This window comes from Vicia villosa, unplaced genomic scaffold, assembly GCF_029867415.1.
Source record: "Vicia villosa cultivar HV-30 ecotype Madison, WI unplaced genomic scaffold, Vvil1.0 ctg.002103F_1_1, whole genome shotgun sequence".
NCBI lineage: Eukaryota > Viridiplantae > Streptophyta > Magnoliopsida > Fabales > Fabaceae > Vicia > Vicia villosa.
In genome coordinates this window covers 124937-197025 of record NW_026705840.1, presented here as the reverse complement: position 1 = coordinate 197025, position 72089 = coordinate 124937, and the positions used below count along the sequence as shown (strand labels likewise).

The 72089-nt window shown below is 36.2% G+C and overlaps 3 protein-coding genes across 3 annotated transcripts; 1 reads left to right on the top strand and 2 right to left on the bottom strand.

The window, feature by feature from the left end:
- The first annotated feature begins 39475 nt into the window (after window positions 1–39475).
- On the top strand, window positions 39476–41328 carry LOC131637872 (uncharacterized). Its single transcript, XM_058908440.1, has 4 exons — window positions 39476–39678; window positions 39781–40011; window positions 40096–40322; window positions 40406–41328. The coding sequence occupies exons 1-4, from the start codon at window positions 39476–39478 to the stop codon at window positions 41326–41328; spliced, it is 1584 nt and encodes a 527-aa protein (XP_058764423.1).
- Window positions 41329–46408: 5080 nt separating this feature from the next.
- On the bottom strand, window positions 46409–48070 carry LOC131637875 (uncharacterized). The gene is made up of 2 exons (XM_058908442.1): window positions 47722–48070; window positions 46409–47631 (listed from the first exon to the last, which is right to left on the bottom strand). The coding sequence occupies exons 1-2, from the start codon at window positions 47825–47827 to the stop codon at window positions 47378–47380; spliced, it is 360 nt and encodes a 119-aa protein (XP_058764425.1). The 5' UTR covers window positions 47828–48070; the 3' UTR covers window positions 46409–47377.
- Window positions 48071–60446: 12376 nt separating this feature from the next.
- On the bottom strand, window positions 60447–61250 carry LOC131637871 (uncharacterized). The gene is made up of 2 exons (XM_058908438.1): window positions 60956–61250; window positions 60447–60640 (listed from the first exon to the last, which is right to left on the bottom strand). The coding sequence occupies exons 1-2, from the start codon at window positions 61248–61250 to the stop codon at window positions 60447–60449; spliced, it is 489 nt and encodes a 162-aa protein (XP_058764421.1).
- Window positions 61251–72089: the final 10839 nt, after the last annotated feature.

The window sequence follows — 72089 nt, the reverse complement described above, 5'->3', positions numbered from 1 at the left end:
GTATTTATTATTATTATTATTATTATAAAAAAAAATTATTTTCAAACTTTTCTAAAAAAAATACTATCATGAAATATAAAAATAAAATACCAAAAATTTAAGTGAGTTTAAATCTATCAAGTAAAAATTTCGGATGTTACAGACCCTATACCATCCGTAATATGCTGATGCTTCTGAGGGTTTGGTTGCTAGATTTTGATTTGAAGAGGGATATGTTACGTACACTCCCTATTTGGGTCAATCTCCCTCATCTGCCACTGTATCTTTGGGGGAAAAGGAGCTTAAGCAAGATAGGTAGTACTCTTGGAAATCCACTTGTCACTGATGAGTGTACAGCAAATCGGCTGAGGGTGTCGTATGTAACACCCCTTTTATACCCTAAAATAAATAAGCATATAATCAGAGAATAAGCATGCATATAATTCAAAAGGGCGTCACATCGACTTTTCAAAAACTAAAAGCCTTTAAGAACCGACAGCATTTACTTACAATATATGATACACCTGGTCATTTCAAATAACACTTCTCAATTAATCATACTTTATCTAGAATATGCATTCACAACGAAAACTACCAATACTCATGTGTTTCATAAAATGATCCTTGTCCCATACCATGATCAAGTCTCAATAATCATATCAACATAAATTAAAACATAATTCGGAATATTTGGCTTAAGAGCCCATCAAACAACAAGTAATAACATAACAGGTTCTCAAATCAAGCGTAATACATAACCGGATAGAAACATGAGTTCAAATAACTAGTCTACCCAGTGTTACATGACCAGAGCATCGACTTACTACCTAATCTCCAAAAACTCAGAAGAAACTCTGACGAAGATCACACACGAACTACTAACTCCAGAACCTGCATGTCGCCAAACGAGGGCAACATTAAAACAGAAGGGTGAGAATACGAATCATTATGAAGAAAGTATAATAAGATACAATGGTTAAATCAACATTTCAAGTAATTAATCACACTATGTATAACCATGTAGATAATAATAATCGATCGATATTTCACATGTTATCAAGTATACAACAAGTATAAAGAGTATAATATTTCAATTCCAATATTATATTCTCAATTACGCACACAACCATACTGATCACATATTCACACATTTAATCAAATATGCATTCAAACATCACTCATTTCAATTATCAAGCTCATACACACATCACAACTACATCAACTTCACATAATCAATTATCGCATAATTCTAATGTGACTCAATGCAAGATATGTGACGCTATGCATGTGGTACCGCAATGTGAACTCAATGTTTCACCGCTTTCCGATTCAATATCTAGAATCCAAGCCACGCTTCCGATCCGGACAAGACCAAAGCCCACCAAAATGTAAACATATAGTTTACCGCTTCCGATTCACTCTAGAATCGAAGCCTCGCTTTTGTTTCAAAGCAAACCACCTTTGTTTCAAGGCACACCATGATATGAATGTATGAACAATGTTAATCAAACATATGCAATTAAGATCATCTCTACCATCTTAATATTTAGCATATCACAATAATTCACTCTATGAATTATCCACAATATTGTACACAACATTCTCAACACATACATATCATTCACATATAAAAGGCCAATTAATCAATTACGATTCACAAAATCCAATTAACACTAGTATCCATACTATCTCATGTCAATTCACATTTATCACATATATATGAATATACACATTATCAAAATAACATCATTGGCATGACAATATATTATTCTCAACATAAATATTCGAGCCAAAAACCCAATTACAGATAAATTCTCAAAATATCGTAATTTACCAACAAACCGAATAGTTGATCTAATTCCAAATTATATTTCAATAAATTAAACACATTGAAATTAATTCAACTATTAATTTAATCAACCAATTAATAATCATACTATATTAATTTAATTCACTTCTATTTCTACTCCATTTCCAATTTCTAGCATTCTATTGCTCATGACCATTTTTATTGAAAAGAATATCGCGCTAGCTTTCTAACGCTTCGAACGGAGACTCAAACGGAGTTACAGTTCAAAAGATATGAATTGTTAAAGTTTCAACAAAAATGCAACACTGACATCATACACTGACAACTCTAAACATGTCAAAATTACACAAAACAATTAAAAGTATGACTCTTAATAACTCAAAACAACTCTGACAACTTATTTTGAACTCTAACAACTCTATTGACAACTCTAACAACTCTATTGACAACTCTAACAACTCTATTGACAATTCTATTAAATTGTTATAATTTATTTATAAAGAATATTTAAATAAAACACAATTTTGGTCGATTTGTAAAATTTACAATTTTCAACAAAATAACACCACCACGTTAATCTACTAATTAAACTTAGCTATCATGTAAATTTTTATCAAATTCCGGACAATTAATTATACCGTTTAATTCGACTAATTTGACCAAAATGGGACTATTTTTAATTTTTCGGAAACATGCTAGCATCCTACTGTTTCTATTATCTTAATTATACTCCATTAAATAATTATGGTTCCATTCTATATTATATATGCCATTATATATCCTCATTATACTATGTCATTATATAGGTTCATATTATTAACAGTAGGTAAATATGAAAATAATATAGTGCTAAATTATTTAATAGAAAGAGGCATGGTATGTTTTGAGACAATGGGCTGCTATGAATGAATGAGAATTCATCACATGGAGATAGCAACACACACACATTGAATGAACAACACAAGCCAAAACGTGAATAGTGAGTAGCAACACAGTACCGGAACAAGCACAACACAGAACAGAACAAACAAGTAGTAGCACAACACAAAAATAAGCTACAGTAGGTAGGGAAGTAGCAACACGGTAATAGGCACATCAAGGAAACGAAACAGTATCAAGTAATTTTAACAGTATGAACACAATTTCCATGACATACAACCAAGCAAGACACCAATTCAAGATAACATATATATAGATTAAATCAGTAAAATTAAACATAATTATGTTAATATAATCATTGACCCAATCATACAAACCCATAATAATAAGGATTCTCCCCCTTACCTTGAATCAATCTCCTTCAATCTTCTAGTTTCTCCCCAAATCCTCTTCTCTTCTCCTCTTTCTCCTCTAGCCTCTTTTTTCTTCTTTTTCCCCAAATGAGTTATAACCTCTAAAAACCTATTTTCCTTACTATATTGATTTTTAATGGGCTTAACCCACAAATCAATTTCATATTTTATTTCTACTACTTAGGCCCAATTAATTATATCTCTTTAATAACTTAATTAACTCATTAAACTCAATAAACACAATTATACACAAAATTAATTAATTCAATTAATTATTATATCTCATAACAATTAAATAATTATTTAACACACCAAGTAAAATAAAATAATATAATAAAATAAATACGGATAAAATCCTCTAATAACTTAATGTCTCATATTTCCGGTCTAATCTTAATTACTCGGAAAATTCCCAAAACGCTAAATATCAACTCATTAATATTTTTAATACTAAAAATATTAAAATTTTCGATTAAATATCGACCCGCTATCCCGAACCGATACCGACTAAAATCGTCCCAAAACGTGAAAATTTCAATAAACATCAGAAATGACTAAATTAAGCAAATAATTATTAAAACACCAAATAATATAATTAATAAAAATATTAATAAAAATCGGGATGTTACAACTCTCCCCCACTTAGAATATTTTCGTCCTCGAAAATTCAGTCGACACAACCATCTCAACACCAAAACCACATCCACTCCCTCTCTCGATTCATACCGATACAAAACGTTCTACACTTACGACCACACAAAGCTTCAAAAATGTCATTCCAATATCCGAAGAAAATAACATGCAAACACACAATCCTTTCGATGCACAACTTAGCAAGTCTCTTATTGAATGATCCATCTTCATTGGAATAAAACAAGCACATTTCGTCAACTATCCACATTGACCCAACTCACTTCACAATTATTCGATGTCTTGGCAATCTCGAAACAAAATCCATAGAGATACTATCTCACATCCACTCGAAAGTAGATAACTGTTGCACCAACGAAACGGTTCCTGACAAATCCAACTCAAATGTACAATTCCGGTATAGAACCCTTCATACTTTACCACTACACATTCCCTCAATTCTCGATACATCATTAACACCATAATTAATACTCAAATCATTACGATGTTCCTCATCCAAAATTCTCTGTCCAAATTCAAACCATCAGGAATACAAACTTGATCACAATCATCTCATGACACCATTCTCGACAATCCAAAAGTTACTACTTTTTCCTTGATTAATCAATATCATCTTGTCAACCAATTGAAAAAAAATCCAATTTCTAACCTTCTCAAATCTTGTCAAAATATTCCAAGTAGGCTTCAACATACCAACTTAACACACGAAGACGTCGCTTCACAACCAGACTCAACCCTCTAAATCGTTCCAACGATTTCTAATTCTTGAATCCTCAACATAACTTATAAAATTATTTCCTACTCAATGCATCAGCCACAACCTTCACTTTTCCAGGATGGTAATTCAAACCAAAGATTCAAATCCTTCGAAATTCTACTCGTCTTGTTTACCTCATATTCAACTCTTGTGATCACTCAACACATCAAACCTTGATCCACACAAACAATGCCTCTTACATTCCAAAACAAACACAAGGCAAACAAATCCAATACATACATCGAATAATTCCCCTTATGAACTTTAAGTTACCTTGAAGCATAAGCTACCACTTATCGATATCTGCATCAACACACCTCAACTTGAGATCCCATATCCAAGAAAATTCACTTCTTCCAACCAAAACTCACATTCACAAAGCTTTACATAACCTTCTTCTCTTTCAGCACCGATAACACAATCCTTAAATGTTAAACATGATCATCGTCGCTCTTTGAATCAAATATCCTTAAGAAACATTACCTAATAGAACCTTCTTTCTTCTTACTCGACGAACAGGGGTAACTCTATGACTATACACTCAGACAATGAACCTCTTCTCAAACAATTCCTCAAATCTACTCTTCAACTTCTCCTTAGTCGATTTACACGCTACCAAGTTAGTAAGACAAGTCTATCTCGTTCAATATGATATCGTCTCCTATCAACAATAGATTAAGGGTGATCAAGTCCTCAATTTGTCAATAGACAGTCGACAATCATAATGAAACATAAACCACCGTCACTAAACTATAATAGTGTTCCTTCAGAACTCGCACTCGAAATCACTTACAACACCGAGATCCACAATCTCTCTTACAGTTACAATTACTTAGTTCAACTCCAAACAGTTCACACCAAAATTCATCAACTTGGTCTAACGGAAAACAAATTACATCAATTCTCAAAATCTCTACCAATGATGATCAACGGATAATTCAAACACGCAAAAGAAGTAGAAACAAAGCCACAACAGTTGTACCAATAACTACACTTCCATGCATAACAGATAAAACATGATCCAATCTTATAGCACAATCCAAAGAATAAAATAATGCGTTGCACCATTATCAATACTAAAGCACGTACCTAAGATTAACTTATCCTTAGAAGTAGTCTCAGCACCAAACAACGCAAACACTTTTCCTTTCACTTGCTCCTTCTTTGGCTTATCACACATGGCACAATTGTGTCCTTGCTCACCACAACTGTAGCAAATCCTACTCGAATCAACTCCACAATCAACAGTTTTGTGACCCGTCTCGCCACACCTGTAGCACTTAATCGGAGTAGAAGCTCCTCCTCTACTTGGCTTCTTGCCCAGACCAGATTGTTCCCTCATGTTATCATACGATTTCCCACGGAACTGTTCTCCTCCTCGTTTTGATTGTAGAAACCTCACTTCTTTCTTTCCACGCATATCTTCTGGAAAATAGTTTCCCAAAAATGCATCACGGAAAAGATTCCAAGTAACTTCAATACCTTCTCTTTCAAATCTCCGCACAATATTACTCCACCAAACGTCAGCTTCTTCTGTCAGCGTGTGAGTACCAAACTGTACCTTCTGTACATTAGTACAACTCACGACTTGAAAGATCTTCTCAATTTCTCTCATCCATGCATGTGCTTTGTTCGGTCCATACCCTCCTTCAAAGATCGGCGGGTTGCACCTTTGAAAGTCTCCAAAAGCACGTAACTCATCCTTTCCTCCATAACCGACATTCTCTTGCGGCGGTTGTCCAATCGCACCAGTCCACCTCATCATTGCCTTAACATTAATGTCAACATTCCTTCCTGTAGCCATCGTCCTAATCAACCAAACAACCAGACAAAACAGTATCGATCGTGTCAGGTACACGAATCAAATACAACAGGATAAAAGACATTAATAACCTTGACCAACTGGTCGACCAGGCTCTGATACCACTAATGTAACACCCCTTTTATACCCCAAAATAAATAAGCATATAATCAGAGAATAAGCATGCATATAATTCAAAAGGGCGTCACATCGACTTTTCAAAAACTAAAAGCCTTTAAGAACCGACAGCATTTACTTACAATATATGATACACCTGGTCATTTCAAATAACACTTCTCAATTAATCATACTTTATCTAGAATATGCATTCACAGCGAAAACTACCAATACTCATGTGTTTCATAAAATGATCCATGTCCCATACCATGATCAAGTCTCAATAATCATATCAACATAAATTAAAACATAATTCGGAATATTTGGCTTAAGAGCCCATCAAACAACAAGTAATAACATAACAGGTTCTCAAATCAAGCGTAATACATAACCGGATAGAAACATGAGTTCAAATAACTAGTCTACCCAGTGTTACATGACCAGAGCATCGACTTACTACCTAATCTCCAAAAACTCAGAAGAAACTCTGACGAAGATCACACGCAAACTACTAACTCCAGAACCTGCATGTCGCCAAACGAGGGCAACATTAAAACAGAAGGGTGAGAATACGAATCATTATGAAGAAAGTATAATAAGATACAATGGTTAAATCAACATTTCAAGTAATTAATCACACTATGTATAACCATGTAGATAATAATAATCGATCGATATTTCACATGTTATCAAGTATACAACAAGTATAAAGAGTATAATATTTCAATTCCAATATTATATTCTCAATTACGCACACAACCATACTGATCACATATTCACACATTTAATCAAATATGCATTCAAACATCACTCATTTCAATTATCAAGCTCATACACACATCACAACTACATCAACTTCACATAATCAATTATCGCATAATTCTAATGTGACTCAATGCAAGATATGTGACGCTATGCATGTGGTACCGCAATGTGAACTCAATGTTTCACCGCTTTCCGATTCAATATCTAGAATCCAAGCCACGCTTCCGATCCGGACAAGACCAAAGCCCACCAAAATGTAAACATATAGTTTACCGCTTCCGATTCACTCTAGAATCGAAGCCTCGCTTTTGTTTCAAAGCAAACCACCTTTGTTTCAAGGCACACCATGATATGAATGTATGTACAATGTTAATCAAACATATACAATTAAGATCATCTCTACCATCTTAATATTTAGCATATCACAATAATTCACTCTATGAATTATCCACAATATTGTACACAACATTCTCAACACATACATATCATTCACATATAAAAGGCCAATTAATCAATTACGATTCACAAAATCCAATTAACACTAGTATCCATACTATCTCATGTCAATTCACATTTATCACATATATATGAATATACACATTATCAAAATAACATCATTGGCATGACAATATATTATTCTCAACATAAATATTCGAGCCAAAAACCCAATTACAGATAAATTCTCAAAATATCGTAATTTACCAACAAACCGAATAGTTGATCTAATTCCAAATTATATTTCAATAAATTAAACACATTGAAATTAATTCAACTATTAATTTAATCAACCAATTAATAATCATACTATATTAATTTAATTCACTTCTATTTCTACTCCATTTCCAATTTCTAGCATTCTATTGCTCATGACCATTTTTATTGAAAAGAATATCGCGCTAGCTTTCTAACGCTTCGAACGGAGACTCAAACGGAGTTACAGTTCAAAAGATATGAATTGTTAAAGTTTCAACAAAAAGGCAACACTAACATCATACACTGACAACTCTAAACATGTCAAAATTACACAAAACAATTAAAAGTATGACTCTTAATGACTCAAAACAACTCTGACAACTTATTTTGAACTCTAACAACTCTATTGACAACTCTAACAACTCTATTGACAACTCTAACAACTCTATTGACAATTCTATTAAATTGTTATAATTTATTTATAAAGAATATTTAAATAAAACACAATTTTGGTCGATTTGTAAAATTTACAATTTTCAACAAAATAACACCACCACGTTAATCTACTAATTAAACTTAGCTATCATGTAAATTTTTATCAAATTCCGGACAATTAATTATACCGTTTAATTCGGCTAATTTGACCAAAATGGGACTATTTTTAATTTTTCGGAAACATGCTAGCATCCTACTGTTTCTATTATCTTAATTATACTCCATTAAATAATTATGGTTCCATTCTATATTATATATGCCATTATATATCCTCATTATACTATGTCATTATATAGGTTCATATTATTAACAGTAGGGAAATATGAAAATAATATAGTGCTAAATTATTTAATAGAAAGAGGCATGGTATGTTTTGAGACAATGGGCTGCTATGAATGAATGAGAATTCATCACATGGAGATAGCAACACACACACATTGAATGAACAACACAAGCCAAAACGTGAATAGTGAGTAGCAACACAGTACCGGAACAAGCACAACACAGAACATAACAAACAAGTAGTAGCACAACACAAAAATAAGCTACAGTAGGTAGGGAAGTAGCAACACGGTAATAGGCACATCAAGGAAACGAAACAGTATCAAGTAATTTTAACAGTATGAACACAATTTCCATGACATACAACCAAGCAAGACACCAATTCAAGATAACATATATAGATTAAATCAGTAAAATTAAACATAATTATGTTAATCTACTCATTGACCCAATCATACAAACCCATAATAATAAGGATTCTCCCCCTTACCTTGAATCAATCTCCTTCAATCTTCTAGTTTCTCCCCAAATCCTCTTCTCTTCTCCTCTTTCTCCTCTAGCCTCTTTTTTCTTCTTTTTCCCCAAATGAGTTATAACCTCTAAAACCCTATTTTCCTTACTATATTCATTTTTAATGGGCTTAACCCACAAATCAATTTCATATTTTATTTCTACTACTTAGGCCCAATTAATTATATCTCTCTAATAACTTAATTAACTCATTAAACTCAATAAACACAATTATACACAAAATTAATTAATTCAATTAATTATTATATCTCATAACAATTAAATAATTATTTAACACACCAAGTAAAATAAAATAATATAATAAAATAAATACGGATAAAATCCTCTAATAACTCAATATCTCATATTTCCGGTCTAATCTTAATTACTCGGAAAATTCCCAAAACGCTAAATATCAACTCATTAATATTTTTAATACTAAAAATATTAAAATTTTCGATTAAATATCGACCCGCTATTCCGAACCGATACCGACTAAAATCGTCCCAAAACGTGAAAATTTCAATAAACATCAGAAATGACTAAATTAAGCAAATAATTATTAAAACACCAAATAATATAATTAATAAAAATATTAATAAAAATCGGGATGTTACATCGTATGCTCGCATCCTTGTGGAAATTGACATTACTAAAACCCTAGTCACAGATGAAGGATAGAAAAACACTTAAAAAGGGGGGGTTTGAATAAGTGTGACTTTAAAAACTCTTAAGATAAAAACAATTGCAAAATGATTTTTATCCTGGTTCGTTGTTAACGAAACTACTTCAGTCCACCCCCTTAGAGTGATTTACCTCACCTAAGGATTTAATCCACTAATCAACCTTGATTACAATGGTTTTCCACTTAGATACCTTCTAAGTCTTCTAGAGTATTCTGATCACACCTTGATCACTCTAGGAACCTTAAATCTCAACTGTGATATTTCTCTTAAGTTCTAAGCTAAAATCTCACTAAGATATTACAAAAGTAATGTGAGGTTGAAGATGAAGTTTGAGAGCTTTTGAGTTTGACAGTGTTTCTGTATTTTTGCGCAAAGAGTTCGTATTCAGCTTCTCATCAGAACTTCTATTTATAGGCGTTTTGAGAAGATGACCGTTGGGAGCATTTAATGCGTTGCGTGATCCGTACAACATTGCATTTAATGTTTCACTCTTTTGTCAACTACCTCGAGCCTTGCTTTTCCTGCTTTAACTGACTTTGCCTTTAATAGCTTTTAACGTTCCTTTTGTCAGTCAGCGTAGCCTGCCATCTTGTACTTGCTTCTGATCTAATCTTTGTAGATACAACGTTTGAATTAATCAGCGTCAAACAGCTTGGTGCAGAGCATCTTCTTGTCTTCTGACTTTGAAGTGCTTCTAGCGTGATACCATAAGAACTTCAGTGCTTTTGCTTCTGATCTCAAGTTCTTCTGATGCTTCAATAGACCATGTTCTGATTCTGCTTGACCATCTTCTGATGTCTTGCGAGAGCATGTTCAGATGTTGCATACTGAACCTTCTGAGTCAGTGCTTCTTGCGCTGATTTAGTGCATACTCTTTATATGTTTCCTGAAATGGAAAATGCATAGGATTAGAGTACCACATTGTCTTATACAAAATTCATATACATTGTTATCATCAAAACTAAGAATATTGATCAGAAAAATTCTTGTTCTAACAACAGAGATAACCATACGCGACACTATGGGGAATAAAATGAAGCAGCCAATCGAGTATGAATGGAAGCCTAAGTTTTGCAAGAGATGTCAACGGGTTGGTCATAACTGTGTAATTAGATTAAATAAATGACTAATAAAAAAGTATAATTATAAGTGTATATTTATTTTTTTTTAAAAAAATTATTTGAATAAATATTAATAAGAATAAGCAATTATTTATTTAGAAAAAAATATTTGATTAGCATATATAAGTGAATATTTATTTAGACTGAATATAGACTGAAAATCTCCAGTCAGAACAGAATATGGGGGCTTCCACACGACCATGGCAAGACAAGGCGCTTGGTCAGAAATATCTTCTGCAAGTTCATCAAGAAATTCTTTTTCTTCAAGACAATACCTGCCCTTAAGATGACTGACCCAGAATTCTTCATAGGATCTTAGAAATCCAAGATGACCTGGAGCTTCTGCTTCACACGCCTTCTGAAGCTTCAGAAACTCAGAGTTCATCTTTCTTCTGAAAATCCTCTAGAGATTTCTCAATTCAACATCATCCATCCGGGCATGATGTGCTTCCTTCAATGTCTCCAAACCTGTCTGCATTCTTAGTTTTAATAATTCAAATTGTACACCAACAGAAAATTCCCGGCGGGATTTGAGTCTGGTGACAGCAGAATCTGGGTTCAGAAAGAAGTAGGGTTGAGGTTCTCTATCAAGAGAGAGATGAGATTCTACTTCTTCTGACTCAGCATCTAACACCACAAGCTCAGGTTCAGGACGGGGTTTAGGAATGAAATTGCAGTCACGAAACAATTGAGCCAAAGAACCAGTACTTTTAGATTCTGATTCAGGTGAATTGTTGGTAACTGGGTTAGCAATGGGGGAATAGTTTGCATGAGGTGGAGGTTGAGAAATGGAGATATTTGAGTGAGGAGGAAAGAGGGTTTGAAGGGGTTGAATATCTAGAACGAGTGTATCAATGGGATGGTCAGAAGCAGTGTTGGTTATGGGTGCAGAAGGAGGGGTGAGAACTTTGGTAATGGGTGAAGAAGGAGGGGTGAGAACTTTGGTAATTTGAGGGGATTCAACAGGGGCTGTTTGTGGTTGATTTTCTGGTTGAGAAGGTTGAGGAACTTCTGTTGGTACAGATTTTGAATTTAAAACAGAAACAGAGCCAGGTTCAGAAATATGTATACCTTTGGATTTCTTCTGAGACCCTTCAGAATCAGCTTCAAGTCCTTTTCGCTTCTTCTTCTCATAAACAGACTTTATCTTTTCTAGTGCCAGTTCTCTCTTTCTGGCAGCTTTCTTCTCTTCTTCTTCCTTATTCACTTCTTCTTGAATCATTTCTTCTTCTGACCTCTTTTCAACTTCAACAGTTTTCTTTTTCCTCTTCTTATCTTTCTTCTTCTTCTTCTTTTCTACTTCCTTCTCAGCATTTTTCTCAACATCTTCTTTCTTTGACTTCTTCTTTTTCTTCTTTTTCTCAGCAGCTTCTTGTTCTATGTTCTCATTTTTAATTAAAACTTCTTGATTTTCTTCAACAACAACTTCTTCCACAGCAACATTTTCATCAACTACTGCAGTAGCTTCTTCTTGATTATTTTTCTCCTCATTGACAGAAGGACGATCAAAATTACGCTTTGTCCTTCTTTCTTTCTTGGCAGCAACTTCTGGAGCAGCTTCTGAAACATCTTCTGAAGCTACAGGCTTGGAAGTTGAGGCTTTCTGACTGCCTTGCTTGACAATGTTCAGATAATGAACTTTAATATCTGGTTGTTCATTTAAGAAGAACGTTTCAAAGTCAGCTAGCATTGGTCCTCTTCTGATTCTGACGCCTGGAATAGGTTGGGGAGCATTTCCAATAGCCCTAATAAGATCCATCTTTCTCAGGGTATTGGCATTCAAGATACTTCCAGTGGCAGTGACAAGGTCCTTGACAACTCCAGCATTTTCCAGTTTTTTAACCATTTTGGTTTGAACCAGAAGATTGGTAATGATTCTTCCAAAAGGAATAACATTTCCTTTCTTGGTTCTATTCTCATCTCGAGTATCTCTAACAGCATTCCACATATGATGGAAAATGATGTATACAACATCAACCTTCTTCTGAGTACCAATGCAATACAAGATGTATTGTTGGTCTCTGTTGACAAAGTTTGGAGAATGGGTTGCTTTCCTGTGATAGAAACAACCAAGAAGAATCTTTGTCCAGACTTTGTAGATGTCCTTCAGATCCCTGACATCTTTTGTTTTCGTCACATCTGGATAAAGTTCAGCAAGAACAAGATTCCAGTCTTCCCTTCGAGAGAGTTCAAAATCACCAACAGGCTCTCTTAAATCAAACAGCGTTCGTAGTGTGTCTTCTGTGATTGAGAAGAATCTTCCATGAACAAAAGAAACTATTGCTTTAGGGATTACGAAAGCATTAACCCAGAATTCTTTTAACAAGTCAGGATAGATCGGTCCATAGAACTCATGAAACAATGAAGACCATCCTTGAAAGATCACATTTTCTCTGAAACGAACTGATGTTCTTCCAGATTATCAAAATCAACTATCAACTCACAGATAACCTCTAAATCTTCCCGAGGAATAGTGCAAGTGAGTGGAGGATAGAATAGTTATTCTTCTTGTTGATGCTGTTGAGAAGGAGATGGAGAACCAACAATGTTCGATGAAGAAGCAGCCATTGTTGCACAACTGAGATTTCTAGGGTTCTTTCTTTTAGGGTAATCAAATAGGGCAAAAAGGTTGCAGAAGTGCATAAACAAGAGAGAGAAGATGAATGCGTAAAAGAGAAAATGAGATAATGAGGGGAGTTTAAATAGAAACGGATTTAAAAAAAATACAATGAAATTATGAGAAAGAACAGTTACAGAATCAAGAAAATCAAACGCATTTAATGATGAATGACGTTAGGTGGGATAACATGAAATTTGAAATGATTTGCACAGTTACCTAGGGCGGCGTCTCATCAGTTGCATGCATTCTTATCCAAATAGAGTGAACATGTGTTCATCTTCTGGAAAAGTTGGTGACAGCTGTTTTACTTTAACCTTGATTCTGAAAGAGTTAGAACTTCTCATCTTCTGATTCTGATCAAGAATCCATACTGATATTCTTCAGAAAAGATCTTGTTCTGATAGGATCATCCTTTTTTCCAAGAATGACATCTTCTGAGTGAGCAGAGTTGAGTCTAGAAGATCTTCTGACAGTTGGCTCTTTAGAAATTTTGAGATTCTCTAAAGAAGCAGCAACTTGATCTTCTGATCCTTTGCTTCTGAGTTCATCAGCTTCTGATACTTTGCTTCTTGGTTCTTCAGCTTCTGAAATTGAGATATCTATATCTGCAAAATTCTCAAACTGCTTTGGCTTTTCAAGACCAAGCTTATCATCAAATCTGAAATTGATTGATTCTTCAACAATCAATGTTTCAGTATTGTATACTCTGTAGCCTTTAGAGTGTTCAGAATATCCAAGAAGGAAACACTTCTATGCCTTAGAATCAAACTTACCTAGATGATCTTTAGTATTCAGAATGAAACAAACACATCCAAAAGGATGAAAATATGAAATGTTGGGCTTTTTGTTCTTCCACAATTCATAAGGATTCTTATTAATAATAGGTCTTATAGAGATTCTATTATGAATATAACATGCAGTGTTTATTGCTTCTGCCCAGAAATGCTTAGCCATATTGGTTTCGTTGATCATGGTTCTGGCCATTTCTTATAGAGTCCTATTCTTTCGCTCTACAACTCCATTTTGCTGTGGATTTCTAGGGAAAGAGAAATCATGGGCAATACCATTTTCTTTGAAGAACTCCTCAAAGAATCTGTTCTCAAATTCGCCACCATGATCACTTCTGACCTTTATGATTTTACACTCTTTCTCAGATTGAATCTGAGTGCAGAATTCAAAGAACACTGAATGAGACTCATCCTTGTGTTTTAAGAACTTTACCCATGTCCAGCGACTATAATCATCTACAATGACTAATCCATATTTCTTCCCTCTGACAGATGCTGTTTTGACTGGGCCAAACAGATCAATATGCAGAAGTTCTAGCGGCCTTGAGGAAGAAACAACATTCTTAGACTTGAATGCAGGTTTGGAGAACTTTCCCTTCTGACATGCTTCGCAAAGAGCATCTGATTTTTATTTCAGATTTGGGAGTCCTCTGACCAGATTTAGTTTGTTAATATGAGAAATCTTTCTCAAACTAGCATGGCCTAATCTTCTGTGCCAGGCCCATTTCTCTTCGCTAACAGACATAAGACAAGTTACCTTCTGATTCTTAAGATCCTGAAGATCAATATTGTAAATGTTGTTCTTTCTCTTGCATGTAAATAGGATTGAGCCATCCTTCTGATTTACAGTTGTAATACAGTGAACTGACTTTATTTGAAATGTGCGGATAGCAAGAGTCGCCACCGACTTTTATTTTATCCAATTGGAAAGGCTAAAAGAACAGGAAAAGACCTTTTGAAAAGATTTTGAGTTCGGGGGGTAGGATTGGAAGATGCATGATAGGCGTTTGTTGGTGAGGCGCAATGAATCAAGAACGGATGCATAACAAATAAAACATCAAAATTAATGTCCTGGGTAGGTATCGAACCGACTACCCTTTGGACAACAACTCCTTTCTCTCACCAATTGCGCTGCGCTGTTAATTTGTAATTGAATCAAGTCCACGGATTTAACAACGTAAGCGCCTTCTGTTTTGGCTTTACCAATGAGTCAATGCGCGGGCCCCACGTTATCACACCATTACCAATCACGGACGGACAGAGACAGTGACTTTGTTGACTGGCGAATAAGAGATGGAGAGAGGAACTGGAAAGCATCGCTAACGAATCAGAACACACCGCGTGGAAGTCAAAGAGTCCTTGCCACTATTCATCGTCTTCTCCAAACAAAAGCCCAGATTCGCTACAGTTTCGCTTGAGATTTGCTACAACGAAAGGCTACGATTTCCGTAGCAAATTCTGGACAACAAAACTCACGGGTAATGTTTCAAAACCATTCTAAATAACACCATGATCATTAAAAAGCATGCCAAGTTCATTCATAATGTGTTCATGAAGAGTTTGAATTAAAAAGCTTTGATATATAAACCTTGACTTACAAAGAGAACAATTGAGGGCGCTTCAAGCTTCTCCAAGCATATGGTTGATCTCCTGGGATATCAATTAAGTGTGTTTGATCTTTAGAGGTGATTGAAAACGGCTAAACTCGAGAGATACGTTGTTGCCCTAATTTTTGTTGTTTGTACAACTTTGAAAAACCTTGTCTTTTGGCAAATTTTCGTCCTCCCCTACTGGCTGCATGTTCAAGTATATATATATATATGAAGATTTTAGGGTTAGAATCTTTGGAAAGGAGTAATTGATTGGTGATAAAAATATATGAAAAGATATGATTGAAATTTGAATAAAAAAGTGTTTATTTTGCATTCAATCTCTCTCAATCAAGAACCAACGAAATCCCTTGGATTTGTATGTGAATATATGTTTGAGATTGATTGCAAAAATAAACTCATGCATATCTTTCATATTTCTTATTATTTATTTAATTAAATTTGACTTTTAATGAATAAAAAAATCAAAATAAATAAAATAAATAAAGAATGAATCATGAATGGGCTTAGGGGTCGTGGATAGGCCATGGGTTATGTTTGGATCAAAAGATCTTGGGCTCCTTTGGAATAAAATTGGTTTTGACAAATATTTTCCTTCATGCACTTCTTCAAAAATGTCCAATTGTGCAACTTGTATCTTGCTCAATTTTCAACCCTTTTGAATGTTCTTGGACTTTTTAGAAAGCTCAAAGAGTCTTCTAAAGGCTCCTTTTGGTTTCATCTTAATTGAGTCTACCATGTCCAAGTTATGAGCTTTGAGAAAAAATGATTTTTTGCGATCTTTTAAAAGGACCTGTAATGTATTGGCTCATATCTCTCAAATGGTGCATTTTTAGACTTGGCATGAGAGATACAAAGTTGTAGAGAATTCAATTTCCTTAAAAATGAGCTTTGGATGGAAATTTTCTGAGAAAGTATGAGAAAGATATGGATGGTCAAAGTTCCGTTGACTTTCACCTAAAAACCCTAATTTAGCAACTTAGGTTTTTGATGATTTTGGAGATTTTCTTGATGAATCATGATCAAATATTGATTAAATGATGAATGATACTTAAAAGTTAGGATGTTGACCAAAAATCAGGAACTTTGACTGTGATTTGACCATAGTTTGACTTTTAGGTCAACTAGTCGATTATTGATCGTTTGGGCCATGGAGTGAGCAATCTTTTAAATCGAGGCTTGAAACTTGGCATGAGGGTACTTTGAATCATATGAGAGACCATGGAATCCACTTGAGGTATCGGAAGTTCAAATTCCTTGATTAAATCAGAAACCCTAATTTAGAGGTTGTTGTTTAGGAGAGAGACTGCATGCTGCCTTCTTGTGTATCTTTGAGATTTTGAGAGTCAGATGGACTGAAATATAAATAAATATGTTGGGAAAATTTTGGGGTATGACAGCTGCCCCTGTTCAATTTTCTTAAACCTGAAGATGTAGAGTGGTATGTGTGCCAGTCGGAATCTGAAGGTGGAAGAGGATTGAACACTAGAATACCCAGGAATTTGCCCTGGCTGAGACAGGGACTTTTGCCGGAGATGGGCTTAAGGATGTCGTCCAGGTGTATGAGATGGGCTTAAAGATGCCATCTGATCTGATAGATACGAAATTCAGAATAAGTCGTACGTTAGACTATATCCGAGCTCGAAGTATTGAGAAGTGTTTGTTGGAGATGGGCTTAAAGATGCCATCCAGGCGTTTTGACAGGAAATTTATCGGAGATGGGCTTATAGATGCCATATGGATGTTGGGAATGTAAAGTGAATTAATTGTAATGACTCTATTGTCATGACTCCATTGACGTATTGTCGTGACTCGATTGCTGTGACTTCATCGTCGTGACTTCATTGCTGTGACTTCATTGTCGTGACTTCATTGTCATGATTGTTTCTGAACTGAATACTGGGATTAGATATGTGACTCAATTGTCGTGAGTCCATTGTCGTGACTTCATTGTCGTGATTCCATTATCGTGACTCAGTTATCGTGATTCCATTATCGTGACTCAGTTGTCGTGATTCCATTATCGTGACTCAGTTGTCGTGACTTCGTTGTCGTGACTCAGTTGTCGTGATTCCATTATCGTGACTCAGTTGTCGTGACTTCGTTGTCGTGACTCAGTTGTCGTGATTCCATTATCGTGACTCAGTTGTCGTGATTCCATTACCGAGACTCAGTTGTCGTGATTCCATTACCGTGACTCAATTGTCGTGATTCTATTATCGTGACTCAATTGTCGTGACTCTATTATCGTGACTCAGTTGTCGGGATTCCATTATCGTGACTCAGTTGTCGGGATTCCATTATCGTGACTCAATTGTCGTGATTTCATTATCGTGACTCTGTTGTCGTGATTCCATCATCGTGACTCGGTTGTCTTGATTCCATTATCGTGACTCAGTTGTCGTGATTCCATTACCGTGACTCAGTTGTCGTGATTCTATTATCGTGACTCAATTGTCGTGATTCCATTATCGTGACTCAGTTGTCGTGATTCCATTATTATGACTCAGTTGTCGTGATTCCATTATCTTGACTCGGTTTTCGTGGTCTTTTATGAATTGAGTGTCATGATTAAGTCTGTCTCTTTCTTTGATTGTGTCAGCACCGTTCGCGGTGGCCGAATTAGATCTTGGAGAGATGATCGTGTCAGTACCGTTCGTAGTAACTGAATTAGATCAGAGATATTGTTCATCTGCTGGTACTTGTATCCTGAAAAAGTAGAGTTAGTCTTTATGCAATGTTATGATGCATGTATTATGAGTTTCTCAAAATAATTGAGAAACTTGCATGTTATGTATGAATTTATTATGATGTAATGTATGCAATGTATGAATATGTTTATGATATATGATGTCAGAATATGATTTATCCTTGATTGAGAAAATAAATCTTTGTATCATTGTGATTTTAATGTCTGATCTTGTTTTTGAAGATGCTCAGCTGGGGATTTATGAGTTTTGCTTGGAGATGACCAGTAACTTGATGCACCCTGACTGGGGACTTAGAAATATTAATAAACCATGTTTGGAGAAGAGAAGAAGGTCGGGGAAACAACGATGTCAAAGATGTGAACGCTGTTAAGGAGCTATGTCTTTTGTCGGACGAGTACGCTTAAAGATATCTTCTTTGAGGATTACTCTATGGGGATATGATCCTGTGAAGTCGACTCTGTGGGGAGGCATGGATGCCTTGAACACTGCCCCCAGTATTATAGTAACTGCCATTCCTGGACTTGTATTGATTGGAACACAACGATGAGTATTGATCGAAGCGTTGAACATGCCTTACATAGTTTTGCCTCAGCTATTAGGGAAATTGAAGAAATTCGCCTCGCGAGGACCTTATTTGATGTGTATTATGGGTGAGATGCCCCTAGTACTTAGTATGATGCCCCTAATTGATCGGGAAGCAGCTTCAGACCCACTCGGGTATATGCCTTTGATTGTTTGGCATTTTTGAGAGATTCTTGGAATCTTGACCTGATTGCCCCAGATTGATTGGGCAAAATGTGTCATGCCCCTTTGTATGCGTAGGAGACATTGCTTCTTGGAGTAATCTTGTCTGTCGGGATAACTTTTAGTCATTAGTTGTACCCTGTGCAAATTCTTTCTGATGCTAACATTTGAAATTATGTAGCAGAATATGTTTAATAATGAATTCGTGAGATGCGATGCATACGTCTGTCTTGAGTTTGTTGAAAAACATTAAAACTTGAGATGTAAAAGCCTGACGTTTATAAAAACATGATGTTTGTAAAAAAACGAAATATCAACTCAGCATTTGTAGTAAACCTTAAGGAGTCAGGATACCTTTTTGGTGACAGTATGCTTTCGAACTAACCATGCTTCAGTTAGGACTTTCAAGGGTTGTAACGTGGCTTGGTTCACGGTTTAAGAAACAAAGGATAATGGCTCAAAAATTTATTTATACCTGATCGGAAAAATAGCAAGTCTACTATTTTTGCCTCTGTAGTAATAATAGGGGAAATTCCCCGAATGTCGATCTCAAGGACTGCGTAGGAAATACAGATTCGTAAAATATGATTCAATTGAACAAAAGATTAATGTTTTGGTTTTGGGGGATTAAATCCTTGCAAAGTAAAATAATGAGAAAATAAATTGATTTTTGTTATCAAATATATGAGATGCTAGGGTGAGTGGTTGATTTGGCATGCAACACTTCAGAATTAAGATCTCTTCAACAAGTTCATAACATTCAGTTACCACATCCTTAGGGTGTTTCCTCCTAAGTCCTTAGTGAGAAAACCTTTGGTCTTCCAACCTAAATCCTAAGTCCTTAGGAACCTAAATTGAAACCAAGCTTTTATATAATCAAGATTATGTGGTAATTATAGGGTATCCCTAGTCCTAGGTGATATCTACTATAATCAAATTATGCACAAACCCTAACAACTACAGTCCTGTATTTATTAGCCATAGATTAATCCTTATTTGACCGATAAAGAAAACAAGAAGAACATTGCATAATTAAACTGAATAATATAAACCAATGTATTGACGAAATCACAAATTCATCGTTATTACAAAACCAAATCAGGACCACCCCCCTAGCATTGGGGGGTTTAGCCTCTCATAATATTCAAGAAAGACAAAGTAAAGAATTTAGACATTACAATGATAATTGGGAACTTTGATCTTCAATGGTGTCCACCGTTGAATCTCTCCGTCTCCGAAACCCTTGATGAAGCTATCTTCTCTCTTCTGTTATTTTCTATCGTATGATTCAAAAGTCCCAAAATAATTCTCTCAAACTCAACTAAATAGTCTAGGTACCAATCTCAGGCAAATGAAATGTCTAAAGTACCCTCAAGGTGGAGATTTAGTGAAAAAGCCCTAAAATTGGAAGTTTTCACGCTCACAGCAGCACTGGCCGTGCTTGGACGCACGGGCGGCCGTGCTGCTCTTTATTTTTATTTTTGCTCCCAGCCATCCTGTCACGGGCCGTGCGTGGAAGCACGGGCGGCCGTGCGTGGTCCCTGGATTTTGTATGGAGAGTGCCATTTGTTAGAACAAGATTTGTTCTTATCAATTATCTTAGTTTTGATGATAACAAATAATATGAATTTTGCTTAAGATAATATGGTACTCTAATCCAATGCAATTTCCCTTTCAGGAAATATATAAAGAGTACGCATAATTCAGCGCTCAGAAGTTGTGTCTCAAATGGTTCAGCATGCAACATCAGAACATGGTCTGGCAAGACATCAGAAGATGGTCGAAGCAGAATCAGAACATGGGTCTATGGAAGCATCAGAAGAACATGAGATCAGAAGCACTGAAGATCAGAAGATGGTATCACGCAACAGAAGCACTTCAAGATCAGAAGATCAGAAGATGCTATGCACCAAGCTGTTTGACTCTGATGATATTCAAACGTTATATTCACAAACATCAGATCAGAAGGAAGTACAGGTGGCAGACTACGCTGACTGACAAAAGGAACGTTAAAGCTATTAAAGGCTACGTCAGTAGACACATCGTGAACAAGGCTCGAGGTAGTTGACAAAAGCGTATAACATTAAATGCAATGCTGTACGGAACACGCAAAGCATTAAATGCACTCAACGGTCATCTTCTCAACGCCTATAAATATGAAGTTCTGATGAGAAGCAAGGTTACCAATTCTTAACAACTCTGAACGAAAATAAACTTGCTGAAACGCTATTCAATCAAAGCTCAGAATCTTCATCAACTCACTACATTGCTGTTGTAATATCTTAGTGAGATTAAGCTTAAACGATAAGAGAAATATCACAGTTTGTGATTATAGCTTTTAAGAAGCATTTGTAAACTCTTGAATAGATTACATTAAGTTGTAAGGAACTAGAGTGATCGTGTGATCAGTATACTCTAGGAAGTCTTAGCAGTTGGCTGAGCAGTTTGTAACTAGAGTGATCAGGTTGATCAGTACACTCTAGAAAAGTCTTAGAAGTTGTCTAAGCATTTGTTCCTGGAGTGATCAAGTTGTGATCAGGATACTCTAGAAGACTTAGTCGTGGACTAAGTGGAAAACCATTGTAATCCGTGCGATTAGTGGATTAAATCCTCAGGTTGAGGTAAATCATCTCTGCGGGGGTGGACTGGAGTAGCTTCGTTAACAGCGAACCAGGATAAAAATAATTGTGCAATTTATTTTTATCGTCCAAGATTTAAAGTCACACTTATTCAATCCCCCCCCTTTCTAAGTGTTTTTCTATCCTTCAATTGGCATCAGAGCGCCGGTTCTAAGGTGCAAGCACTTAACCGTGTTTAGAAAAGATTCAGGAAGAGAAAAACGCTTCATTTAAAAGATGGCTGGTGAAACTCCGACAAATCCACCTGCATCTACATCTGGCTCTGCTGAGCAATACAACGGTAACAATGGTTATACAAGACCGCCGGTATTTGAGGGTGAAAACTTTGAATACTGGAAAGATAAACTGGAAAGTTACTTTCTTGGTCTAGATGGTGATCTATGGGATCTTCTGATGGATGGTTACAAACATCCAGTAAATGCCAGTGGCGTAAAGCTGACAAGGCAAGAAATGAATGATGATCAAAAGAAGCATTTCAGGAATCATCATAAATGCAGAACTGTTTTGCTGAATGCTATTTCTCATGTTGAGTATGAGAAAATATCAAACAGGGAAACAGCCTATGATATATATGAATCCTTGAAAATGACTCATGAAGGAAATGCTCAAGTCAAGGAGACAAAAGCTCTTGCCTTAATCCAGAAGTATGAAGCCTTCAAGATGGAGGATGATGAAGACATTGAAAAGATGTTTTCGAGATTTCAAACTTTGACAGCTGGATTGAGAGTTCTTGACAAAGGATACACCAAGGCTGATCATGTGAAGAAGATCATCAGAAGCTTACCCAGAAGATGGGGTCCTATGGTAACTGCATTCAAGATTGCAAAGAATCTGAATGAAGTTTCTCTGGAAGAGCTGATCAGTGCCTTGAGAAGCCATGAGATTGAGCTGGATGCAAATGAGCCTCAAAAGAAAGGTAAATCTATTGCATTAAAATCTAATATCAAGAAATGCACTAACGCTTTTCAGGCCAAAGAAGAAGATCCTGAAGAATCAGAATCTGAAGAAGAAGATGAACTGTCCATGATTTCCAGAAGGGTAAATCAACTCTGGAAGAGCAAGCAAAGGAAGTTCAGAAGCTTCAGAAGTTCAAAGAGATTTGAACATGGAGAATCTTCTGATGAAAGAAGATCTGACAAGAAGAAGGTCATGTGCTATGAATGCAATGAGCCAGGACACTTCAGGAATGAATGTCCAAATCTTCAGAAGGAGAATCCCAAGAAGAAGTTTCATAAGAAGAAAGGTCTTATGGCAACCTGGGATGAGTCAGAAGATGATTCAGAAGATGAGCAGGCTAACTGTGCACTGATGGCGACAGAAGATGACGGATCAGAATCTACATCAGAATCAGATTCTGAAGAGGTATTTTCTGAACTTACTAGAGATGAGTTAGTTTCCGGATTAACTGAACTTCTGGAATCCAAGTCTCAGATTTGTATTAAATACAAAAAGCTGAAAAAGCTATTTGAATTTGAAACAAAGAGGCTTGAGTTGGAAAATTCTGAATTGAAAGATAAACTTTTAAAATTATCCAATGATGTTGGATCTCCTTCTAATTCAGAAAAATCCACTCCTAGCCTAAACCATATTCTGAAAGAATATGATTTAAGTTTCAGGAAGTTCTTATCTAGAAGTCTAGGCAGAAGTCAGCTAGCTTCTATGATATATGCTGTGTCTGGAAACAAAAGAGTTGGCATTGGTTATGAGGGTGAAACCCCATACAAACTTGAACCTGTTGATGAAATGAAACTCACATACAAGCCATTGTATGATCAGTTCAAGTATGGTCACTCTCATGATATTAGGCACACTTCACATGCACAAAGTTTTCACATAACACACACCAAGAAGCATGTGACACAACCTAGGAAATATCATGAAACTCATATTAAAAATTATCATGCTGTTCCTCCTATTGCTTATAATGTCAAACCCAAGTTCAATCAGAACTTGAGAAAATCGAACAAGAAAGGACCCAAGAAAATGTGGGTACCTAAGGATAAGATTATTCCTATTGCAGATATCCTTGGCTGCAAGAAGGACAAAGCACAACATGTCATGGTACCTGGACTCTGGATGCTCACGACACATGACAGGAAGAAGGTCTATGTTCCAAGACCTGGTGCTTAAGTCTGGAGGAGAAGTCAAGTTTGGAGGAGATCAGAAGGGCAAGATAATTGGCTCTGGATCTATAAAGTCTGGTAACTCTCCTTCCATTTCTAATGTACTTCTTGTAGAAGGATTAACTCATAACCTCTTATCTATCAGTCAATTAAGTGACAATGGTTATGATATAATCTTCAATCAAAAGTCTTGCAAGGCTGTAAATCAGAAGGATGGCTCAATCCTATTTACAGGCAAGAGGAAGAACAACATTTATAAGACAGATCTGCAAGATCTTATGAGTCAGAAGGTGACTTGTCTTATGTCTGTTTCTGAAGAGCAGTGGGTCTGGCACAGGAGATTAGGTCATGCTAGTTTGAGAAAGATCTCTCAGATTAACAAACTGAATCTTGTCAGAGGACTCCCTAATCTGAAATTCAAATCAGATGCTCTTTGTGAAGCATGTCAGAAGGGCAAGTTCTCCAAACCTGCATTCAAGTCTAAGAATGTTGTTTCTACCTCAAGGCCATTAGAACTCTTGCACATTGATCTGTTTGGACCAGTCAAAACAGCATCTGTCAGAGGAAAGAAATATGGATTAGTCATCGTAGATGATTATAGTCGCTGGACGTGGGTAAAATTCTTGAAACACAAGGATGAGACTCATTCAGTGTTCTTTGATTTCTGCATTCAGATTCAATCTGAAAAAGAGTGTAAAATCATAAAGGTCAGAAGTGATCATGGTGGTGAATTTGAGAACAGATCCTTTGAAGAGTTCTTCAAAGAAAATGGTATTGCCCATGATTTCTCTTGTCCTAGAACTCCACAACAAAATGGAGTTGTAGAGCGAAAGAATAGGACTCTGCAAGAAATGGCCAGAACCATGATCAATGAAACCAATATGGCTAAGCATTTCTGGGCAGAAGCAATAAACACTGCATGCTATATTCAGAATAGAATCTCTATCAGACCTATTCTAAATAAGACTCCCTATGAATTGTGGAAGAATAAAAAGCCCAACATTTCATATTTCCATCCTTTTGGATGTGTATGTTTTATTCTGAACACTAAAGATCGTCTTGGTAAGTTTGATTCCAAAGCTCAAAAATGTTTTCTTCTTGGATATTCTGAACGCTCAAAAGGCTACAGAGTATACAATACTGAAACATTGATTGTGGAAGAATCAATCAATATCAGGTTTGATGATAAGCTTGGTTCTGAAAAACCAAAGCAGGTTGATAATTTTGCAGGTTATGATATTGACATATCAGAAGTTGCTGAGCCAAGAAGCAATGCATCAGAAGCAGAGCTTCTCAGAAGCAAAGAATCTGAAGATCAAGTATCAGCTTCTCTGGAGGATCTAAGTATTTCTGAAGAACCATCTGTCAGAAGATCATCTAGACTCATCTCTGGTCATTCAGAAGATGTTATTCTTGGAAAGAAGGATGATCCAATCAGAACAAGAGCATTCCTTAAGAACAATGCAGACTGTCAATTAGGTCTTGTATCTTTGATCGAGCCAACTTCTGTTGATCATGCTCTAGAAGATCCAGACTGGATAATTGCTATGCAAGAAGAACTGAATCAGTTTACAAGGAATGATGTTTGGGATCTTGTTCCTAGACCAGATGGATTCAATATAATTGGTACAAAATGGGTCTTCAGAAACAAGCTCAGTGAGAAAGGTGAAGTGGTAAGGAACAAAGCCAGATTGGTGGCTCAGGGTTATAGTCAGCAAGAAGGGATTGACTATACAGAAACCTTTGCACCAGTGGCCAGGTTAGAGTCTATTCGTCTATTAATTTCTTTTGCCACTCAACATAACATCACTCTCTATCAGATGGATGTTAAGAGTGCCTTCTTAAATGGTTATATAGATGAAGAAGTTTATGTCCATCAACCTCCTGGTTTTGAAGACTCTATGTCTCCGAATCATGTGTTTAAACTAAAGAAATCATTATATGGATTGAAGCAAGCTCCCAGAGCTTGGTATGAACGCTTAAGTTCTTTCCTTCTAGATAATGGTTTCACTAGAGGAAAAGTGGACACTACTCTCTTTTGTAAAACCTTTGAAAAGGATATTTTAATCTGTCAAATATATGTAGATGATATTATTTTTGGAACATCTAATGCTACACTTGGAAAGGAGTTTGCTAAGTCTATGCAGGCTGAGTTTGAAATGAGCATGATGGGAGAACTCAAGTATTTCCTTGGAATACAAATAAATCAAACATCAGAAGGAACACATGTTCACCAAACCAAGTATGTGAAGGAACTTCTGAAGAAGTTTAATCTTCTGGACTGCAAAGAAGCCAAAACTCCTATGCATCCAACATGCATCCTAGGTAAGGATGAGGTAAGTAAGAAGGTAGATCAGAAGTTATACAGAGGTATGATTGGATCTCTTCTATATTTGACTGCTTCTAGACCTGACATTATGTTCAGTGTTTGTTTGTGTGCTAGATTCCAATCAGATCCTAGAGAATCTCATTTAACTGCTGTTAAGAGAATTCTAAGGTATCTGAAAGGTACTACTAATGTTGGCTTAGTTTACAGAAAATCTAAAGAATACAACTTAGTAGGATTCTGTGATGCTGATTATGCTGGAGACAGAATTGAAAGAAAAAGTACTTCAGGAAGTTGCCAATTTCTTGGAAGTCATTTGATCTCTTGGTATAGCAAGAAGCAAGCAACTATTGCTCTATCAACAACAGAAGCAGAATATGTCGCTGCTGCTGGCTGTAGTTCACAGATGCTCTGGATGAAGAGTCAGTTGGAAGATTATCAGATATTTGAGAGTAACATTCCTATATTCTGTGATAATACTTCTGCTATATGTTTATCTAAGAATCCTATTCTTCATTCAAAAGCTAAACATATTGAGATTAAACATCATTTCATAAGGGACTATGTTCAGAAGGGTGTTATTTCTTTAAATTTTGTGGATACAGACCATCAATGGGCTGATATCTTTACAAAACCCCTGGCTGAAGATAGGTTTAAATTCATTCTGAAGAACATCAGTATGGATCTATGCCCAGAATGAGAAGATGAGAAGTTCTTATATATGAGTATCTTCTGAAATGAAATGTGATTTTCCAATCAGAAGTTCTGATTGAAATCTTTTAGAAATTATGATTCGGTTATTACTAACGTTTCATTGTCTAAGTTGATTCAGAACCTCTTTTAAAGCAAAACAGCTGTTACGTTTTATCTCGGGATGGTAAACCTGTCGTTACTATTCATGGATAAACGCGCGTGCAGTTGAAGGGACGCCGACCATAGGTAACTGTGCTAGTCACCTCATTTGTCTTTATTATCTCTCCTCACGTCACGTAACATTAAATGCTAGTCATCATTCGTTTCATTTTATTTCTTTTTAAATACTCTTCAAAATGGTTTTTTGGTTTCCTATCTCTCTGTTTTCCTCTTCATCTAACCTTTCCTCTCCCTTAGTCTCTTCTGAAGAAATCTCTTCATCTTCACCTGCTGGGAATGCTGTCTCTGGTAAAGATGGTGGAAGATCTGCATCAGAACCAAGTCTCCCTGACTCCTCGCCTGAAAGCCCGAGAAGCAGTCAATGAAGCGTTTCACTCCTTCATGGCATGCTGGCACAGACGTTGTCTTAGCTAGGGTCCTAGGATTTGGTCTTTGTAGTTTTCTTTTCCTTGTTGCTTCTGCTTGTTAAACATAGGAATTTCTTGTAAACCTTTTTGATTATCAATGAAAAGTTTCTTTGTGTTTTACATTCCAGTAAATGTTTTCTTTTGTCGTTTTTTTTTGCATCTGAATCTTTTTAAATATTCTTTTTGATGTTATGACAAAAAGGGGGAGAAGATAAATGATAAATGATTTGATTAAATCTATCAGTTGCTGGGTAAAGAGACTCCCACACATTCACTAACAAGAACTGCAAGTTCTATATGGTTTAAGTGTTTTGCAGGTACAGAGAAGTGAAGTGAATCTTCAGAAGCAAACACTAGAAGCAAAACCATAAGAAGCGTTATTCTGTAAAAGGAATAAGCTCTTGGAAACTGAAGCAAGCTGAGTGCTGTCAAGCTTCAGAGATCAGAAGCAAGAAAGAAGAATGAATCAGAAGCACTGATAATAGAATTTGAATATCATTGTCTATCATGTTCTGACAAAATTCTATTTGCTCTGATACATATAATGTTATGGCTCTGATACATTATTTGCTCTGATACATTATTTCAGCCTATATGGCTCTGATACATATAATGTGTTCAAACATACATTTTATGTTCTAACTCGTTCATGCTGACTTTTGTCGTTTAGTTTTTGTTCTGTAACATTTCAGGATGTAGAGATGCTCTGATGATGCTCTGGTACATTCAACAATGTTCTGATACAAATCTAGCATGAAGTGATGATTGGTAGACATTCAAAGTTCTGAAGCTATCCGAGGGAAGCAGAAATCAGAAGATGTGAATGTTCTAAAAGATCCAGAAAACTCAAGTTCTGAAGCTGTCCTGAATGGAAGCAGAAATCAGAAGCTGTGAATGTTCTGAAGATCAAAGAAATTCAAGTTCTGAAGCTGTCCTGAATGGAAGCAGAAGTCAGAAGCTGTGAATGTTCTGAAGATCAAAGAAATTCAAGTTCTGAAGCTGTCCACGATGGAAGCAGGAATCAGAAGCTGTGAGTGTTCTAAGGATCTAAAGAAATTCAAGTTCTGAAGCTGTCCAATGGAAGCAGAAGTCAGAAGCTATGAATTCTCTGAAGGCAGAAGCTTATATGATCGTCTCTACCGAAATAATCAGGGAAGTCTTTTATCAAAGTTCTTCGAGTATTTATTTCAGGGGGAGATTATTTATCTCAGGGGGAGATTGTTAATCTCAGGGGGAGACATATTCATATGCTTATGCTATAGCTGTGTAATTTGTCTTTTGCCGTCTACTCTTTCTGATCGCAAATTCATATCATTTATATATGTTTTTGTCATCATCAAAAAGGGGGAGATTGTTAGAACAAGATTTGTTCTTATCAATTATCTTAGTTTTGATGATAACAAATAATATGAATTTTGCTTAAGATAATATGGTACTCTAATCCAATGCAATTTCCCTTTCAGGAAATATATAAAGAGTACGCATAATTCAGCGCTCAGAAGTTGTGTCTCAAATGGTTCAGCATGCAACATCAGAACATGGTCTGGCAAGACATCAGAAGATGGTCGAAGCAGAATCAGAACATGGGTCTATGGAAGCATCAGAAGAACATGAGATCAGAAGCACTGAAGATCAGAAGATGGTATCACGCAACAGAAGCACTTCAAGATCAGAAGATCAGAAGATGCTATGCACCAAGCTGTTTGACTCTGATGATATTCAAACGTTATATTCACAAACATCAGATCAGAAGGAAGTACAGGTGGCAGACTACGCTGACTGACAAAAGGAACGTTAAAGCTATTAAAGGCTACGTCAGTAGACACAGCGTGAACAAGGCTCGAGGTAGTTGACAAAAGCGTATAACATTAAATGCAATGCTGTACGGAACACGCAAAGCATTAAATGCACTCAACGGTCATCTTCTCAACGCCTATAAATATGAAGTTCTGATGAGAAGCAAGGTTACCAATTCTTAACAACTCTGAACGAAAATAAACTTGCTGAAACGCTATTCAATCAAAGCTCAGAATCTTCATCAACTCACTACATTGCTGTTGTAATATCTTAGTGAGATTAAGCTTAAACGATAAGAGAAATATCACAGTTTGTGATTATAGCTTTTAAGAAGCATTTGTAAACTCTTGAATAGATTACATTAAGTTGTAAGGAACTAGAGTGATCGTGTGATCAGTATACTCTAGGAAGTCTTAGCAGTTGGCTGAGCAGTTTGTAACTAGAGTGATCAGGTTGATCAGTAGACTCTAGAAAAGTCTTAGAAGTTGTCTAAGCATTTGTTCCTGGAGTGATCAAGTTGTGATCAGGATACTCTAGAAGACTTAGTCGTGGACTAAGTGGAAAACCATTGTAATCCGTGCGATTAGTGGATTAAATCCTCAGGTTGAGGTAAATCATCTCTGCGGGGGTGGACTGGAGTAGCTTCGTTAACAGCGAACCAGGATAAAAATAATTGTGCAATTTATTTTTATCGTCCAAGATTTAAAGTCACACTTATTCAATCCCCCCCTTTCTAAGTGTTTTTCTATCCTTCACCATTCTCCTGACACGGGCCGTGCGTGGAAGCACGGGCGGCCGTGTTAGACCCCAGAACCTTGAATTTTCATCTTTCTCTTGCCTCTCCTTCCTTCATAGTTGCTTTGACACTTAAGATGACTTGTTCAAACCTGAAATTCGTACATAACTAACCAAACGGCATAAAAAGCATCTAAATAACTTAAATTAAAACATAATGCAAAGTAAACATAAAAACAATCAAACATGAAATACTCAAACAAAAACAATAAAACATTGATCAAAGTGTTACCGAATCAACAAATTTAGACCAAATCCATGATAGAAATTAGGTAGAAATGGTGACCGATCAATACCCATCCCAATATTCGTGACGTTCTTCGATCCTATGCTCAGTTAATTTTGCGTTTAAGCCTTTAGCAAAGCTTGAAGTTGTAATATTGATGTTTGATGATGGTTAAAGTATCAGAGGTTTAATTTGGACAGACAGTCATCCTTTGTTGTAATACTTTCTTTTTGTCGAGGATTTATAGTGACCTCTTTTGAAATGTTTTCTTTTGTCGAGGATTTTTTAGCGATCTCTTTTTTGACTTTGTTATCCCTAACTTTTGCCTGAACTGTTTATTTTGAGATTACAGTCAGCGGGATGTTTGATTTTCGATAAGTCTCCTTCATAGGTTTTGACTTAATTTTTCTTTTTCATTTTGATAGATATTGACTGCCTGACTTAATGGTTACGGGTACCCATCATTACTTGTACATAAGGCATATTGGCATAACTGAGTTAACTGAGTAACTATCCTGCCCCAGGTTATGATTAAAGGGTTTCAATTTGCACGTGAAAGAAAAACTCCTACACCTTAGGCTCAAAGGGGTTGACGAGGGATTAACATCCTTATATCTCCACTGTTTAGGAATTGAAACAATGCCTGTACATCGTCAGCATAGTCTGTTCAAAGGCACACTGTATGGATTTGCGGTATCGTTTTCGTCATCCTCCCTCAAAAGGTATACAGCTTTAGCAGGAGTTGAGTATCACAAAACACATGCAAAGTAAAGACATAATTTAAAATGAGTGATAACGAAATAATTTATTCAAGACAAACATATGCAATGCACTGATGATGATTATTAAAACAGATAATGTCTATCATAAGTCGAATGTTTAAACAAACGGAATAGAATTTACGCAAATGAAAGTAAAACTAATGATCCAAAAGTTTGTCCGTCTAGACATCAATCAGTCTTGTCATGATTAGTCATGGGAGTGGTGATCACCACAGGAGTCTTGGGAGAGTTGAACTCAATTTCACCAGCATCAATCATATCTTGGATCTTGTTCTTTAACGACCAACAATTATTGGTGTCATGTCCAGGACTATCGGAATGATATGCGCACCTTGCATCAGGCTTATAGCTAGGAGCGGAAGTATTGGGTTTCACGGGAGGATCCCTTGTAGTAATCAAGTTTTCCTCCAGCAAATGTTGCAATACCTGAGCCAGTGACATATTGATCTTTGTGAACTGACGCTTAGGCGTGCCTTGCATGTTTAGACGACTTTGTTGTGGTGTCGGTGTGGAGATCAGAACTGCCCCCACAGATGAGTTGTGTTCATTACGCCCTTTCAGATTGTACACATCGTTAGCCATGTAAGGCTTCTTAAGTGAGTTAAAGTCAATGATCTTGTCATCAATGAGGTCTTGAATCTTGCGCTTCAATTGCCAACAATCCTCTGTATCATGACCTGGACTATTCTAATGATAAGCACATCTTGCATGGTACTTGTACCCAGGAGTGGGATTGATAGGAAATGAATTTGGAGGCAATAGAGTTATCAAATTTTGATTGAGCAGTTGTTGCAAAACTAGAGACAGCGGCACGTGCAACGGAGTAAATGCTCGCTTAGGTTTGGATTTCCGATTATCTTTACCACCTTGATGCTTATGTTGATTCTTCTCCTTCTCGATCAGAAGTGCCTTCAATTCTTCTTGCCCCTTGGCCAAGTTAAGGATCATCTCTCGGAACTGGTTGTTCTGAGCCTGAAGATTTTTGACTGATTGCTCGAGATCCATTTGTGCTGAAATAAACAGCGAGGAATGATGAGAGACCTATTATAGGAAATCTGTTATGCGATGTTATGAATGCAGATGCAATGTTTTCAAGGATCTTTAAGGAATATAGTTAGCACATTTAGAGAATGATTTGGTCGCATATTTGTTTGAACAATTCTGACTCTTGTCTTTGAACGTCCTTCTTTGAGAATCAAGCTCACCATATCGAGTGGGTCATCGCCTCTGGTTCGGGATACTTCTGAATTTGAAAGTATATGGCTAGAAGAAAATAAATCCTCTTGCCCCTTGGTAGGCACCGAGTCTTTCAGTCAGGAATCCAAAGCCAGCTATCTCGCTACTTCTTATAGGCCAAAGTCAAGTTCAACTAGGGTTCTAAGGGCGAATTAGTGCTTATGACACCACGCGGTAGCCAAATGTCTCCTCGATCATATTCAAGGGCCATCAGGACAAACCAAAGCGTCGCACTAACGGTGGCCACCAGTTCAACCATAACGATACATGTCGTACAGTCTCCTTGGTCTCTTGCCACATACCTAAGGTACACTAGATCCGGGAGTAGGATCTTTCACACAGTAGAATACCCAAAACAACCTTTAAAGATAAAGCAAACAAGTCAAACAAATTTAAAGTGATCCTAGCTCTAAGGTAACCCCTCTTTTATTCGAAAGCATCCCCAGCAGAGTCGCCAGTTCTGTAATACGGTGAACTGACTTTATTTGAAATGTGCGGATAGCAAGAGTCGCCACCAACTTTTATTTTATCCGATTGGAAAGGCTAAAAGAACAGGAAAAGACCTTTTGAAAAGATTTTGAGTTCGGGGGGTAGGATTGGAAGATGCATGATAGGCGTTTGTTGGTGAGGCGTAGTGAATCAAGAACGGATGCATAACAAATAAAACATAATTAATGTCCTGGGTAGGTATCGAACCGACTACCCTTTGAACAACAACTCCTTTCTCTCACCAATTGCGTTGCGCTGTTAATTTGTAATTGAATCAAGTCCACAGATTTAACAACGTAAGCGCCTTCTATTTTGGCTTTACCATTGAGTCAACGTGCGGGCCCCACGTTATCACACCATTACCAATCACGGACGGACAGAGACAGTGACTTTGTTGACTGGCGAATAAGAGATGGAGAGAGGAACTGGAAAGCATCGCTGACAAATCAGAACACACCGCGTGGAAGTCAAAGAGTCCTTGCCACTATTCATCGCCTTCTCCAAACAAAAGCCCAGATTCGCTACAGTTTCGCTTGAGATTTGCTACAACGATAGGCTACGATTTCCGTAGCAAATTCTGGACAACAAACAAACTTATGAAACACGTTAAATCAAAAGCGAAAAGCATCTAGATTACCTATATTGACCTTCCTGATTCCGAATCACACGCTATTTGTGGTTAAAAACCCCTGCATCACACGGTTCGAAGAAAACATAGTTGTTGCCCTAACAATGGTGAAATCACCATGCTGCATCAAAACTCACGAGTAATGTTTCAAAACCATTCTAAATAACACCATGATCATTAAAAAGCATGCCAAGTTCATTCATAATGTGTTCATGAAGAGTTTGAATTAAAAAGCTTTGATATATAAACCTTGACTTACAAAGAGAACAATTGAGGGCGCTTCAAGCTTCTCCAAGCATATGGTTGATCTCCTGGGATATCAATTAAGTGTGTTTGATCTTTAGAGGTGATTGAAAACGGCTAAACTCGAGAGATACGTTGTTGCCCTAATTTTTGTTGTTTGTACAACTTTGAAAAACCTTGTCTTTTGGCAAATTTTCGTCCTCCCCTACTGGCTGCACGTTCAAGTATATATATATGAAGATTTTAGGGTTAGAATCTTTGGAAAGGAGTAATTGATTGGTGATAAAAATATATGAAAAGATATGATTGAAATTTGAATAAAAAAGTGTTTATTTTGCATTCAATCTCTCTCAATCAAGAACCAACGAAATCCCTTGGATTTGTATGTGAATATATGTTTGAGATTGATTGCAAAAATAAACTCATGCATATCTTTCATATTTCTTATTATTTATTTAATTAAATTTGACTTTTAATGAATAAAAAAAATCAAAATAAATAAAATAAATAAAGAATGAATCATGAATGGGCTTAGGGGTCGTGGATAGGCCATGGGTTATGTTTGGATCAAAAGATCTTGGGCTCCTTTGGAATAAAATTGGTTTTGACAAATATTTTCCTTCATGCACTTCTTCAAAAATGTCCAACTTGTATCTTGCTCAATTTTCAACCCTTTTGAATGTTCTTGGACTTTTTAGAAAGCTCAAAGAGTCTTCTAAAGGCTCCTTTTGGTTTCATCTTAATTGAGTCTACCATGTCCAAGTTATGAGCTTTGAGAAAAAATGACTTTTTGCGATCTTTTAAAAGGACCTGTAATGTATTGGCTCATATCTCTCAAATGGTGCATTTTTAGACTTGGCATGTGAGAGACAAAGTTGTAGAGAATTCAATTTCCTTAAAAATGAGCTTTGGATGGAAATTTTCTGAGAAAGTATGAGAAAGATATGGCTGGTCAAAGTTCCGTTGACTTTCACCTAAACCCTAATTTAGCAACTTAGGTTTTTGATGATTTTGGAGATTTTCTTGATGAATCATGATCAAATATTGATCAAATGATGAATGATACTTAAAAATTAGGATGTTGACCAAAACTCAGGAACTTTGACTGTGATTTGACCATAGTTTGACTTTTAGGTCAACCAGTCGATTATTGATCGTTTGGGCCATGGAGTGAGCAATCTTTTAAATCGAGGCTTGAAACTTGGCATGAGGGTACTTTGAATCATATGAGAGACCATGGAATCCACTTGAGGTATCGGAAGTTCAAATTCCTTGATTAAATCAGAAACCCTAATTTAGAGGCTGTTGTTTAGGAGAGAGACTGCATGCTGCCTTCTTGTGTATCTTTGAGATTTTGAGAGTCAGATGGACTGAAATATAAATAAATATGTTGGGCAAATTTTGGGGTATGACAACAGCCTTACAAGACTTTTGATCAAAGATTATGTCATAACTATTGTCACTTAATTGACTTATGGACAACAAGTTATGAGCTAATCCATCTACCAGAAGAACATTAGTTATGGAAGGAGAGTTACCAGTACTTATGGTTCCTGAGCCAATTATCTTGCCCTTCTGATCTCCTCCAAACATAACTTCTCCAGCAGATTTAAGCACCAGGTCTTGGAACATAGACCTTCTTCCCGTCATGTGTCGAGAGCACCAAGAGTCCAGGTACCATGACATGCTTTCCTTTTTCTTCTTTGCAGCCAAGGATATCTGCAACGGGAATAATCTTTTCCTTAGGTACCCACATTTTCTTGGGTCCTTTCTTGTTAGTTCTCCTCAAGTTCTGATTTAACTTGGGTTTAGCATTATAAACAATAGGAGGTACAACATGATATTCCTTATTCTGAGTTACATGATATTTTCTAGGTTGTGTCACATGCTTCTTAGTGTGTGAAATGTGAAAGCTTTTGGCATGTGATGTGAGCCTAATATCATGGGAGTGGCCATACTTGAACTGATCATACAATGGCTTGTATGTAATTTTCATATCATCTACAGGTTCAAGTTTGTATGGGGTTTCACCCTCATAGCCAATGCCAACTCTCTTGTTTCCACTAACAACATATATCATAGAGGCAAGTTGACTTCTTCTAATACCTCTAGATAAAAACTTTCTAAAGCTCAAGTCATATTCTTTCAGAATATGGTTCAGACTAGGAATGGACTTCTCTGAGTCAGAAGGAGATCCAATATCTTTGGATAATTTTAAAACTTTTTCCCTCAGTTCAGAATTTTCCACTTCCAGGTTCTTAGTTTCAGATTCAAATAGCTTTTTCAGCTTTTTGTATTTGATACTAAGATGAGCCTTGAGTTCCAGAAGTTCTGTTAAACTGGAAACTAACTCTTCTCTAGATAGTTCGGAAAATACCTCTTCAGAATCTGATTCTGATGTAGATTCTGATCCATCATCAATTGTGGCCATCAGCGCAATGTTTGCCTGCTCGCCTTCAGAGTCTGATTCTGATTCTGATGAATCTGAATCATCCCAAGTTGCCATAAGACCTTTCTTCTTGTGAAACTTCTTCTTGGGCTTATCATTGTGAAGCTTTGGACACTCACCCTTGTAGTGACCTGGCTCATTGCACTCAAAGCACGTAACCTTCTTCTTGTCATATCTTCTGCTTCTAGAATATTCTCCTTTTTCAAGCTTCTTAGAACTTTTGAAGTTCTTGAACTTCCTATGCTTGCTTTTCCAGAGTTGGTTTACCCTTCTGGAGATCATGGACAGTTCATCTTCTTCTTCTGATTCTGATTCTTCAGAATCTTCTTCTTCAGCCTAAAAAGCGTTAGTGCATTTTTTATAATTAGATTTTAATGCAATAGACTTACCTTTCTTCTGAGGTTCATTAGCCTCCAGCTCTATTTCATGACTCCTCAAAGCATTGATCAGGTCTTCCAAAGAGACTTCATTCAGATCCTTTGCTATCTTGAATGCAGTCACCATTGGGCCCCATCTTCTGGGAAAGCTTCTGATGATCTTCTTGACATGATCAGCCTTTGTGTATCCCTTGTCAAGCACTCTTAATCCAGCAGTTAGAGTTTGAAATCTTGAGAACATTTTTTCAATGTTTTCATCATCCTGCATCTTGAAGGCTTCATACTTCTGGATTAAAGCAAGAGCTTTGGTCTCCTTGACATGGGCATTTCCTTCATGAGTCATTTTCAATTATTCATATATGTCATAGGCAGTTTCCCTGTTAGATATCTTCTCATATTCAGCGTGAGAGATAGCATTCAGCAAAACAGTCCTACACTTGTGATGATTTTTGAATTCTTTCTTTTGATCATCACTCATTTCTTGTCTTGTCAGCTTTACTCCTCTAGCTTTCACTGGATGTTTATAAACATCCACCAGAAGATCCCATAAGTCACCATCTAATCCAAGAAAGTAACTTTCGAGTTTATCTTTCCAATATTCAAAGTTTTCACCATCGAATACTGGTGGTCTAGTATAACCATTGTTACCATTTCCATTGTGTTGCTCAGCAGAGCCAGATGTAGATGTAGGTGGTGGAGTCTCGACCATCTTGACTTAGCGTTTTTCTCTTCCTGAATCTTTTCTAACACGGTTAAGTGCTTGCACCTTAGAACCGGTGCTCTGATGGCAATTGAAGGATAGAAAAACACTTAGAAAGGGGGGGTTTGAATAAGTGTGACTTTAAAAACTCTTAAGATAAAAACAATTGCACAATGATTATTATCCTGGTTCGTTGTTAACAAAACTACTCCAGTCCACCCCCTTAGAGTGATTTACCTCACCTGAGGATTTAATCCACTAATCAACCTTGATTACAATGGTTTTCCACTTAGATACCTTCTAAGTCTTCTAGAGTATTCTGATCACACCTTGATCACTCTAGGAACCTTTTACAAATTAATGTAAACAAATTCTTACAAGAGTATTACAATGCTTCTTAATAAGCTATAATCACAACTGTGATATTTCTCTTAAGTTCTAAGCTTAAATCTCACTAAGATATTACAAAAGTAATGTGAGGTTGAAGATGAAGTTTGAGAGCTTTTGAGTTTGACAGCGTTTCTGTATTTTTGCACAAAGAGTTCGTATTCAGCTTCTCATCAGAACTTCTATTTATAGGCGTTTTGAGAAGATGACCGTTGGGAGCATTTATTGCGTTGCGTGATCCGTACAGCATTGCATTTAATGTTTCACTCTTTTGTCAACTACCTCGAGCCTTGATTTTCCTGCTTTATTTGACTTTGCCTTTAATAGCTTCTAACGTTCCTTTTGTCAGTCAGGGTAGCCTGCCATCTTGTACTTTCTTTTGATCTAATCTTTTGTAGATACAACGTTTGAATTAATCAGAGTCAAACAGCTGGGTGCAGAGCATCTTCTTATCTTCTGACTTTGAAGTGCTTCTACCGTGATACCATAAGAACTTCAGTGCTTCTGCTTCTGATATCAAGTTCTTCTGATGCTTCAATAGACCATGTTCTGATTCCGCTTGACCATCTTCTGATGTCTTGCGAGAGCATGTTCTGATGTTGCATACTGAACCTTCTGAGTCAGTGCTTTCTTGCGCTGATTTAGTGCATACTCTTTATATGTTTCCTGAAATGGAAAATGCATAGGATTAGAGTACCACTTTGCCTTATACAAAATTCATATACATTGTTATCATCAAAACTAAGAGTATTGATCAGAACAATTATTGTTCTAACAACAGAGATAACCATACGCGACACTAAGGGGAATAAAATGAAGCAGCCAATCGAGTATGAATGGAAGCCTAAGTTTTGCAAGAGATGTCAACGGGTTGGTCATAACTGTGTAATTAGATTAAATAAATTACTAATAAAAAAGTATAATTATAAGTGTATATTTATTTTTTTAAAAAAATTATTTGAATAAATATTAAAAAGAATAAGCAATTATTTATTTAGAAAAAAATATTTGATTAGCATATATAAGTGAATATTTATTTAGAAAAAATATTTAAATAGAATAAGTGAGTAATTTAATATATATTCTATTTATAGAAAAATTTCCATTAAATATATTTAGAATAAGTTAATAATATATGTTTAGTTAATATAAAAATTTATAAGTGTATATATATTTAGTAAATGAGTATTTATTTTTAGTAATATGATGTTATTGATAAAAATTTAAAAAATCCACGATAAATCACTCTTCTTTTTAAACATGAACGATGTTGTACATGTGTGCTGTATGAAATGTTACCAATTCTATTGTAATTGCATGTATGATATAATGTTTATTGGAAGCCGTAGGCTTAATCCACATTTTATGGAAGGAGTAGTTGGTTTTTTGGAATATGTGTTTGCTTAAGAATGTTGTCGAAGCGAATGAGGGGTGAAATGTTCGTGTTTAAAGTGTGGTTGCAGAAATATAATTAGTGGCCCTAGTGATGTGCAACGTCACTTGGAGAAAGTGGGGGTTTAGGCCAAATTATTGGGTTTGGACATCTAATGGAGAAAACTGCCAGAGATGAATAGAGAGACTTCTTGCAATCAAACACATATTGCACCAGTGATAAATAGAGATGTTCCAAGGAGTCAATCACAAATGCAAAATCAGGAACAATTTAATCTAGTAGAGGATATGGTCAGTGACGCATTTAGGGTAAATGTGGCTTACGATGAACCTCAAGACTTTGACGCGGAAGAGCTCCCGAATGAGAAAGCGCAAAAGTTTTAGCAATTGTTGAAAGAAATAAATATACCATTGTTTGAGGGGTCATATGATTCTAGGCTATCAATATGTGTGAGGCTCTTGGTTGCGAATTCAAATAGGAATGTTCCCGATCAGTGTTTGGAATTCTTCGCAAAGATGATGTTGGATGTGACTCCTATGAAAGAAAACATGCCTACAAGTTATTATGATGCAAAGAGGATGGTGTCGAAGTTGGGAGTACAAGTAAAAAAGATCCATTGTTGCATTCAAGGTTGCATGTTATTTTATGACAATGAATTTGGTATAAGTGGTGGTGCATTGGAGGAGTGTAAGTTTTGTCAGAGCCCGAGGTATTTAGTTCGCAGTAAAGGCATTTATCGAAAGAAAAAATGAGTTACAGTGAAGTCGATGTTCTATCTTCTAATAATACCTAGGTTACAAATAATGTTTGCGTCTATGCATAGTGCAAGCCAAATGTCATGGTATCATACGAACAAAATTAGTTCAGTTATGATGGGACATCCATCAGATGGCGAGGCATGGAAACACTTTAATAAAGTATATCCTGAATTTGCAGCACAACCCAGAAATGTCAGGCTTGGATTATGCTCAGATGGTTTTACTCCTTACTCCAATCGTCAACCATTTCATATTCTTGTTGGTCAGTTATTGTTACTCTGTATAATCTCCCTCTTGAGATGTGCATGAGGAAACCTTACATGTTTTTGACATGCATCGTTCCAGGACTGTCAAGTCAAAATGCGAGAATAGATGTATATTTACAACCTTTAATTGATGATCTGAAGAGGTTGTGGATGGGAGAGTGGAATTTTGATGTTTCTCGTAAACAAAACTTTAATATGCGAGCTGTTTTGATGTGGAAAATTAACGACTTTCCCGCATATGACATGTTGTTTGGATGGGGTACGCATGGCAAAATAGGATGTCCGCATTGCATGGCACACACAAAAGCGTTTACTTTGGAAATGGGTGGGAAAAACTCGTGGTTTGACTGTCACCCTAGGTTCTTACCAATGAACTATGAATTTAGAAGAAATAAGAATGCTTTTAGAAAAGGAAAAGAAGTAACAGATCTTCCTCCCCCTCAGCTGTCATCGATTGAAGTATGGAATGACGTTCGTGACCTGCCAAGATTCACAGATAATGGTAAAGCATGCAGAATTCAAGGATATGGGGACACGCACAATTGGACAAAGAGAAGTATTTTTTGGGACCTTCCATATTGGAAGGACATTTTGTTGAGACATAATCTTGATGTTATGCACATTGAGAAGAACTTTTTTGATAATGTATTTAACACAGTGATGGATGATAAGATCAAGACAAAAGATAATGAGAAGGCTGGAAAGGATTTAGAACTTTTGTGTAATCGAAGAGACTTGGAGTTGAAAACCTGGCCAAATGGAAAATTATTAAAACCCAAGGCTTGTTACACTCTTACTCCCCAAGAAGCAAAAGCTGTTTGTCAGTGGTTAAATGAGTTGAGAATGCTTGATGGTTATTCCTCTAACCTAGCAAGATGTACAGATGCCCAAACCGTGAAGTTGCATGGAATGAAAAGTCACAATTGTCATGTTTTCCTGGAAAGATTGCTTCCAATTGCATTCAGTTCACTTCCTAATCATGTGTTTAATACATTAACTTAGATCAGTCAATTTTTTAAAGGCATCTGTGCTTCAATTTTAAGAGTAGATCACATCATTAAATTGGACCAAAATATTCCTGTCATTCTCTGTAAGTTAGATAAAATATTTCCGCCGAGTTTCTTTGATTCTATGGAGCATCTCCATGTGCATCTTTCTTATGAAGATTACCTTGGTTGACTTGTTCAATATAGATGGATGTATCCATTTGAATGATTCATGGGTGATTCAAAGTGATATCTGAAAAATAAAGCAAGAGTTGAGGGATCCATATGTGCGCATTACTTGCATTGAGCAATATCAAATTATTTCTCTCATTATTTCAATCGCATGATGTTGCCTCCAAGAATCATAAGGAACAACGTTCACTTTAGTGAAAGAAGTCAATTTACCTTATTAATTTTCAGTCGTCCCGACCATCCCTCTCGAAAGACGAGTTTATATTGGCTCTCTGGAAAACAAATGCAATGTGCTCACGTACATGTGTTGATTAACTACATTGAAGTCAAACCATATCTTAAGTAAGTCTATTGAATTTAAGTAAATATTTATTTTTGGTTACTACTTGTCACCTTCTTCTAACTTATATTGTTTACCGAAATAGGGCATTTGGTACCTACTAATTTCAAAGTACCGGTGAACAATCATCATTTGGTTACACACATACCTTTTTTCGTGCATGGTTTAAGCAACAATTATCATGCATTGTTACATCAAGTCTTGGAATAATCCATTTGAGAAGTTTGTCTGAAGGCCCTCATCAATGTGCAAATGAATGACACACATATTTTGTAAACGGATACAAATTTCACACTCATAAATGAACTGAAAGGAAGAAAAGAATTAATAGTGGTGTAGTCTTAAAAGGAGTTACAGAGGGTGGTGAAGACGACTTCTATGGTGTTATCATACATAATTACGATTTGGTATATAATTATATGGAGTCAGAAAATAAAGTTGTCTAGTTTTTTTGTGACTGGTAGGATCCATCTTCTAGAGGAACAAAAATAGATAAAAGTATAACACCGTCAAGGTTATAATGGATCCATCTTCTAGAGGGACATAATGTTAGGCAAGTTTATTACGTGTGGATCTAGCATGCCACATTCTCCATCCATACATTTTGAGGATGATGCCAGTGCTCATGGAGATAGTAGTGCCCATGGAGATACTAGTGCTCATGAACATACCAGTACTCAAGGAGATACCAATGCTCAGGAGGAGCGAAGGAGGGAGCGCGTGTTGAGAAATGTTCCACAAAAGATTAGGAAGCAAAATGGCAGAATTATCATTTGGCCCAATGGAGGACCGTAAGTGTTTATGTTTTTTTATATATTTTTAATTTCAAATGTTTTTTAATTAATAGTAACTCAATTCTGTTATTTAGCCTTCTGCCGTCACATCCTGCAGTATCGTGCATAACATAAATTATTAAAGAAAAGTATAAAAAAATTTGGCCTTCTTATGGAGCACTTGACGATGATGAGAGAGCAAAATGGTTTAGGTTATTTCAGGTATAATTAACTAACTCATGTAATATTTTTTATTGATACAAAAATTTGGTTTGAGATGTCTATACTTTATTTAATATTTTTTGATTCATACAACAATGTAGGAGAAATATTGTTGGGACATAAGGGATCATGCCCTTGTTGAAAAAAATTTCGCACAAAGTGTGTTGCCCGTTTTCTGACCCTCTTAGGCGTGTTAGACTTAAATGGGAAAAAAAGGAACGCGTCCCTGTTAGATAGGTGAAGAAGTATTCCAAGAGCTTATTACCCATTGGGATTCTGATAAGTTTAAGGAAATTTTTGAAAAGGCAAAAAAAAATAGAGCTTCTGAGATTGGTGGCTGAAACTACGTAGCAAGCAGTATTAGTGTTGCTGAAGTTGCACGAAGGATGATAAATTTATTTTCTTTTTAATTAATTTATTTTCTTAGTGTTGCTTTTTAATTAATTTATATATTTTCATTTAATTAGCGTGAAGAGTTGGGTAGGACTCCGCTTCTTAATGAGCTTCATTTGGAGATCCATCTCAAGAGAAATGGAGAGTTTGTCGATGACCACTAAAGAATAACTCAAGCAATATATTTTTTTTTAATATTTATCATTTTATTTTTTTTATGTACCTAACTTATAATACATTATGATAACATTTAATTTATTTACTTTTATAGGAGGAGTATGATAGACTAATTTCACTTACTGTATCAGAGCATCCTGAATTACCTGCACCGCCATTAGGGTATCCTACCAACCCTTCTTTGGTTTTTCAGGCTTGGTATGATGTATCACGCGGGAAAAGGAAAAATGGGAGTGTCTATGGTTCTGGAGGGTATGCAAAAACTATCAGGCGACGTGATAGGTGTTTTAGAATGAGATTTACTGATGGTGAAGGATCATCAAATCCACCTATATTAATTGTCGAAATGCTTGAAACTGTGAGAAGCTTGGCGCATACCGAGACAGCACGCGAAGTAGCGGCAAAAAATGCAGAAATTGAGGAAATGAGGAGAAAACAAATAGAGATTTGAGAAAAAATGGGAGAAAAGAATTAGAGATGCGGGAAGAAATGAGGAGGAAAACAATGGAGTCTGAGGAAGCAATGCAGGTTACTAATGAGCGGACACAGAGATTTGAACAATTTATAGTGTTACAAATGACAAACCAAAATTCTGGTAGTGGATATGGAAGAGTTGTTGAGGAGGAGGAGGAGGAGGAGGAGGAAGAAGGGGAAGATGAAGGTTAAGATAATTAAAATGTTTGATGTATTAATTTGTATAATGTTTAACTTTTTTTTTTGGATAATTTTAACTTTATGTTTAATGTTTGATGAACTAATGTTTAATTTGTATTTCAACTTTAATTATGAATGATACAGTTTTATTTAAATTCATTTATATAAATTTAATATAATATATATAAATATATAAAAGTATATATTTATATAAATATAAATATATATATATATATATATATATATATATATATATATATATATATATATATATATATATATATATATATAGTAGAAACTCTTTAAATTAATAATGTCAGGACCGGAGAAATTTATTAATTTAGAGAGTTATTAATTTATCGATAAATTAATAATTATTAATTTAAAGAGTTTTTAAGTAATTATACTGTACATGTCAAACAAAAAGGAAAATTAGTCTATGCCTCTTAGAATTACGTTGTAGTGAACCTTGGGACTCAAGGTAAATTAGTAATTACTGTGTTCATATGCATTGGAAATCAACAATGATTTTTGAAGTATAATAAATGTAAACAAGAGGAACAAATGCGTTCAATGTATTCTTAAAGGAAAACAAATAACTATTGAATCATATTTCAATATAGTGTAATATATTTTTTCCAGTTTCAATGAATTATTAATTTATGATTTTCTTGGGACCGAAAATTATAAAGGGATCTCCCGAAAAATTATTATCTTATTATTTTATCGAGTTTTTCAATTTTTTACATTGGCCCAAGTCGGGACTTGACAAATTTATTATTTTAGAGAGTTTATTAATTTACCGAGTATTAATATAAAGAGTTTCTACTATATATATATATATATATATATATATATATATATATATATATATATATATATATATATATATATATATATATATATATATATAAATGCTATTTTATGATAATTATAATTTTTTTAATATTACATCTGTAATTTGTGTGGGAATAAACCCCTCACAGATTTCAAAAAGCATAAATTTGCTAGGGGCTTAATCCTAGCTAAATATTGACACATTAATCTGCACATATCTTTAAGCGCACTGTGTCTACGACTGTGAAATAGAAAGAGCTAAATTTGTGTTTGCAATTTGCGAGAGGTTTAGCCCCAAGTTAAATTAGTGAGGTGTAAAGTCTCACACAAATTATTTGTGACTCCATGTTTAGCTAGGGGCTGTCCCCTCGCAAATTTATGATTTGTGAGCTGTTTTAGGCAATTGTGAGGGGTTTAACCCTTAGCTAAACAAATTTTTTTTTTTTAGTGATAGCATAAATGCAATTTTTCAAATATCATAAATATATGAATTTGTATAGCTTTGCAAATTCATCAAGTATATCGGCTTAAGGGCGAAAGAGTTTTGATGAGCTATAGACTTGTCAGAAATATTATAGTTACACCCATTTTGACACCTATACCGTATTTATATGTAGTATGATCCATTTCCTTTTTATTTTATTATAATTCTCTACATTGATATTTGAGCCATTTCCAAAATAATGCATAAAGTTACGGTTACGGTGTCATAATATACTGTAAGCATAGCATCTCATAGACTTATAGCTACCATAAGTACATATTTTAATTATTTTATCTTTTTACTATAATTCTTTTTAAATATTAAATCTTTGAAAAGTTATATAAATTTAAAATTACTTTTAGTTTTTCATACAAATTATTTATGAAATAATCTTTTTTTAATTGTAATTTTAATCTTAAACAATATATATTTATATTATTTGATGTCAATATTAGTATTTTATTTATAAATAATGAATTAACTTTTTTTAAATATTTTAAAATTTAATTTTATAAAAGTTACTTTTAAATTTTTTTAAGCTAAAATAAACATACCCTATCTGTTAAGAAGGGGATATGAAATTTTAAGAATTAAATTAACTTTTCTAAAAGAAGTGTATTTAAAATAATTTTAATTTATTTATATTGATTTTTTTCATTTCAATTGTATCTTTTATTAAAATAATACCTACAAATGAATAGAATATTTACACGCGAGTGCAACTTTATATGCTTCAGAAAGAATACAAATTCAACCTCACGTTGAGCCGTTGGTAATGAATAAAATATTCTTATATAATTTTAATTAATGAGAGAGGACAGTGTTTTATTTCTGGTAACGTCCTTTTACAATATGGTCGAAAAAAACTTACACACCGCATCACCCATCTGATGAGTTTCCTACTCGTTTTCTTTAAATAAAACGATTTATTTTTTTATAAGAATAAAATTAATTCATATCATTCATCAAATAAAGGTCAATATAAGGATAAAACAATACTACACCTATATCAAGAATTGACCACTTTAACTGACGACTCGGAAATCATATTCGTTTGGCGTTTAATAAACTTTACCTCAAAGTTTGGAAAAAAAAGCTAACAAATGATTAATAGAAAGAAGAATAAATTTTTTTTTTTGCTTTCGCACCGGTTCCGACCTACATAGTAGATCGACTAATCCGGCTCGTGCTATGGAGGCACGTGCACTGGCCAAGCGTTGTTTCTGCCAGGAATCGAACTCGGTATTCCCCGAATATCGTCCTTTGCAGAGACTCGTTTGCCACTCGAGCCCAAGCGCTTGGTTGAAAGAAGAATAAAATTTAACTCAGAGCTATCACAAGCTATAAAATGAATGCCTTGAACTACCACTTGAGAGTCGGTTTCAAATATCACATAATCCAAATTCATGGTAACAGGATGTTGAACAGCTTCTTTCAATGCTAGAGCCTCAGCTTCTATAGAGGACATACTACCTATATCCCAAGCAATTCCTGCAGTAATGAATCTATCCATGTTATCACGAAAACATCAACCTCTGTTTGAAAAACGGTGAGGCCTGTTGAAGCAGACATCAACATTACATTTCACTCAACCTCCAACTGGAGGAGACCACACTAAAGATTTTTGATTATCATTATTCCTTTCATGAGTATCCTGGGCTGCAAACCCATCCTGCCAATTAAAATAGGCTTGCAAGCCTAATCTAGAGAGACGCTCGCTTTCATTATTCCATACTATATTGTTACGGTTCTTCCAAATCACCTCTAACATCATAGCAAATCGACTTGCATCCTTCCTATCTTCTCTACTACAAATATCGAGAATAAGAGATTTAGCATCACTAAAATCTTGTAAACGAGGCTCAATGGTAAAAGACAAACCTGCTGCCCGCAAACACTAAATAATAGTATTGCACCTGAAAAACACATGCCAATCCTCTTCTTCATTCACTTTGCAAATTGGGCATTCCGGCGGACATTGAACAAAGTGTTGTCAAAGTCTAACCCGCGACGACAAGCAACCTCTACAAATTCCCCACAAAAGGTGTTTAACTCGAGGCGGAACCATAATATTCCATAAATTCTCCCATTGACCGACAACTTTACAATTAGAGTGATAACCAAGCGAGTTCCTCCAAAGTCTATAGCCTGTACGGACACTATACTCGCCATCTTTCTCTTCATTACAAACCAGCCCACCAACTACCACGTCCTTAACCAAAGGAACATTCAAGATCTCCTTTGCAACTACATGATCAAACAAGGAATTAATAACCTAAATATTTCATTGTTTAGTATTAGGCAAGAGAAGATCTTGAACATAAGGATTGTACACACCTTGAAGATACGGTCCTCCTAAACAAACATCTTTACTTCCACGAATCCAAGGCTCATGTAATACCTTAATTTGGCTTCCATCTCCAACACTCCACCTACAAATCATGCGTAAAACATCTCTTGCTTTCCAAAGACTTCTCCACAAAAAACTCGGATTAGAGCCAATATTAGAATTCAAGAATTAAGTATTAGGAAAATACCTTGTTTTGAAAAAGCGGGAAACTAAAGAGTGGGGCTTGGTCAACAATTTCCACACTTGTTTATTCATTTTTTCTTATTCATGTTAAATGTATAGAATTATAAAATTGTTGGAATAATTATTACCGTGTAAATTATTGTATTAGTAATTAATTAAATTTTTGATTGATTTCTAAATTGAGATTTCATAATCATAATAATAATACACACACACACACACACACACACACACACACACACACACACACATATATATATATATATATATATATATATATATATATATATATATATATATATATATATATATATATATATATATATATATATATATATATATATATATATATATATATACCATGAGAGTTTTATTAAGTCTCATAAAAAATATGAATCAAATGCAACAATATTGGTTTGGAAAATAGGTCTGAGCGCCTGACTACGAGCACACTATTATTTTTCAATTTTTGCCTGCATGGAGAAGAAGTCATTTATTTAAGAAAGGAGGAAACTACTCCTCCATAATGCCATGTATTCTCCAGAAAGAGGAAGGATTAGTTATTAGACTGAATCAGGCTCATAGACACTCTTATAAATATCATAATCTCAGAATTGGAAAGGAGATTATACATGAATTCCACCAAAAAAACATATGAAGTTCTCACAATCCTAACATGAGCAAACTCTCTCGCAACTATTTTACTTTCAGCAAGTCCAGTTGGCGCCCATTGTGGAGTTCTGATAAAACTAACCTAGGCCACACATATATTCCCATCACAGACTAGTTCGCCACCCCCTCAATACCATAACTAGAGGTTTTGTTGAAGTTCGGGAGTTAATATCTTCCCTTAGAATATAATTTTGGCAAGTCCATGCAATGGAAGGTTCGCCTCTAACCCCAAATGAAATTCATGAAGGGAATCACAACTTTGAATTTTTTTCTCAAATAAAGACCTCGCTAGAATCCATCCTCACGACAATGATCTTATGCTCATAAAAATATGGTGTGGAGACTAGGAGATCAAGTGAATACTAATCGACCATGGTAGTATCTCTGATAACTTCTACTGGTCGAAAGGCACAAAAACGACCTCCGACATTTGAGGTCACATCCTACTTATGATAGTGTAAGGGGTGGATGAGAATGCAAAAATGATCAATGTCAGGTAACTTATGGTAGACGCCTCATCCTTATACAATATAATCATAGGACGACCCACTTTGAATCTCTTTGGCCTCCTTATCAACCTTGTAACTATCCATGAAGTATCAGTTACATGTATGGAGAGTGGATAGTCTAGGGAGACCAAGAGACAACTTAAAAATGTTGGAAAACTTGAGAGTAAGAAAAAACGATGATGGTTATAGTCAATTCTTCACAACAAGACATATAGAGAGTAAACTCCATAGATCTAAAACACAGAGTAGAACTCAAGTACGAAAGACATACGCCTAAGGAAGATCCAAATGAGGTTTAGGTTAGGCCCCAAGAGCTCCACGCAAACAAGCAAGACATCCAAACAATATGAGATGAAGAAGAGGAGTAGGTCACTATACTTATGAAGAACATGAATTTGTCACATAATAACGTCGAAGAATACTCTGATATCTTGAAGCTCAATAACCTAAGACATTATTTTATCTAGTATTTTTTATACTTTTCTTGAATAAGGTGAGTACGTTAAACCATCCAATTGTAAGAATTTTCCAAGGATATTATTTCATTTAAATAATAGGGTAGCAGTATTTCCTCTACAAGGGCATGCTTTTTTAATTAGTCATCTTATATTCTTAATTGATTTAATGTTCACGAGTTATGTATGAGATGTTTGTTAGACCTTCATTGAAGGATCACTGACGCCTTATTAGACAATGTTTTAGGGGGAGAATATGATATTCAAATGGTCTTCAAGGGGGTCGAATAGACCATTCTCAAAAAAGACCAATTTTTAAAAATGTTTTCTTTTTGAAAATCAGAGATTAATAAAATGTTTAGCAGCAAAATAGCTACAATAGATGCGATTGAAATGATTTTAGAAAACAACACAATATTCAAAAAAATAGAATGTGATCACGATGAATTTACTAAACAATCAATTAGAAAGTAATCTAATTTCAAGCATACATGAGAAATGTAGTTTGAACATGTTTAGTTAATATGATTCTACAAACACAGTTCTCAAGTTTAACCACCAAGGAGATCGTTCAAAGGCTTAGCCTAACAAACATAATCTTTTATACAAGAAAAATCACTATGAAAGTAGTAAATCTTAACCACATGCAATTTCTAGAAAAGTAATAAAGCCTAAGCATATAATATCTATGCAAGAAATAAATGAAGTAAGGTTAAATAAAGTGTATACAAGAGTTATAGTGGTTTGTATCATTCGTCCTCTCTAGAGGTTAATTCACTCTTCAATGGTTTCACTATTAAAATTTTGTAGGGTCTTCCATTATTTTGAAAAGTTAATACAAGCGTATTTTTGTACAACAGGTTTTTACTAGACACTTGTTTACAGTAATTTCTGATAAACAACTGCTAGTCTTCCAAATTCTACGTATTTGGTAACTTACAGGATCGACTAGATTGATCCTAGGACATGTGTCTAACAGATGTTATCTTTGTGGTTGAATTCATTTTTTTAATCTACCCTATTGGACAAAAGTATTGAAGATTTCTATAAAGGTTATGGTTATATGTAAATAAAACGACTTCGACTACAAACTCTAAATGACTGGAATAAAATATTCGAGTTAAAGTTTAAAGGAAAGTAAAAGACATGTGAAGGGAAATGAAACTTAAATACTTTGACTGAAATGTAAAGGGATTCGAAAGGAATATTTAAAGGAATTTTATTGATAACATAAAAACAACATTGAAAGTAATATTGGTGTCTCTCATAAGTACATTCTCAGCAAACTCTTTCTCTTACGCTGGTACTTGAGTATTTTTGAGTGATTTTGTTCAAATTAAGCACCCCGAATCCTAACATTAAGACCCTTATTTATACTAATTCGACCCTAACGGTCTTTTTCTAACGAAACGCCACGTTGCTCCTTTGCATGTGCTTCGATTCTCTGAGGCTTCCACGCGTCCCTATGGCAAAAACGAATCACTTTGAAATTCAAACCTTCCCGCTCAAAGTTCTGAAACGTGACCAACGTAACTTGTCGAATCAATATCTTTGAAATATCTCAAATTATCCCAAATTCTTATTTCTTTAACTTCAAAAAAATTTCATCTTAAGGTCTAACTCGACATAGAGAAAAAGCTTCCACACGAAGAAACTTCAAATAGCCCTACACAGCCATTTCCCATTTTTCCTTCGAAGCATACAGCTTAAGATACTTCGTCTCTAACTATCAAAATCTTCAGCTAACAAATTGCCCCCAATAAATGTCTATTTCGAATAAAATGCAGAAATGGACATTTCTTGTTACTTTAGATTTCGATCATTTAAACCTTTTAGTATCCCTCAGCTCAATGACGTCATAGTAATTAAGATTTCTTTTTCTAAAAGGTCTCATCAAGACATGCGTAATCAGAGTGATTATTACCCCCTAATAAGTAGGAGTGAGGCTAAAACCGCGCAACCGCCTGAACAACCAATCGTGACCCAACGCATGTCCCACTAACTTTTAATAACGAAAACTTCATAATTGCAAAGATCAATTTTGGACCTTTATTAATAGTGACCTCCATCACGTTCAACTACTTTTCCTTTTGCTCTCTCAGAAAACAAAAACTCTATCATCTTCATGCTTAAAACTCCATTCAAAAAACTCGAATTTTTCTCACAAACCTCAACATCAATGGCTTCCGCTGATCAAATGTCCAAGCAAACACAACTTGACGATGCTTCTCAACCGATCATGAAGATATCCATACCGCTGCAAGTAGGGAATCAAGAGTATGTACTAGAACCACCTTACCTTGAAGAGAAACGCATAATCTATGCCTCTCAGGTACTTATTCCTCTTGATATTGTTGGTGAAACACATACATTTATGGGTCCAATCACTGACCCTAATGTAAGTGTAAAATCTGAATTTTTCCCTAGTTATCATAGGTCTAGGCCTATTGTAAACAAAAATAAGGTTGATGATAAAGGGAAACCCATTTTTGTCGAAACTATGGAAATTCGAAAAATTCAGGCTACGTCTTCCACGGAAGCTTTAGTGGCCTAGGAAAAAATTCAATTAGAATACATGACAAACACCCTTAAGGTGTTTCAATACTTCCCTCTAGCGAAAGACCCTGAACCTTATTATGCTTGGTTAGAGAAATTTGAGGCGAAGAAGTCTCAATTCCGGAAAGACTTAGGAATTTAAGATTTGATCCAGCTATCGAAAACTGGTCTTGAATATAACCAACCTATGTTAGTGGCGTCCTTGTACTTCTGGGATGCGTCCCATAATACTTTCCACCTTCTATGTGGAATAGTAACACCCACACTCTTCGATGTGGCTGCTATTATCGGGCTTCACCCAATTGGAGAGGACTTCAACCCCAATTATATGGATGTAGATACTATTAAGTTCGGTGAGAGTAAGGCTACTTATACCCTTTTTACTGCCAAGCATCATAACAGGGATATCGAAGACGTTTCACACAAAGAACACATTGCCTTCCTAGAACTCTGGCTATTGAGATTTTTTTTTTGTTCAAGATCTCTGCAAGTTGTAAAGAGATATTTGGCCATGGCGAATAAACTCAATTCTGGTCGGAACCTTAATTTGAGCCAGATGATTCTCGGATACCTTTATGAGTCACTAGGTGAATCTGTAGATATTTTGAAGGCGTATGAAGCAGGAACCTCTTTGTTGTTTGTTGGGCCCTTTTGGTTGCTCCAGTTGTGGTTGAATGCCACATTCAAAGTTGCTCTACCCAAGAAAGACTTGGTGAAGATGATGAGGCGATCAAGAACATAGTGGTCGAAGGAACCAGATTGGCGCACTTGACTCCTCAAGACAAAGGAGGACAACTTCCTGAGCCCTTTAGATCTTACATGATGATGTTCGCCAAACTTTATAATTTTACTCCTTCGATGGCTCCTTTTGCTGAAAGAACCATAGGTCCAAAATGGTACACAAGAGAATTCTTTGCTCTTTTTCCAGAGCACCAAGTTGGATCGATGGCTATTGGGAAAGCGTTCTTAACACTCAAGATGTTATCTCATAGGTTGAGGTCTACGAAGAGCCATTATGGTCTACTGAGTTATCAACCCAACCTCATTTCGAGAAAGTTTGGTCATATCCAAATTAAACCAAAATCCATGTACGAGAAGAAAAGCCACTTGTGTCTTCATTATATGTTTTCGACTGATGAGTGCTTTGAATCAAGGACTGCTAGATATATTGGGATTACTTCCCTTACACCCATCTCCTTCAAGACTTCCTTCTACTGCACCTATGAGTTTTCCGAGTGGTAGTTAGTTACTACAACAAGGAAATCTTTGATGTACCTACTCTTTTAAAACAATTAACTGTAGTTTTTGCTTCTACGCAAGAGCGTTTCAAAAAAGGTACTTCGACACATGTCAAGAAAATTCAAGCATTCCAAAAATAGTTTGAAACTGCCTATAGGCCAGATGATCTTAGTCGAACCATTCATGAAGCAGCTTTTACTTTACATGAAAAATTTACTAAAAAATTGGAGAGTTTGAAATTGCCTTCATACGTTCGTCCTGAACATCATTATGAAATAACTTTCAAATTGTATTATTCAAAGTTCCCTCGACTACCAAGTGCTGACTTTGGTGTGGCTTTAAGTCCCCCATTCCCAGACCGGTTCGTCTGTGGGGATGCTGTAAAAATCCTTCGCGAGTAATCCAAAAAACGCTCCGAATGAGTGGTTCTGAATAAGCATACTTTGGACAGTTTCCAAGGATATCTTCATATTGGCCTTGAACACGTTCGTGTTCTAACTCCGATACCTGAAGGTGTGGAACGGGAGAATATTTCGATTTTGTTTCCATTTTAATATTTTCCTTTAAACCTGTTGTATTAACTTTTTGCTTTATTTGTTTTATTTCAGCTATTGATCGGAATCAATCCATCAAATACAAAGCGACTGTTGCGCGAATAATTGCTGCTTCCTCTAAGGAAAAGAATTCCAACGAAGACATAAATACCAGTAAACTTAAACCAGTGGTACTTATTCTTGTCTTATTTGTATAAATCTGCCTAAAAGATCTGAACACTAATAATTTTCTTTCAGAATACTCAAAAACCTCCTGCGACTCCAAAAAGAAAACTGCACCAGAAAGTATACAAATCGACTCTGATTCTGAAGACCAATCCCCTCCTCAAACAAAACTGATTCACGAGAAGAAGCAAAAAACTTCGACTTTTGGTGTGCCCGAGAAGGCTTTCGTTACATCGAAGCCTGAGACTTCTGCCACTGAAACAATCCTGGAAGTGACACCTCTGCAAACTATTGAGACTGCACCAGTTGTCAAAAGTCACAACTCCAGCCCAAATAATACCAATCCCAAGGTAAGCAACATGGTTTCTCTCGTCACATGAGCTTTGACCTATTTTTGATTCGAATAACTCATATTGTTTTATTTTTGCAGGACGACATTACTGGTACCGCTACTTCAAGCTTGAAACAAACCAAACTCACAAGTACTGATTCTCACCCAATTCCTTACTTGTATACTAAAGGATCCTTCAAAGGATCGAACACTGAACTTAGTTACTTTTTCTTTATAGTTCCTCCTCAAGGAGAAATTCTTCAGCTAAATCCACCACCAACACCCCCAACAGACTCAGACACTGAAAGCGACAAAGGGTTGAAAGATAACTTGAAACCCAATAATGATGAACCACTGCAGACGGATAACTCGTCACCAGAAATTCCTCTCCAAGGTCAAGATGATGAAATGGAGGAAGATCAACATCTATCAAATACAGATGAAGGTAACGAACAAACCTATAGAGATGAAGAAGATAACCCAGTAAAAGGAGATGAACCCACAAGCAAGGCTTCGAACAAACCCGAGGGAGAAGACAAATCGAAAAAAAACCTTTGGGACAATCACACACCTTACGACTACCTCGACTACTGCTCCTCGAAGTTTCTCCTAGGCTGAACTTGCTGATCTTAAAGCTAAAAACCCTGCAGGGTTCCTTAAGGCCTTGATGAATGCGAGGAGTAGTTCGTCTGAGAAAGGTGGAATCTCTTCAACCAATTCTGAGGATAGGCCTTTGGATAAAGCTAGTAAAAGTATCCTTTGTCAAATCAAAGAGAAGGTGTTTGGCATCAACTTAATCCAAGCTGTGAATGACAATGTTAATGTCTGTTTTGGAATTAAAGATCTACTGAAGAAAGTTGATGTTTTCAGCGTATCTGGAAAAGTTTCCAAGGTATTGATAACACTAGGATTCCTAATTGATCAGCTCCTAGCGGATCAACTTCACAAACAAGATACTCTCAACAGGATCACTGCTATAGTGAATGCTCACACTTCCTCATGGGATGCTGCCAATGCTTCTAGCATCAAAGTTGAAGCCATGGAAACTCAACGCTCGAAGTACGAAGAAGAATATAAAACTTGTGAGCAAAATATTCTCATATGGGAGCAATAAATCGAAGAACTGGAGAAACAGATAAAGGCTGCGAAGGATCGTGAGGACGAGATCCGTAAAATCGATAGCCAGGAATTGAATGAGGAGATCCAAGATGGAATCCAACATATTGAAAAGGCCCAACAATTGGAGACCAAGATCGAAGAGTTGAAGACACAACAGAGTGTGATCGAATGTCGCTTGGCCGTATCTGCTTCTCAGTATGCTCAAATGAAAACCTCCCTTCCTGCTGACTTCGATGTCTGAATGACTTTGCAATACCTTAGAGTATTTTGTGATTTTGTTGAACATTAGTTTTGTTTTATCAATGCCAATTCCTATGTTTTGGAAATATTTTAAATGTTAAGTTAATTTTCTGGTTCAAGTTGTAAAATGTTAAGATAGAGCCATCTTGGCATTTTCTATTCGACTAGTACCATTTTGGCTTCTTATGAAATTGGTTTTGTATGTTAATCTGTCAGAATTTTAATTTCTTGAAGACGAGGTTTATATTTCTTCAAGTATTTTCCATTTACAAAGGATTCTCTGATCTTTCGCCAATTCTTCAATCTCATAAGCGTTATTTAAAAATGCTCATAAGATTCGAAAAGGCCCTTCCTAGTGTGGGGACCATTTTCCCAATGATTTATTCTTTCGATCCACAGACAATATTACTTTCCATACTAACTCATTTGTTGCAAAAATTTTGCCTTTAACCCTTTTTTTGTAAGCCCTAACTACTCCTTCCTTTTCCCTTCTCAGAAGTTCTAGGGCTCGCAACCTTTATTCATCCAGGTCCACTAATTCGTTCATCATCATTTCCCAATACTGTTTAGATGGAATTTCATCATGCTTCTAAATTCTCACGAACTGAAGGTGAATTTCGACTGGCATGACTACATTGTGACCAAACGTGAGTTGAAAGGGTGTAACATTAGTTGTCTCTTTAGGGGACGTTCGACTAGCCCACAGAGCTTGATCTAAAGTTTTGTGCCAATTTTTTGGCTTCCTCCCTACATGTTTTTTGATTAAACCAATTTTTACCTTATTGGATGCTTCGACTTGGCCATTTTCCTGAGTAATGTATGGCGTCGAAGTTAACAACTTGAAACCTATTTCTTTGGCGAACTCCTGCATCCTTCGACTAGTGAAGACAGATCCTTGATATGTTGTGATAGTCTAAAGAATTCCAAACCTATAAATTATCTATTTTTGAATGAACTCAATATTTGAGTATAGTAGGCCAATACATTCCATATCGAAAGAGCAACCATTTCATCTTATGGCTTGAAGGGTCCTGAAGGGCCATGGCTTGACAATTGAATGGAGTTCGCCTGCAGAGGCATGTTAAATTCCTGCATAGATTTGACACTCCTGACATCCTTTAGAAAAATCTATACAATATTTTAGCATAGTAGGCCAATACATTCCATATCAAAATAGAAACCATTTCATCTTGTGGCCTGATTGATGTGCTTCACATGCTCCACTGTGCACACAAGATAAAGCTAGGTATGCTTCACTTTCTCCTAGACATTTGAGTAAGATTCCATATGGGGATTTCTCGAACAATTCATTCCCTATTAATACATAAGATAAAGCTTTGTACTTGGTTTTTCTTTCTGTGTCCATTAAGGGATCTCTAAGATAATTTACAATTGGACTTTGCCAATCTGTGTCTGCTAAAATGTCGATGGTTAGCACTTCGAACTCTTCTTCATTAACATATCCCAGTCTTGTGCTTTCTAAATCCAGTGGGGATAGTCTGGTAGCCAACGCTTTCCCCTAACTTCAATGAGTTCTTCTAATTTTTCTTTCGATACTTTATATCCTGAGGCTATTTGTGCTAAGTTATTTGCTTCTTGATTCTTGAGTCTAGGGATATGTTTAATATCCATGTATTCGAATTTTCTGAGTTACCTATTAGCAATAACAAAGTACATGAGTAAGTTTTCTTTTATGCACTTTGGTTAGTTTTGCTTTCAGTCCTGGGTTCAGTTTAGCGCCTATGTATGTAATTCTTTTTGTGCCTCCGTCCCCAAGATCTATTTATTCAAAGGGGTCTTGTGCCACCATCTTTGCGCTTGGCGAATTTGGATCATTCTCAAACCCCCGAGGCTCATCGTCATAAATGGTGTCAAGCCTCTGGTCTTTCTCCTCGATAGGTACCTGTTAGTCAGTTGGTTCATGTTCGAAGTGTAACACTCCAAATCTATCCAACGGTTTAATAACGAAATCAGAGTGCAAATATCTCAAAAAAAAAACATATTAGAGGCGTCACATTATCAACTTAAACAAAACAATTCATATAAAAGCTCATTAAACAGATACATAGCATATATCCAAAAGGGAGAATTCATAACCACTTCAACTTTGGTAAACAATGCAGTGGAATTCATAAACTCATAAACATCAAATAAAAGCATCTAGGTCCAACATGAAAATACAAGACACAAACTTCATCATAGGACAACATCATAATCCAACATAAACATAACAAAAGGAAACAAGCGTCAATCTCCCCGAGTGCTACGTATCAGAGCAAAAGACACCAACTCGAGCTACTAAAGACAACAGCTACTCCTCATCGATACCTGCACGTTACCAACAAAGGGTAACATTCAAACAGAAGGGGTGAGATATCAAACAGTATAAAGGAACGTATGATAATACTTATAGCAAAGATAAGATCATACACAATTCACCACTTCACAACTTAAGCAGTTGCATCACAACAACAATGTTATTAATCAATCATAACAATATATTCAAATTGCAATTATCTCCTCAACACATAATAACATTCACTTCATAATCACAACAATTCAAAATGCAACTCAAATGCGACTCAATATTATGAAAATGCATGTGGTACCATTTGGAGTAAAACTCCTGTCTCAAACATTTGCCTCTTGGCCCATCGTCACTTTGCCATTTAAGGCCATCGTCGTGGTTGCGATTTTCAGGCCGTCTCAAACTATGCAATGGATGCGACTCAATGATGCATATCCACAAAATACAACATTCATGATACACAACAACATCGTCTCAAACAACATTGACTTAATGCCAGTATTTCAATGGAAACAAAAAATTCATTACTATTAGAGTAATTCGTCACTTCTCAATCACGTCTTTATGATACACAAACATACACAATTAATCAACTTTACGATACATCACCAAATGGGGAAAGTACAATTCAATAAAAGTTTTCAAAAGTCATTCCAATCATTCTCATTAGATTGACATTGATTTCATCTTTATGGAGGCTCAAACGGTGCGTCAAACGGACACCCGAGTCAAAAGATATGAATTTTCAAAGTTTTGCAAAAGTGTTGTCATCACAGTGGTAACCGGTTACTTCAAATCTGGTAACCGGTTACTTCAGTTCCAGTAGCCACATTTTCAGAAAAAGTCCCAGGTAACCGGTTACTTCAAAACAGGTAACCAGTTACTTGAAGTTTCAAAGGCCAAAATGCATAATTTTCCACGAGGTAACCGATTACTTCCATTCAGGTAACCGGTTACTTCAGCGTTGCAGATCCAAAATCCGGCAACTTTGCTGTCACGATTTTTACCCCTTAAAACTCCAAAAACCCAACTTTCAAATACCAGAAAATCAATATAGGTCCTAATTTTTCAAGTCTAACATCAGTATCATGTAACTATTCAAACACACATACCAATTGCATCAATTGCACAACAAATCATACATCAATTTCAATATTCATCAACATCATAAAAATTGCAATTTCTACACAACCATGGATATTAAAGAATATAATCAAATTCCCACTATAACCTATCTTCATACAAACCCTTGTAATGAAAGAATTCCACCCTTACCTTGGTTTAGATTGAAGACAACTCTAGCTTCAATGGGGTTTTGTCCTAGCTCTATTCCTCTTCTCTTCTTTCACCAAATGATCTTTTAATTTTCTATTTTCATCAATTCCCTTGTTTTGTTTAGCTTACTAACTTATTATTACTAATGGGCTCTAATTAGCACCCCTCACTTACTAACACTAACATTAAGTTAGGCCCAATAGCTAATAGGCTAATCATGCCATTACTACTAATTCTCATAAAATAACATAAAGTCAACTAATCACATAATTAACACATAAATCACACAACACACAATAAAATAAATAATTAAACTAAAAACGGGCGTTACAACTCTCCCCCACTTAGAATATTTTCGTCCTCAAAAATTTACCTCAATCAAACAAATCAGGATACGACTCTTGCATCTTGCTTTCCAACTCCCACGTCATACTCTCTCCAGCAGCTCCCGACCAGAATACTTTCACCAAAGCAATCTCCTTGCCTCTAAGTGTCTTTGTCTCGCGATCCTCAATTCGTACCGGCATAGTCTCCACCGTGAGATTATCCTGTACTTGCACATCATCCATATGAATCACGTGAGACGAATCAGATATATACTTCCGAAGTTGCGACACATGAAACACGTCATGCAAATTCGAAATATTCGGCGGTAACGCCAATCTATACGCCACATTTCTAATCTTGTCCGAAATCTGATACGGACCAATAAAATGAGGAGTGAGCTTCTTAGACTTCAACTCTCGCCCCACACCGGTCACCGGTGTGACTCTAAAAAACGCATGATCACCAGCTTGAAATTCCAAATCCTTCCTCTGCTTATCATGGTAACTTATCTATCTACTCTATGAAGTCTTCATCTTCTCTCGAATCAACTTCACTTTCTCAGTAGTCTCCCGAACAATTTCTGGTCCAAGTACTACACTTTCTCCGATTTCATGCCAACAAAATAGAGTCCTACATCTCCGACCATACAATGCTTCGAAAGGCGCTATTCCAATGCTAGAACGGTAACTATTGTTGTAAGTGAACTCGATCAATGGAAGATAAGTATCCCAAGAACCTCCCTGCTCAAGAACACAAGATCTCAACAAATCCTCCAATGACTATATAGTCCTCTCCGTCTGGCCATCTGTTTGAGGATGATACGCCGAACTCAACCTCAACTTAGAACCCAGTGCTCCTTGCAAACTTTTCCAAAAATCAAAAGTAAACCTCGAATCTCTATCCGAAACAATACACAAAGGAACACCATGCAGTTTAACAATCACATTGGTATAAATATCCGCCAACATCGACACTGGATAAGTGATGTTAATAGGAATAAAATGATCTGACTTTGTAAGCCTATCAACGATCACCCAAATCTAATCATGTCCTCTTGAAGTATTAGGTAAACCCGTCACAAAGTCCATTGAAATGCTATCCCATTTCCATTCCGGAACTTCTAATGGTTGCATCAACCCTACAGGCTTCTGATGTTCAACTTTGGATTTCTAACAAGTCAAACATGCATACACAAACTGTGCTATATCACGCTTCATTCCAGGCCACCAAAACAAATTCTTCAAATCTTGGTACATTTTAGTAGCTCTTGGATGAATACTCAAATTACTTCTGTGAACTTCTTCAAGAATTGCTCTCTTTAGATCCACATCATCAGGAATACAAATTTGATTACGAAATTTCAACACACCTTGCGCATCCAACTTAAAGTCAATGTCCTCAAATTGATCGATTCCCACCATCGAATCTACCAACTTCACGTCTAACTTCTGAGCTTCTCTGATACTATCCAGAAAGTCATTATTAATCTTCATCATACCCAATCTAACACTCTTAGGTGTCACCTCACATACCAAACTCATATCTCTGAATTTCTCAATCAATTCCAATTCCTTAACAATCATTGCCGACATGTGCAAAGTCTGTCGAAGTTCCTCTTATCCACCTGATTGACTTCCGCCATATAGTAACTTTGATATGCTTCAATTGTTTTTAACGATGCCATCGTCTCTCCAGATTGCTAGCCTTTGGTGGATTGACGAAGGGACTGCTCCAATCCCATGTATCCACTCTCTTCCAAGAAGTAGTGTTATACCCCAAAATTTGCCCGCATCTTTTTTCAAGAAAACTTCAATCTAAAAATTAAGAGTTTCATATAATCTTGGATTTTCATATCCTAATTTATGAATACTTGGTTTTTAGAATTTTTCTTATACGGTATTTTGGCTCGCTGTTGGATTTATTCTTACGCAAACGCCAATTACTGTTTATTACTTCGTACACGCTATTTATTTGATATTTATGTACAGATAAATAGTACTGACGCAATTGGTACAGAGTTAAATCTTTTGCAGGCGCAGAGTCCAGGGATTCAGACTGTACTGGTAACAAGAGAACAAGATTTTGAGACCTCAAATGGATTTCATGGACCTCCATATATCTCAAAGTACCATCATACAAATTTTCAAACTTCAATTCGCTCAGACGCACAGTCAGCAGCTCAAACAGTCAACAGACGACCCGTTTGACCAAAAAAGTCAACAGACAGTCAAAAATGAATTTTTTTGTCAAAGTCCATATTTTGTCAAAGTATTCATCATTTGATCATTGGATGATCATAATTCATCAAGGAAAGATCAAAAATCAACAAAACCCTAAGATTCAAAATTAGGGTTTTCTCCTAAAAAGTCAACTGAACTTTGACTGGTCATAACTCTCTCATCCTTCATCCAAAAAATTCAAACCAAAGCTCATTGTGAAGGAAATTCAATTATCTTTCAAATGCAATTGGTCCCATGATCATTTGATTCACCATTTGAAAAATATGAATCAAGACATTACAGGTCATTTTCAAAGTCAACAAAAAACGTCACTTTTTTCAAAAGGACACACAAGGAGCATGGAAAATCATTTTGACATGAGACCAAAGACATTGGTTAGAGGACTCTTTGAGGTTTCCAAAAAGTGCAAGAACTCCTTCATATGACAAAAATTGAGGGATTTACACCTTGTTGAAGTTGGCTAAATTTTAGGAAAATGCATGAAATCAACATTGATCAAAAATGTGTTTTTTCCAAATGGGACCTAATTTCCATGATTCAAACATATTTCCCATGATGTAAAGGGCCTCCCACGACCAAGACAAAGCCCACATCATTTTTATTCCATTTTTGGTTTAGTTTTATCCCATTTAAGATTAAATTGAAAATGGAAAATGGAAGGATAATGCTTGGCTTAGTTTCTAAGCATGACTCATCAAGGAATCAATCAAAACTCTGCCCCAAGCCAAGTACAGCAGAAGGAGAGTGGAAAGTCAAGCCATGGTAGCTTAAATGCAAAGCCACATATGTGTTGAAAAAGTCAAGAATTCAACAAAAGCACTTAATGCTTTTTAGCTTAGTTCTTAAGCACTTCAATGCTTATATAAGAGCTAACATACTTCAGTAATAAAGAGAGACAAATTCAGAACCAATACTATGCATATGCCACTTTTGTAATCACTTGAAATTTTGAAGAAAATTTAGAATTCGAATTTTAAATTATAGCTCGTTTCAATACAAACTAAATACTCAAACACGTTCCCTAACCCTCACTAAACATAATCAGATCAATTGCAAGTCTTGAAACTCATTGAATCGAGCTACACAGGTCACGATTTGTTCAAATATAAATCAACTCGTATTTGATCATACACGCATACTTAGCAAGATGTAGACATATATTTGAGTTTAGCTTGATGTGTTGATCATTTCTGGAAGTTTAATTGAGTTTTGAATGCTTGTATACGAGGTTACCATTTTTAGGGTTCTTAGATCCTATTTAGGGATTTTCGTTACAAGCAAAATTAGAAGAAACTAAGGCCATATTCGAATTCAGGGGAGAAAACCCAGTCAAAAGAGCATATCGCGAAAAATTTATGTTTTGATTTACCCCTGTTCGCTATTTTTGCAGATTTAAGGTTCATCAATTACAGCGCTTTTGCATAAAAGCGCTATTAAAGGTGGTGTCTGGAGGTTGAAGACGAAGACGTGTCCTCACCCCATTGGCTTGCGCGCGCGTTTTTTAAATTCAATTTTTCTAATCCGGTGTGTTGCAGGTGTCTTACGTGTCATACGCCTTCAGGCTTCCCACCATCAGATCCATCCATCTGTCAATCCAACGCATCAAAACATGCATCCTTATCATGGACTTTATTTAAATACCACACATGATCATATCTTTTTATATTTTCTATTTTATTTTAATTTCTTTGCAAAATTAATTAAAAATAGTTCTAAAAATCAAAAAAATACACAAAAAATATTTTTAGGCTTCTAAAATAATATTTTATTTTCTGATATAAAAATATTTTATTTTTCTTCATAATTTAAATATTTTGTATAATTAATTAGATAATATGCATATAGTTATCTTTTAATTATTTCAACCAATCAAAAAATCATAAAAAAAATTTGTTCTTTTTATTAAATATAGTTTATATATTATAGGCTAATTTTGTACATATTTAGAATAATTTTCTCTTTAAGTTTTACTTATTTGTGTAATTATTTGTATAATTATATGATTATTTGACTTAATAATTTCAAAACAATTTCAAAATTCCAAAAAAAATTAGTTTTGTTTTAAAATTAATTGACAAGTATTTAGAACATATTTTAAACTTGTTTTTTAGGTTTAAATTTTATTTCCATCTTTTTCTCATTTTAATTAAATTAATCATGCATTAATTATAATTAAAATCAATCATAAAAAATCCAAAAACACTTCTTTATTTTCTTGCAATTTAAATTCCTAGATAAATGTATAGGTTGTCAAATTCATGTAAATAGCGTAGTTTACATTTCCTGCACAATCGATGTAATAGCGTAGATTTACTTTCCGCATTTTACATTTCCGCATTTTAAATACCAGCACATATAAAACTGCGTGTATGTCAAAGATAAAATTGAATCGTTAGATCACTAACTTCAAAGATAAAATATCTGAATCAAAACACAATCACACTTGCACCTCTTAAGGTAATCCCTCTTTTACTCTCTTCAAAAATCAAGATCAAAATCAAATGCACAATCGAACTTTTGTTTACATCCGGTAAAAGGATAGTTTTTTAAAGGAAATAGGATAATACCTTATAACTTAGGGTAGACCTCCTAATTTGCTTGCTCAGATCAAAACAAACAAATCTCTCATATCATTGTTTTTCAAAATAAAACTTTCAAAAAGACAATACTTTGTATATATCCGAACGAGGATCATTACGAAGTTAACGTTCTTTTTTCAAAAACATATTTTGAAAGATAAAAACACTTTGTATACATCCGCACAAGGATCATTACAAAGTCAATTTACAAAGGTATTTAAAACCACATACAAGCATTTCAAAGCAATAGAAAAGTGATTGAAAACAAGTGAGCTAAGCAAATTAAAGAGCCCATGGATAACCATGGATACAAAGGGTGCTAACACCTTCCCTTTGTATAACCTACCCCCTTACCCAGAATTTCTTAAAGGTCTTTTTCTGTTTCTTTTATAAACCTTTCCTTAATTGGATAAAATAAAAGTCGGTGGCGACTCTCTGATTTTCAAAAACACAAAAGCAGAAAGAAAAAAGAGTCAGTTCGCGTATCTCTCCGCGAGAGGTATGGTAAAAAACCGAGTGCATGACAGAACTGGCGACTCTGCTGGGGATTTACTTTCTAAAACAAAATGTTTTCAAAAGGGGTTACCTTTAGAGTATAGATCATTCCGATGTTTTCAATTGCTTGACTTGATTGCTCTATTTTTCAAAAGGTTGTTTGGGTATTTTGCTTGTGTGAAAGATTCTAACCCGAATCTCGAGATACCTTAAGTATGTGACAATAGACCAAGGAAACTGTACGGCATGTACCGATACAGTTAATCTGGTAGTCACCGTTAGTGCGATACTTTGGTTTATACTGATGTCCCTTGAAAACGATCAAGGAGTATATTAGGCTTCCGAAATGTCATTAAACACTAATTTGTCTTAGAACCTTTTAGTTGAACTTGACTTGTGGCCTATTAAGTGGCTAGCTTTGAAATTGATCGAAGTTAGTTATCCTCGAGGGATATTTTTGATCGGCCGTCCGAGCGCCGTATTGAGATGTTACCTCCAAGGATCATAGAACCCGAATACTTTTCTAGGACAGGTTTTAACCAACTCAACTTCAGTGGGGAGGGTATCACCTATGGACTTCATGCAAGCCTTTAAACCTAAGGCTATTGTTTGATTTGTTTGTGTTTGCCACATGTTTGACATCATAACATCATAAGCATCATAAGCATATCATTTTTTCACTAATCATTTCAAGGATCAAAAGAGTTTACCTTTGTTATTGCAGGTAATGGCTCCCGCCACCAGAGATTACATACGAATCAACATCTCAACGGTGCCATCTGAACTAAAAGACTTAGTATCAGAGTTTCCCAGGAATGCTCAATTCACCGAAAAGCACGGTCACCTACTCCATTTGGTTACCTCAAAAATTGAAGAAGACATGATACGGGTCCTGTTCCAGTTCTTTGATCCCGAACATCATTGCTTTACCTTTCCTGATTACCAGTTGGTACCCACCTTGGAAGAGTTTTCTGAACTAATTGGATTACCTGTTCGAGATCAGTTACCTTTCACTGGTTTAGAAAGGATTCCAAAACCTGAAACCATTGCTACTGCCTTACATTTGCGAAAGTCAGAAATCGAGTCCAATTGGGAAACAAAGAGTGGAATCTAGGGTTTGCTTGCTAAGTTCTTAATGGAAAAGGCTCGATTACTACTAGAAAACAAAAGTTACCCAGCTTTTGAGGAGGTTGTGGCTCTTTTGATCTATGGGTTGGTTTTATTCCCTAATCCCGACCAGTTCATAAGTGTGCACATCATCAACCTTTTCTTAACCCGTAACCCGGTACCAACCTTGCTAGGAGACATTCTACATTCTCTACACACTCGTACCATGAAGAAACGAGGAACTCTTATGTGTTGTATACCACTACTGGCTAGATGGTTTACATTTCATCTTCCCCGATCAGTGTTGAGAAATGAACAAAGAATGCAATGGTCTCGCGGGATTATGTCTTTGTCTCATTCAGATATCCGATGGAACAACTTCTTTCGGAGAGACATTACTATCATTGACCATTGTGGAAAGTACCCTAATGTACCACTACTTGGCACCAAAGGAGGCATCACTTACATTCCCTCTTTAGCTTTACGCCAATTCGGATATGCACGGAGCAACGGTCCTCATGACATGATTATCCGTGGCATTGTGTTTGATTACGAGGATGATTCCCACAGACATCGACGAAGGTTTATACATGCGTGGGGCAGTGTCTATAGAATAGAAAGCAAAACTTTGGGGCAATAGAATTCTATTCCTATGGAACCTTACCTCAGATGGGTGCGTACTCATGCTCAGAAGTTCATCATGCCATATCCCGCTATTCTACCTGTGACTATCGAGCCAAAAGTCGAAGGAGACGAACCTCGAGTTATTCTACATCCGGATATGCCAACTGATCTGGAAGAGTTGCAGAAATCTTGGGTTCAACTAAAAGAGGAAAGAGACACCTTCAAAGCACACTGTCAAGACTATGAGAGGAGATTATTGGAGCTCACCGGACAACTCCAAGAAGAACAGCAGATCAACACATTCCTGGGTGCAAAGAGAAAGCGTCCATGGGAGACCTGAGGGATCCTTCATTTTCTTTATTTTCTGTTTTGTAAGCCCGAATGAGGCAAAGAAGAAAAAAAAGATAAATTGTTTGACTAACAAATATTTGTTTTTCTTTTGTTTTAACAAATCTAAACTCTAAGATCCTTGAAAACATTGCATATACATTTCATTGCATATACATTTCATTCATAAACATTGCATATGCATTTCATTCATACACATTGCATAACAGGTTCACATGACGGATTTCTCATCTCCTCGCTGTTTATTTCAGTTAGAAGAGATGGAATCTGAGACAAGCATCAAGAATCTAGAAGCACAGAACGCTCAAGTTCAAGTAGCAATTCTGGAACTGGCAAAGGGGCAACAAGAGCTGAAAGCCCTAATAACCAAGAAGAAAAAGAAGCCCAAAGGATCTGTAGGCTTGAGTCACCTGAAAAGGAAAATCAAAATCCCAGTCAAAAAGTCCAAAAAACCACCGATCCCTGAAATAGTCGGTGATGGTGAACAAGGAGACAATCACAGCAACCAGGGTTCTGCTAAACCCTCCCTCTCTTCTAATGAAGAAGATTTTCATTCTGGAGACGAACAGGATGATGACAAATACCAGCAGTTGGAAGAACGCATGAAAGCTATGGAGATACAAAAAATACCTGGTTTAGATTTCAATGACCTGGGACTCATCTCAGATGTTGTTATCCCTCCAAAGTTCAAAGTTCCTGTCTTTGCAAAGTATGATGGAGTTTCTTGTCCAAAACTACATCTGAGGTCCTATGTAAGGAAGATACAACCTCATACAGCAGATAACAAATTGTGGATTCACTTCTTCCAAGAAAGCCTGTCGGGTTCACAACTCGAGTGGTACTACCAGTTGGAAAGTACAAAAGTTCATACCTGGGAAGATTTAGCTGCTGCTTTTTACAAACAGTATCAATACAATGCTGATCTTGCACCAACCCGTACTCAACTAAGGGGCATGTCCATGGCACCAAAAGAAAGTTTCAAAGGATATGCACAAAAGTGGAGAGATATGGCTGGAAGGGTTCAACCACCTTTATCAGATCGCGAGCTAGTTGACATGTTCATGGGCACTTTAACTGGCCCTTTCTACAGTCATTTGCTGGGAAGCTCATCATCAGGTTTCACTGACCTGATATTGACTGGAGAACGTGTCGAAAGCGGCATTCAAAGTGGAAAAATTCAAATAGGCTCTTCCTCTGGTACTACAAAAAGGCCCATCAGTGGGAGGAATGAGGTCAATACAATGCAAAGTCAGAAAGGTCGCAAAAATGAGCATCACCAATCTGTAGGGGCAGTTCTGATCTCCGCATCTGCGCCTCAAAAAGATCAACCGCCAAAATATACGCGTCGACCAGATGCGCCAAGAAGAAATTTTACCAGAATCAATATGCCAATCTCTCAAGCATTGCAGCATTTGTTAAAAGCAGATTTGATCACATTGAAAGACCCTCCAAAGAACGTCAACACTTCCTCTCCGAGTTATCGCCCCGATGCAACATGTGCGTATCACTCTAACTGCCAAGGACATGACGCAGATCACTGTTGGGCCCTGAAAAATAAAATACAAGAGATGATAGATGCTGGGGAAATTGAGTTCGATCCTCCAGAGACTCCAAATGTCATCACTGCACCTATGCCAAAGCACGACAAGACCGTCAATGCTATCATAGACATTGTTTACATATATGATGTGAGGGAATTGTCAACTCCACTCCTTGAAGTCAAAAGAAAGCTAATCCAAGCTGGTTACTTTCCAGGTTGTGACCCTGATTGCTTTTATTGCACACACCTACCCAATGGTTGTGAAAATCTGAGAATGGGAATTCAAAAGTGGATGGATCGCCGTATCATTATGTTTGAGAGGCTACCTTCCATGGATGTTTTATGCGAAGTCTTTGCAAACGGGATGAGAATAGAGGACGTCTCAGTGGTTTCCAACATACCATTAAAAATCCCTACCAAAACTCCTTTTAAAATTTCTGCTACACTCAAAGTGGCATCAGTAATCATTGCTAGTCGAACTCCATTTCCATACTCCTCAGACAAAGTTGTCCCGTGGAGTTATGACACTAATGTTTATGTCCATGGAGTTAAGCAGGATACCTTGACTGAAGAGGCCACGAAGTTAACTGCTCCAACTGTTGATAACATTGTGGGTACCAGTAAGATTACGAGAAGTGGAAGGATATTTTCACCAGAAATTTCTCCAAATGCTGCTGCTAATCCAGTCCAGGTCCCAATTCCTAATCAAGATGTCAACGCTCGAGGCAAAGAGCCACAAGTTGAACCAATTCAAATACCGGTGGAAGTCACTGTTGAGGATCCATCAAAGCAAGAAATGGAGGAAATATTGAAAATCATCTGCAAGAGTGATTACAATATTGTCGAACAACTGGGGCACACTGCTTCAAAGATCTCAATGCTGTTTCTGCTAAAGTATTCAGAAGCTCATGCCAGAGCACTGATGAAGTTCCTGAAAGCTGCCCATGTACCTCAAGAGATTTTAGTCGATCAATTTGAAAATTGTGTTGCCAATCTAACAGTAAATAATGGCCTCGGTTTCTCTGATGTTGATCTAACCCCTGCTGGAAAGAATCACAATAAAGCCCTACACATCTCCATTGAATGTAATGGCACCACTCTATCTCATGTGCTGGTAGATAACGGGTCTTCTTTGAACGTATTACCAAAAGCAGTACTAGAAAAGCTTGACTTCGAAGGAATTATGTTACAACCAAGCGATGTCGTGGTAAGAGCCTTCGACGGGTCAACAAGAACAGTGTACGGAAAGGTGAATCTCCCAATCAGAGTGGGCTCTCAGATCTTTGATTCTACCTTTTACGTAATGGAAATTCACCCAGCAAATTCCTATTTACTTGGACGCCCTTGGATACATGGGGCAAATGCTGTAACTTCTACCCTACATCAGAAGTTGAAGTATCCAATAAAAGGAAAAATTGTCATAGTTTATGGCGAAGAGGAATATTTGGTTAGTCACCTGAGTAACTCCAAGTATGTTGAGTTGGATGACGAATTCATCGAAACTCCCTGTCAATCTTTTGAGGTGGTCTCTCCAGATGTCTCTACTACCAAGCATATTTCTGCTACTCCAACAACAACTATGGCTTCTCTCAAAGATGCCAAAGCTGTGATCGAAAAAGGTGGTTGCACAATATGGGGACAGCCCCTCGATGTACCTTACAAGTCCGACAAGTTAGGCCTAGGCTATGCTAATGGAAATCAAAAGAATGATAAAAGTCCTTGTTCTGGAGGATTAATGTCACACTTCATCAGCCAAGGAGTAAATGCTATTGAAGACGATGGAGTGTTCTTGAACCATATCATCCAGCCATACCCAAATGAAGTTCCACCCCTTCCCATGGGAGTTTGGGATACTTTTGGGAGAACCAAGCGGCGGATATAATTTTCAGTATACCGCACCTCAGAGTTCTTTTATTGCTACGGAAGACCTTACCCCAACTGGATGGGGCAATCAATTCGAAAACGGAAAAAGTTTCACAAATCCCATCACTAAGCAATATCAAAATCCACCTAAAGAAGTTTGGGATACTTTAGGAGAGCCAAGTGGCAAATATGACTTTATGGTGAAATATTCCGCCCCTCCGAGCTCACAAGTCGCCATTGAAGACATTGTCCCAACTGGATGGGATGAACATTACGACGACAATTTTACTCCTGAAAACACCAGGGAAACACCAAATAACGAGGGTTACTTTCTGTCATAATACACTACTCAGCAGAATGCACAAGTCTCCCTCAAAGACATCATCCCGACTGGATGGGACGGCCTTATCGAGCATCTCGCTCAGCCAACAGAGATATCTCAGCCTGGGCTCTCGTATCCAGCAGAGTATATCACTTATCCCGAAAGATCACCAACTCCTTTCCCCACCAATGAAATCAATGTTGTGGAAGACGAAGGAGACAACTGCAACTGGAGCAGCTGGATACTCCCTGCTCACAACAATGGATTGAACAACTGGGGAGCTGATGATGTGATTTCCTTTGTTCAGGAGTAAATGCAATTTCCTGTCTTCGTTGTTCATATTGTTCAAAGATAAAAATGGTTCCTGTACTATCAAACCATGAGCTTGAAAGCCGTGTGCCTTGCCCGAAGCACACTGGTCCTTTTATAAGGGTTTATCATATCATGGTCATGTGCATTCAATAAAATCATAGGACGTTTGCATATTCAAATTTTGTGGTCCTTTTTCTTTCTTTGCTTTTCAAATAGCTATGTTTTCTTACACACACCCACATAAATAAATGCAGATTCACATTTACTTTGGATCCAGTCGATAACGATTCTGCTATTGCCCGTCATGACTTTGAAAATCCGATCTACCAAACTGAGGACGAAAGTGAGGAAGATTGTGAGGTACCAAGAGAGCTTGCAAGGCTGCTAGAACAAGAAGAAAAGACTATACAGCCGCATGAAGAACCAATTGAGGTTATCAACTTGGGCAGCGACGAAGAAAAGAAAGAAGTCAAGATAGGGGCTGATCTAGAAAACAGTGTCAAGCAAAGACTGATTCAAATGTTGCAGGGCTACGTCGAGATATTCGCCTGGTCCTACGAAGATATGCCTGGCCTTGACACGGATATTGTGGTTCATCGCCTGCCAATCAAAGAAGGTAGCACTCCAGTGAAGCAGAAATTGCGGAGGAGTAGGCCCAATATGTCAAAAAAGATCAAAGACGAGGTTGAAAAGCAATTCAATGTCGGCTTTCTGAAAGTTGTGAGTTATCCTCCTTGGATAGCTAACATAGTACCTGTGCCCAAAAAAGACGGGAAAGTCAGAATGTGTGTAAACTACAGAGATCTGAACCGGGCAAGCCCCAAAGATGATTTCCCTTTACCTCACATTGATGTACTGGTTGACAATACCGCACAATGCAAGGTATTCTCCTTCATGGATGGATTCTCAGGGTACAATCAAGTCAAGATGGCACCCAAAGATATGGAAAAAACAACTTTCACAACACCCTGGGGAACCTTTTGTTACAAAGT

Coding starts and splice junctions, on each gene's coding strand:
- LOC131637872 (XM_058908440.1), top strand. CDS start 39,476: ATGAATAGAGAGACTTCTTGCAATCAAACACATATTGCACCAGTGATA. Junction 39,679..39,780: donor CCGAATGAGAAAGCGCAAAA/GTTTTAGCAATT, acceptor GAATTCAAATAG/GAATGTTCCCGATCAGTGTT. Junction 40,012..40,095: donor AAGTTTTGTCAGAGCCCGAG/GTATTTAGTTCG, acceptor AATAATACCTAG/GTTACAAATAATGTTTGCGT.
- LOC131637871 (XM_058908438.1), bottom strand. CDS start 61,250: ATGATTGTTAAGGAATTGGAATTGATTGAGAAATTCAGAGATATGAGT. Junction 60,641..60,955: donor TCTTGAAGAAGTTCACAGAA/GTAATTTGAGTA, acceptor TCACTTATCCAG/TGTCGATGTTGGCGGATATT.
- LOC131637875 (XM_058908442.1), bottom strand. CDS start 47,827: ATGATTTGTAGGTGGAGTGTTGGAGATGGAAGCCAAATTAAGGTATTA. Junction 47,632..47,721: donor AGGAGGACCGTATCTTCAAG/GTGTGTACAATC, acceptor TTGATCATGTAG/TTGCAAAGGAGATCTTGAAT.